The following is a 72,089-nucleotide window of genomic DNA, read 5'->3' on the forward strand; positions in this document are numbered from 1 at the left end:
CAGCGCACCCAATTCCGCCCACTCGTCGTCACCAACCCCCACCCGCAACCCAGAATTAAACAGCCCGGGGAAGACTGCGCAAGCGCACTGGTGTGGCCCGCAGTCAGGGGTGCGGACGTCACGCTGCATCTGATTGGTGAAATCCTGGAGCGGTCAGCCAATCGGATCCTTTGGCGCCGGAATTCGAACCGGTAGTTTTTTTTCGAAAATAACGTTGGAGCGGGATCGAAGCCGAGGAATTGATGAGGTGAGGAGGGTGAACGGATCTTGTTTTTAGAAATGAATTACATCTGGGTGTTCATGTGTGGTTGGCGGTGCCCGGAGTGGCGGTGCCCGGCGCTGCGGCGGCTGGTGACGGTTGGGTGGCGGGAGATTTGAGCGGGCGCGCCGACCGTTCGTGATCAGTCGGAGCGGGATCCAAGGGCGCAGGTCGGGTCGCCGACTGGTGGGAGCAAGAAGAGAGTTCCTTGCAAACTGCATGGACTGGTAGGACATTTAAATGCTCTCTCTCTATCAGTGAAAGAGAGAGAGTTAGACTCTGTCGCAGACTTTCTTACTCGGGTTAACTGCGCCCCAAGAGGAAAAGTGCGGTCGGTCGACTGGCTCGCAGTTCGGCTTTATTCCTGGCGGAGCGAGAGAGGGTTTAAACATCTGCCCCCGGGGTGGTCAGGCTGGAGCTGTTTCGTCTCTCGGGGATACAAGAGATTGCAGATGCTGGAATCTGGAGCAAGAGGCAAAAATGCCGGAGGAACTCGGCGGGTCGAGCAGCATCCGGGGGTGGCGGAATGATGATGGACAGTCGATGTTTCAGGTGGAGATCCTTCACCTGGACTGTGGCGGCTGCTCAACCCGCTGACTTCCTCCAGCATCTTGTTTCCCCTCCTCCAGATTCCAGCATCTGCAGTCTCCCGTGTCTCCAGCATTTTGTCTGCTCCATCTCTCCGGGTTTGGTGCTCGATGTGTAATGGGAGTGTTGTCTGACGGCGCTGCAGGAAGGCATGATTCATCATGATCTTACTACTTTCACGCTGCCAAATTCGTCTTTTATTAAAGCAGGTCCGACAGTCAATGTTCCCTTTAAATATTCGGGGTTTCTGAGAAGGGACACATCCTAACAGACAGGACTTTGGACGATCATGCAGTGTTTTACTTGAAGACTCGCTTGATCTTCGATCTTGTTGAACAATCTGCACATTTCGTGCTTGCAAGAGTCCCAAGGAGAATGTGTTCCTCATGTAATATCATGCTTCGGCAGACCATTGGCTGGGCGTTTGAGTTTCCTTAAAACATTCTGATCTCTAGGTTAATTATATACGTTGAGAAAAAACCTGGGACAGGCAACCGTTCTCCCCCCTTTCCCTACTGTACGCTCTTTGGCAATCTAGGAAGATGACTTGCTTCCACTCCAATTCTATAGGTCCCGAAGTGGTTGTTCAGACCAATGTGGGACCCGCAAGCGGGACGGGAAATCGCTGATGTAGCACGAGGAGTCAGCAGTTTGGGAGATGTTGGGTTCCTACTGCTAGCACTGTCTGCCCTTCAAATGGACTTGAGGTTCTCAACGCCATCCTGTGTGCCCCTATTCCATTTTGAATAGTTATGGACTTCTTCAACACAGTGGAGACGTTACACTTTTTAAAGGAGGCTTTGAGAACATTTTAAATCTTTTCCTCTGTCCAGGTGGTAAGTTTCTTACCAGAATTCCCAGTCCTGCTGAAATACCTCTGTGACCCAGTGTCAAATTGTTTGGTGACGTTCTTGTGAAGGATCTTTTGATCTATTATGTTAAAGGTCCTGTGTAAACACGCAGTAGTTCGTACAGCAGTGCTGACAATTATCACCTTCATAAATGGAGCACTTTATCCTGGTTTAAGTTTTTCCCTGTCATGTTTTTTTTCGTGCTTAATTTTTTTGATTAATTTAACAAAGGTTAATTGGTTGACTTCCTTAAGGAAAACCTTGTAATATGGAAACATAAGGTTCTGTCTGAGAAAAATGCTGTCGTTTATGGTGATTTGACGAGATCAAAGCAATAATATGTGGAGTGATTTGAATATGAATAATATAAACTACATATGATTATTAAATGAATGTTAAATTTTGTAAATGACGTGATCAATAATATTTTTATCTTGTATTTATTATTTTTATTCTCAAGCTAAGTTTGAATCAGTGACACATGGGATTGTGAATATTTCTAGCAATTTTAGCTGAAGTTAAAGGAACTGAAGGGAAATGATAAAGAAGTTAGCTGGGAGGATATGTCAAGAGGTGAGTTAAACTGCAAGGATTGGTGTTAAAGGCTCGAATATTTGCAGTTTACTAATGACTTCAAAAGCATGGATAAGGAGACATTCAAATTTTGCTAATAGAGAGTTTTAAATTGTGGATGGATACATTTCATTGCAAAGATGCACGAATAAGCAAATATGGCAGTGTAGGTATACTTGGAATTAAAGAAGCAATATTTCTAAATTTTGTAAAGCTTAAGCAGTGAAGGTTGAAGGAGACAGAGTCCATGTGCATAGATAATTAAAATGCCAAAGAAAACGCAATGAAATGCTAGTCTTGATACCAGAGGTAGAAGTTATGGTATATCTGGTGTATTTTGTCTGTTTGGGCTGCATGCTTCAGTGTGGATAATGGCCTTAAGAGATATTGCCATGTAGAATGATGCCTAGGTTTCAAAGGTTAAATTAAGAAAGGAGTTCAAAGAAAATGCATTTGTACCATCTGGAATTTAAGGAGGATTGGAAAGAATTGATGTTTCACAGAAATTATATGAAGCTCTTGGAGCAGATGGTGTCTATGGCCAGACTGGCAGTTCTGACTTTTCACGAATGGAATTAGGAAGCACTTCCACAAGCAGAAGATAGAATAAGTTTGGAACCCTTCTCAACAGATGAGAATTGATGCAAGGTCGATTGTTGATTTAATAAGTTTTGTGAAATGGGGTAAAGGCAGTTGGGTTGGAGATCCTCGTAATCTAACTGACAGCAGTCCTGTTCCTGTGGAACTTTGCACCAATCATCATCCACCACTCTCAGTTCACCTATAATCTGTCACTCTAAATTTAGAGTTAGGCTGTTTTTATTCTGAGAGGTGTTTTGGACAAATGTGTGTGTGGAGTCTTTGCAGTTATGCCAAATCTGCTTTACCTGTCCTGATGCCAGAATTGTAGAACTGCAAAAAAAAAGTCCACTATTGTGTCACTGGAACAAGGAGGAAGAAATTTAGTAACAGGTTTTATAAACAACTCCTTGGACCCTGGTTTTCCTGCACCCATACTAAACAGCTGTTTAGGTACTCTGTGCAGCCTCAACCACCAGATGCATGTAAGATATAAAATGACAGCTATCAGCAATTTATTTTTGATTGACACCAGTATCAGAAATTTATTGCAGTGCAAATGGCAATATGGAAGTAGCTTACCATCACTAGATTTTGTACAATTGGGCATCGGATGAGGGTGAGAGGGACCCGAGGGACAACTTTTTCACCCAGAGGGTGGTGAGTACATGGAATGAGCTGCCAGAGGAAATGTTTGAGGCAGGTACAATAGTATCATTTAAGAAGCACTTGGATAGGAATATGAAGGGGCGGGGCTTGGAGGGATATGGGCCGAACACGGGAAATTGGGACTAGCTGAGTGGGCACCATGGTCAGCATGGACTCGTTGGGCCGAAGGGCCTGTATCCATGCTGTATTGCTCTGACTCCATATCACTTTTTATAGATAAACTGTCCAAGGTGAGTGTTTGAAGAATTAATTGTTAGTGGATTTGAGGGGCTTGTACAGAACCAGTATGGGTTCAGTAGGCCAAATAGTTGCCTGCAATTACTTTTTTCATTGAAGTGCTGCTTATGGTCACTAACACTTTACCAGTTGTGCACATTATGTTCCAAACAATTAAATTGAGAGATTTCTTTGCTGAACCTGGGCCGATTTGATATGATCCAGGTCTAATGGGCTCATTGAAATCAGTGGAAAGAAACTGGTGTCAGATTTAAATGCAAGTTAACTTCTTTTTACTTCGCTTAAATGTAATTATTTGGATGCTAGACAGGGATAGATATTTCCATCTGAAAAACACCATTGACAGCTGGTGACCTTGTTGCCTGTCAAGGCAATCTAATTGGTGAAGCTTGTAGTTTTATTTGGAGGGCCCATGCTACATGGCTTCTCTGCAAGCCCCCACCCCTGTCCCCCCACCAGTTAATCACTGGCTTCCCAGTGCAGTACTGCATCTGGGAGTTCACAGCAAGGAAAAGGTGTTCAAAGTGTTGATCGGTGAGTCCAAGTGGCTAACTGTACTTTGGAAAATCCATTACCCTCCCCCATAACCACATTCTGCTGTGAAGTTACTTTATCGGGTATGTGATGTTTTAAGTAGTTGTGGTGACATTATTGCACAGAACAACTAGCACTAGAAATATTCTCAGTGCAGCTACTAACTTTTTAAAAATATGTTTGCAGGTAAGAAAACATTCTGAAAAATGCCCCTCTTTGGCAAAGTAATAGTTATCAAGCGTACTGGAGCAGATGGATACAATTTTCCTTTGACGTCATCTTCATGTTTGTTTGGAAGGTAAGGCTGCTGTATTGCATTTATGTTTCTATATGCAACTGTCTTACAGTGTCACTTACTTTTCCATTTGTTTTCTTTCTGTAGGAAATCAGACTGTGACATACGTATCCAGTTGCCTCATGTTTCAAAAGAGCACTGTAAGCTTGAAGTGAATGAAAATAATGAGGTGATTTCTTTTATCATTGGACTTAACAACATTGCAATACATTTATTACTTTTGTGATAATTTTTTGTTCCTTTTCAGGTTATTCTAACTAATTTGAGTGAAGTGAATCAAACACTGTTAAATGGTAAAATTGTACATCATTCTGAAAGACTCAAACATCGCGATACATTTACAGTTATTGATCGTTCTTTCAGGTAAGTAGGATCTAAAAAGATCTTCATAAGTGCCAAAGCTTGGTCTAGTTTATAGTCTTTATGATTGATAAGTAGGCAGTGTTAATGAAGCTTTGGACATCCAAGTTTATTTTGTAATTATATGATTAATAAAGTTTAAATTTTGATAATTGACCTTTGCTTTAAAGCTATTGTGTTCAGGTATCATAAAAGAGCTATGCTGTTATTAGCTTAGATAGTCCAGAGCACATCCTTGTATCATATATTTAAGTATTTCTTTATAAAACATTGAATGTGATTGTAGCATGATATGCCAAAATCAGCTCTCTTCTGTTAATGAATTGACAGATTTTGTTTTGAGGCCAGTTATTAACCAACTATTGCTCCCAATGGTTGCATGGCAAAACATGGCAATAAGTAGAATTTTGTGTGCATAAATACAATCAATATGACAAGATGTTCAGTATGAGCATTGACAATATTATACAAATGTGATTCCTGAATAGGAGAAAGGTATGATGGTTATTATAGTATTCTTTTAAATATCTTATTCTCATTCTAGAAAGTTTATCTTTATTAACATGAGGCTAGGTAACGCAGAGCATGTCCAATGCAAATAAAATGAGCCATCACTTCAGAGAAATTAGGTTACCAACTTCAGTCCCTTCAGTAAGTGGAAAATGGGAAAACTGGAGTAAGTTCAAGGCACCTTAGGATACTTTTCCACCATCTTTCTAAACTTTTCTCAATCTCTGTTAATTTAGCTTTTCTGCTTGTCTCTTGCTCTCCAGATTTACTCTGATCACTGTTTAAAGACTGGCTTAAAGAGGCTCTGCCAACAACTAAAACAAAATGTAAAATGTTAAGATTGAATTCATTCATTTATCTATTTTAGATGGGAAATCCTAGACTGTTTACCATTTCTGCTACATTTTTCCGACTCCTTGTATCGTTGGGTGCATGGTAGTTTTATCACATGTTGTAATTCAGTGCAGTGTAGCTTCCATGAGAAAACTGTCACTTTGACTATTCATTAATTGGCTCTCAAAATCTCTTGAAGTATCACAAGTAGATATTACATTTAAGATGCAGCAGAAATGTGGAAATCTGGTCTTGCATTGAGATTGGTAGTGCACACAGTCAGCTTGCATGCAGCAAGGTACTTCTACACCTTGAACGTCATCTGAAGTGTCTAAATAAACTTGAGTAAAATTGGAAGGATGGATAGGCAGCTAATGACTTAAACATAGCTGGGATTGTGAAATTGAAGTTTTAAAACTATGAATGTTTCGTTGACACTGAAATATTCAGTGGAAGTTCCGAACATTAAGAAGATTAAGCAAGTTTGAGGGTGCAGGGAAGCTTTAAAAGACCCAATATTTTTTTAAAAAAGAGGAATCTTGCAGACTTAAATTTAAAAAAAAACCTCTTACTTGAAGGTCTTGAAGCATTCCTTTTTCATTCCAATTAAAGAATGATGTGCTCTGTTTTTTTTAAAGCATGATGCAAAATTCCCCACTGAGTGCAAAACATTTGTGTCAGGCATTTATTCCAGATTTCCTCTCCTGTGCTGAGTTTCATAACGTGCCCATAGTTGAAGAATGGTATACCACCCAGTAGTGAGTTTCTGAGAGTATTTTTAGGATTTCAACTTTCACAGAAGTTATATGTAAATCCTGTGTTGCTATATTATCCTATGAAATCTGGGCCATTTTTAAAATTTGGTAACATATGATACAATGTTAACTGATGCTTTGTTCCAAAATCAAAGCTAGGATTAGTGGTCGATTATTTGGCATGGCTGGTGCAGACTCTGCTCATTCACTGGCAATGGAGACACAGAGACTTAAGATGCTGGAATCTGGAACAACAAATAATCTGTTGGAGGAACTTGGTGGACTGAGCAGCATCTGTGGGAGGAAAGGAATTGTTGACATTTCCTTTTGAAACCCTGCAACAGGAGTTTACAATTCTGTTCCTCCAGCAGATGGTTTGGTGCTCATTCATTTGCAACTTCTGTAAATGCACACACTGGAGTTGCTTTCCTAATGGGGCAAATGTCCCGGAAATAAATTTGTTTTTTTTTGGTATTAGATTTGAGTACCCCTTGGATTCGGTGCACAACACTAGCCCAAGGAAAAAACGGAATTCATCAACCTTGAAGAATGAAACTCTACAAGTATGTGCATATATTTTTCATGTGGTAAGAACAGAAGGGGAAGGAAAGAAGGGATGCCAGTTACTTAATTTCAGATCCTTGCAATATTCTGCAGGTTTTCGTAGCATTCATTTGCTCCTTTTTTTTCCATATGAAATGTGGAGGTATGTTTTCTGCTGAGCTTCTACCCTTGCATCATGCTGTTTCTTCTATGTCTGATACCTTCCACATTTTTAATGTAGCATAGGTTCTTTATCTGGTTCTAAGTAGCTGATTGTGTTCAATAACAATGACATGTGATTTCAAGAATGCAATCTTGGTTTGTTGGTCATGGAGTATCATGGTGAGATTACTGTTTTCTGGTCTTATAGTTATTCAGTAATTTCCCTGACAATTTTGTATAACACACTGAACTTGTTTTCATTTGGAAATATTTGGTAAAGCAGTAGACCACGACTAATATCTTGCTCGAGATACCAGATGAAGTTTTTAGAAAGTTTCAATTAGAGTATTTATACTGATGACTTGAAGACTGTTGTGAACAAAAATGAACCAAAATTAGTGTACTTATTTCAAGTACCAAATATGTAACCTCTGGGTCATATAGTCATGATCTCCTCTTTCATCCCCTCTCCTATTTCTCCACACCACGTGGCTAAAAATCTAATTTGTACATTTAAAAAAAATACTGGGGAAAAATAACATGGATTTTTGTGGCTGCTTTCAGAAGCTCAATTTCCTAAACCACCTTACAGTCGCTTCTACAATTCAGAAGTATTTAAGTAAGTCTTGCAAAGATAGTGCATAATTTCTCATTTTGGTACTTTTTGTGTACCAAAATTGCTTCTACTGTGATTCAGATGTAGTTAAGTGGCTGTAAGATGGCAACAGAACTGTCAGTCAAGATATGCTTGAGGGCCAAGAAAAAAATGAAAGTTTGTTGACAGAATTGTCTGGTAGATCAGTGTTACAGCCCAGGGGCCCCAAGATCGACCCTGACCTTGGGTACTATCTATCAGTTTTCACATTCTCCCTTTGACTATGTGGCTTTCATGAGCTCTTCTGGTTCCTTCCCACATTCCAAAATTGTGTTGGTTTGTAGGATAATTGGCCCAGACAATTGTAAAATTGTCCCAGTGTATGTGGATGTTGATTAAGGACTTGAGAGGCAAAATGAGATTACTGTGGACGGGAGCCTGATGGTCAGCACAGACATGTGATCCAAAGAACCTGGTTCAATGCTGTATGACTCCGAAATAACTGGTTGGTCACATCAAATACATTGAGTAGGCACTAAAGTGACTTTGTTCACCTGCATTTAACCTTTTGGAGACTTTGTAAAGTTGAGAATGGACAATTGGCAGGTAAATGTGATGGATGATACAAATGTATTTGATTGGAAGTTAAATGATCTTGTAGTTGCAAATTTGTGGTGTATAACAGTGTGCTGGCTTCATTCATCAAAAACATCAGTAAGCTTATAGACAAATGGTATCAAGAGGGAAACATTCTCCATGAAGAACTTCATAGGAAACCTACCTAATGTGTATTTGTTACTTGATTCATCCTGAAGGGAGCTTCACATACCCAAGGGTAAATATTCAGACTCTTGCCCCAAGGGTTCATCAAGACTGCTGTCTTGACTTGGAAATTAAAAATGCTGGGAATGCTCAGTAGGTCATGCAGCATCTGTGGAGAGAGAACAACGTTAGCATTTCTGGTAGTTGGACATTTGATGAAAGTTTATGAAAATCATCAAAGTCAGAAAGCTCATCCTGTTGCTGTTTATTGTAGTTACCTTGATAGCTTGAATGTATTTCTGCTGAAAGCACTTTGACATGAAACTTAACTGCTTTTTCTCTCCACAGATGCTGTATGACCTGATTTATTTCCAGCATTTTCTATTTTTATTTTATATTTACAGTGTCAGCAGTGTTTTTTTAATTGCTGTTATGGGGTTTAGGGACAGGTGGTCTGACATCCAGCTGCCAGAATGCTGACTGTTCTGGAAGCTGTGCCATCAAAAAAAAATGTTATGTTCCTCTTCAGCCTTTTGAAGTTTATTTAACACTTGAGGTGAGAAGTGTGACAAGAAAGCTGGACTGCTTGTTGAAGTGAGCAACTAGGCCAGAAATTGAGATTTCCACTGGAAAATGGAGGTAAATATAGGCCTGGACAGACACTACACTAATGGCAGAAAATCCATGATTAAAATATACATAAGCATTAGTTCAAATTACACAAAGAATGAGTGGCATATGCTCTTACCTCTTTAAAGTACTCAAATTTTTCTTATTCCTTCTGATTACGATACTACATTGTGTATAGTTGATTAAAATAAATTAGTGGGGAAAAGATGCTTTAAATATCTTTTGAGAGTTTTTGTTTTTAATCATTTATCATCAGTCATAGTCAATCTCTTGTATTAGACTGAGCTGTGATCTGGAGAGGTGCCTGGATGAATCTGTTAATTGATTATGTGGTGTAATGGAGTAACACTTAACCAATACAAATTGGTATATAGTTTTCTGCTTAATCACTGGATGATGGCAGATGATGCAGGGGCAGAGGTGATGGAATCAAGTTTAAATGAATTTGTCATGTATCCTTTGAGTTGTCAATTCTAGTCAAGTGCACTAGGGCTTTTCATGCTCAACCCAGCCCAGACCTCAAGTTAGCTACCACCATCACCATGCAATCCCTGCAGTTGCACTGTTCTTTCACTGGTCTGGTAGAGCTGGAGGCCTCACTGTTGTACCATACCACAAGGTGGAGCAGTTAATGAGTGGCAATTGGGCTTCTATAAAAGTTGACCTGCGCTCTGTAATGAATCAGACAACAACAGAACCAAAGAACTTACGATTAATGCTTTATAATCCTAGTGGGAGTGAGAGAGAGAGAAAACAATGTAACCCGAACTCTGTATTAGTCTCACTCAAAGAAGTATCGGTTACTACGTATCTTTCTACTCATTTTCGTGGGAAAGCTTGGTGGGAAGCTACACTTACTAAGGCAGTTGTTGATGTAAAACTTTTATCACAAGATATGTCTAACAAAGCTACATTCTCTCCCACTTGCACCTGGTCTGAGAACCAGACACAAACATCATCCCATGGCTGAAGTAATCCTTGACCCTGGGAAGAAGCTGACAATATGGAGCATTCCATTAACCCTTACACTGCCAGTCATTAACCCTTGCATTCCCAGCTATCTTTTACACTTCAAGCAGTGGATCCTGAAGTTCCTTCTCCTGATCACTCTGATGGCCTATTGACATTTGATACTGTGTAAGGCATGTTCAGCTGTTTCTAAATTTCTGATAAATCGGACATTTAAAAACAGTTGAAATATATTCAAGTAACTAAAGCTTATTTAGTTTAAAAACACATTTAATTGGGAAATTAATTGTGAGTGATTGAATGAGGAAATTGGAGTTGTGCTGACCTAAACTACCATTGAAGTATGTTTCACCTATATGAGTTCTGTAAAAGAACCACAAAGTTCGATCATGAAGGCAAGCACAATTTCAGCAAATAACAGCTATCTGTGGATTACAGTAATTGCAACCCATTACTCCCTTGGTCTTCCATTCCAATCTTTCTCCTTCCTGGGTTCTTAATACTTTGAGTAAACGGGCACCTTTAAGACGATGAATAAAAAAAGTTTGGCATTTTAACCAGTGAAATATATCTGCAATAGCAGAAATCTCCATTTGATAAGTGGTTGTCATATCAGACTTCCATTTACTTTAATTATCAAGCAAATTTAATGAAAAATAAATAAGCAATTTCATCTATGATGTTTGCATTCAGTTGTCAAAAGAAAATCGCAGTCCCATTTGTTGTGCATTTTATCTGCACAGTGCATTAGACTGATGTGGTGATGAGGAATTAACATAATGTTCATAATTCTGACCCAGCATCATGGGCTGAATGTTTAAATTCTACCTCTACAAGTCATGAAATAGAATAAGATAAATTTGTTAGTTCATGGTGCAACACCAGAAAATGATTGAAAACGGCAAGGCTGCTACAAAAGCCTAACTGGTTTTGCTGAAAAACAAGACAGAAGAAAACTGGAGACTATCTACTGCAACCCTCAATTCCCCCCTTCTCTCCCCCCCCCCCCCCCCCCCCCCCCCCATTTGATGGTTTGATACTTCATGTTGAAAATGAGGATGGGAAAACATACTCTATGGACAAGAGTGGCCTGGTAGTATTGGGAGTATTGATGGCATACTAAGTCGGAGGATCAAGTACAAGATAATAGCCAGTTTAACCTTGTAATCTGTCTGTCAGAGACATGACTGCCCATGATTGCATGTACCATCACAGAAGATCTTGACCAAGAAAATGTTGGTGTTTAAAAGTTGTGTGGATCATCCTATTGCTCTATGTAAATGTCACAAGATCAAAAACTTCAGTTGTGAGGTTCACTATATTTTTCTATGTAATGCTGTGCTGCAGCTGATTTTGATTTTGGCAAAGTGTTCCATATTGGTGTATTGTATCTTCTTCCATGGACTACAGTGGCTCAAGAAGGCCATTCACCCCCCACTTTCTCAAGGACAATTAAGGAATGGGCAATAAATTTGGGAACAATAAAGTTCTTGAAACTCTTGGTGTGTAGTGTAGCATGTGTGATCTTTGTAGCCAGACATTAAAGAGCTTTACCACAATCCAAGCAAACTCTTCTAGCTATAGGGAATATTGCTATTGAATGAATAAATACTACAATAATGGGAGGGAGTAGAGTAGGGTGCTTCTAAGACAGTCAAGTGAATTGTATTTCACCACAATTTCTAATTTATTCACCAAAGCTGCACTACTTCATACCTCATGACAATATTTGTTCAAACTTGAGCAAAGAAGCTGATCTTCTGAGGCAAGGCAAGTAGTTGCCCTTGTTATCAAGGAGACAGTATAGAGCCCTAGGTAAAGGGTCAAGTTAATGGGAATAGAATAGAAACACCCACTGGCTGGAGCCTAATGTTACACCAAGGATGGTGGTTGGACGTCATTCATCTCCACTCCAGGACTTTGTTGCAGGAGTTTCTCAGGGCATTTTCCAGCATCAAACTATCTTCAACTACATTATGATTGAACTTCCCATAAGATTAGAAGTAAGAATGTTCTCTCATTACAGTTGAATAATCAATTGAAATTCCCCAAATGATAAAGCAGCCCATTTCTGGTGTGGATGATATTCACTCTTGTTTTGATGCACTGCACAAATACCAAGCAATGACCACTGTCAGAAAAAAAGGTCCATCAACCTAGTCTTGGCTTAATGCCAATACCGTCATTGATAGCCCACCATCAACATCTCAGGGCATTGCCTTTGTTCAGAAAGTTAACTGCACTTATAAACATTGGCTGAGAGAGCAGGTCTGAGTTTGAGTTCAGATGCTCCAGAGAATGGCTTTCCTTTCTGACATCTACAAGGAATTTTGGGAGTGTTTTCAAAAAAAAATATTTGTCTGGATGAGTGGAAGTCAAGCACAGTACCTTTCAAGATATAGTCATTTGCTTGATTAATGTACCATTTCCCACCCTAAACATTCATTCCCTTTACCATCACTGCTGTATGCCACCTACAAAAAAAAAGTACTCCCAAAGTACCCTGTAGATGGCAGAAAAGAGTCCCTGGAGTATCTGCAACCTCTGACTTGCTCCTGTAGCACAGTGTGAGTTCAGTGAAGTTTGTGAAATTCCTAAACTTAACATTGTGGGAGCACACTCAATGTAAGAATTAGTGTGATGCCGGAAGACTGGCCATTGTTGGCAACAAAATGGTCTTACAAGCAAAATCTAGAACTAAATTTTTACATAACCAAGTTCCAACCAGGTTGTCTCCAATTATTACCACCACACTCAGTGTATCTATATATTGTCCAGAAGCTGTAGATATGAATAAATTGAAAAATTGCCCATAAAGACATAATTTCAAGTTCTATCATTAGTACTTCACTTCCTGCTTTGAATTAGTTTCCTTTTTCCTTGGATTACTTGATTGTAATTTAGTTTCACTTAATTATTATAATGCATATCAGTTAATTTAATGGAATTAATTATGATTTGAAGGCCAGTTTGATAAATTCAGCAAAATGAGCATAGTTTTTGAAAGTTGATTTTGGGCTAGGTTCCTATTCTTGAGAAGACATGGCAGTTGGAATAATTTATACAACACAGGCAGATTGACATAGACTTTCACCTTCTCATTTTCTCCTGCTCCTTCTCCCTTGCTGCATTGGGCTTTTGGTGTGTTAAGATGATTATTGTTAGGTTTCAATTTCCCCTAATGGTATGTCTGCTCAGAACAAGTGTTTGACCTGTATACAAATTGACTTCAAAATTTTAAAACTACCAACAATATATTGATAATATTAAAGTCAGTGTAACATTTGTTCATTCTAACTCTGCTCAGAATTTATGCGTGGGCCTTCATGTAAAATTTCTGTTTGGACCCACTTCGCTTGAGTCTTGTTGGTGCTTAATGATTTTGTTGAAGTTAATTTCTAGGATCAAAGCAATCTCTCCATGCAGCTTGGTCATCCTTCCAGGAATTGCTTCATTCCCCTGCTAATACAGTTTCTGATTTGTTTACAATTTTTTACTGCCTTTAATTTAGTAGGTGAATTGAAGTTATAGATACTCATTTTGTGTGTTGAATAGAACATCCTTTTAGTTCTAATTCACCTTTTTTTACTCATTTGAACCTATGCAAGTCCTTGTAACTTAATCAAATTGTAAGTAGAAAATCGTAACTATTATTCTTTTTGCACTTTTCACTACTCGTAGTTAATCAGAGCTTTCTCTGATTACCAATTTAGCTAGGTAGCTCAACCTTATGTTATACCTCCCGTTGACGGTGAGTTTGATAAAATTCAAAGTTCACTTCACTTCAGAATCTGTCATAGAATATGTTATCCCTTTTTGCCTTTCTCAAATGCAGCCTTGTACTTTGCATTAAATTTAATTTTCTTTCAAGTTATGCTCACTTCATTCCTTGCTTTCCGAATTGAGTCCTCATGTGTTTGTATTGGTATCAAATGTAAAAGTGACTAATAATAAGGTCTACTCCCCCACTCATTTCTCTGTCAATTTATCATTCCCAAGATTTACCCTGAATCCACCATCGCTTTCAGGTTTTGTAGTTAGCCCTTCATTTGAAAATTTGTCAAATATTTGCTGAAAATCCTGGATAGGTGTTGAGGATATTCTATATGTATCTACATGTTAAATCCTTGTTTAAGAAATTAAATTTTCTTCTGATGATTGATTCTGTTTTATGTCAAATTGATATTTTTCCACTCTCTTTGAATGTTTGCAATATACTTCTGAAACAATAGGACCTTGGAAATGACTCTCAATGATTAGAAATGCCTCAATTCTCCCTATGCTCATAGCACATACATTTTTCCATTCTTAATCTGATAATATTTGAATTAACAGGTTCTTCATGTTCAACAGGGAGTAGATGGTGATTCACAATCTTCTATTAAGGATCATTCGTCCTCGAGTGAACAAAAATCTGGTTGGTATTGCTTGTACTGTATATAGCAAGTTAATTCATGAATTCTGTTTATGTGCACTGGATGCATCTTGTTAAACACTTCTGATTTACAGTTTTTTGTAATACAATTTCAGATCACAGTTTGCTGCCCACCTCTTGGGGCACTAGTGGTGAGCTACCTTGAACACTTGCATGGTGAAGGTGTTCTCAGAGCTGTTAGATGGAGCTTTTTTTTAGGATTTTGACCCATTAATAATGAAGAAGTCACACAGTATGTCTAGATTGAGATGATGTGAGGATTGTAGGTGATATGTTCCCACTGCTGCCCTGACATTTCTAAGTGTTAATGATCATGTGTTTAACTCTTGGTAGATTGGTCTTATGCGCCCTTTAGGCAAAATACAGACCAGTTTTAACAGTGATAATGATAGAAGAATGAATGTTTAGGGTGGTGGATGAACTGCAAATAAAGTGCATTTTTTCCTGTATCAAGTATTTTAAATGCTGAAGCAGCTGCTCTTAGATGGAAATAATTTTAAACTTTTTTGCTGGAGGTGCTTTTTCTATCAAGTTTCAGTTAGAGAGAAGAGAACAGAACCATCCAAAAGAAAGTTAGAACATGCCCATTTGTAAATCTTGTAGGGAAGAAATGCTGCTGCTTGCCTTCAATTATTATTCCTTGTTTCTATTCTTGACTCCAAAGGCTTGCAACTCCTTCAGCTAGTATTGAGCTCAAACTGTTTTAAATATATAGTAAGCCCATTTTTATTTAAATGTTAGTTCTGGAAAATTTGATACAATTTGTCGTGAAAAGGGTCCCATTTTTTCCAAGCCTTTTTTCAATAAATTATTATTATTCCTGATAACTACTCATTTCAAGTTATGATGGGTTACTTGTCCTGCATTACATTGTAGATGGGACACACCAGTTGTGCACATCAGAAAATCATGTGCTGCCTGTGTTTGCAGTTACTTGTAGGTGGGAGCACAGAATCAGAAAATGGTACTGTTAATTACTTTGTTGTAAATATGTAATGTATTTCAAGAACTAATTAATTCTCCAATTTATATGCAGAAACAAAAATTGTGGTTTAATTCAGAAAACAAACATTGCTTGTACTCTTGACTTATTAAATTTGAATTTCAACTGGCCATAAACTTTTAAGTCTTTTTCAAAATTTATGATTTCTTGTTAGATAAGATAAAAGTGGATAAAGGCTTCAGAGTACCAACAAAATCTCCAAAGGTTACACCAGACAGAAGGGAAGATCCTGGTCTACAGAACCAGCACAGAAGGAACTTCACAAAGATACTTGATAATGGGAAAGCTACAGATCCAGAAAGTTTCTCACCTTTTACTGCACTTTATGAAATGGTCAAGCAGCAGGCCACAAGTGAAATTCAGACTAAATCAAACAAAGTTGTGTTTGAATCAGTTGAAGAAGGCAGTACTGACTTGATAAAGCAAACATGTATTCCAGAAAAGGAATCCAATGTCACAATTTCTCAAAATGGTAAAAATCCTCGGGCATCAGCAAGTGGACAAATGTCAAGGAGGATAAGTAAGACTATACTGGAAGAGGGAATGATGGCAAAAGAAGATGAAAGTAAAGATATGAGGGAATTGAATCCTCTGCTTATTGAAGATTTTGCAGCCACAGCCTTTTCAGTATCAACTGCTGACATAAACACTCCCAAGAAAAACAAAATGGACAAATGTACAGAACAGCCCTCTTCTGATGCAAATGTTACATCAATAACACTCTTAGCAAAGAGTGCAAATGGGAAAGAGCAAGATAATGATCAGATAACCAAAGGTACACCAAAAGGAAAAGACAAGAGCCAATTTATCAATCGCAAATCGTTAACTTTGGGTGCAACTCCGAAGAATTTTGAAGATAGTATGGAGCCATCTGTGGAAAAAGAACAAAATATGGTTGTGAAACACACATCTTTTGAAATGGAACACATACCTGGTAACATAAAGAAGAAAAAAGGTGAAACTCCAAAAATTTCGGTCAAGAAGTCAATGTGTAGCAAAAATGTGGAAGGTGCAGATATTGGATCAGAGCAAGATGAATCTACAAAGTTTTCAGAACCTTCAGTTGCAAAATCTGGGGTGGAAAATTACTTGGTTCGCGTGGAACATACACCTGTTAGAAAAGATGAGGAAAATGTTGACACCCCGAAAAGACGAGGCAGACCATCACTACGTCATAAAAATATGGGTGGTGCAGATACTGAGTCAGAGCAAGTTGAATCTACAAATATTTTGGAATCTTCAGTTGCAAAATCGGGCATGGAAAATAATACAGTCAACTTGGGACTCATACCAGTTAAAATAGATGAGAAGGTTGACACTCCCAAAAGACGAAGCCGATCATCATCACATAATAAAAAGGTGGATGGCAGAAATATTGATTCCAAGCAAGTTGAATCAACAAATGTTTTGGAATCTTCCGTTGAAAAATCAGACATGGAAAGGAATATAGTCAACTTGGGACTCGTACCGGTTAAAGCAGTTAAGGAGAAGGCTGACACCCCGAAAAGACGAAACCAATCATCATTACGTAGTAAAAATGTGGATGGTGGAAATATGGAGTTGGAGCAAGTTGAATTGACAAATGTTTTGGAACCTTCAGTTGCAAAATCAGGAATGGAAAATGATACAGCCAACAAGGGACTCACGCCAGTTAAAATTGGTGAGGAAAAGGTTGACATCCCGAGAAGGCGAAGACGATCATCGTTATATAATAAAAACGTGGATGGTGGAAATACTGATTCAGAACAAGTTGAATCAACAAATGTTTTGGAATCTTCAGTTGAAAAATCAGACATGGAAAGTAATACAGTCAGCTTGGGACTCATACCAGTTAAAGTAGATAAGGAGAAGGCTGACACTCCCAAAAGGCGAAGCCGATCATCATCACATAATAAAAAGGTGGATGGCAGAAATATTGATTCCAAGCAAGTTGAATCAACAAATGTTTTGGAATCTTCAGTTGAAAAATCAGACATGGAAAATAATACAGTCAACTTGGAACTCGTACCGGTTAAAGCAGTTAGGGAGAAGGCTGACACCCCCAAAAGACGAAGCCAATCATCATTACGTAGTAAAAATGTGGATGTTGGAAATATGGAGTTGGAGCAAGTTGAATTGACAAATGTTTTGGGACCTTCAGTTGCAAAATCAGGAATGGAAAATGATGCAGCCAACAAGGGACTCGCGCCAGTTAAAATTGGTGAGGAAAAGGTTGACACCCCGAAAAGGCAAAGCCAATCATCGTTATATAATAAAAATGTGGATGGTGGAAATATTGGTTCAGAGCAAGTTGAATCAACAAATGTTTTGGAATCTTCAGCTGAAAAATTGCAGGAGGAAAATAATTCCATCGACATGGGCTGCATGGCAGCTAATGAGAGAATGGGTAACATTGGCAAAAGAAGAGGCAGACTATCATTACGTAACAAAAATGTGGAAGCTGCAGCTGATCAGTTAATGCAAACTGAAATTACAAATGTTTCAAAATCTTTAACTGCACAGTCAGAAGTGGAAAATAATTTGGTTGATGTGGGACGCACTGCAGTTAAAATAGATGAGGGAAAGGTTGACACCCCCAAAAGACAAGGCAGACCATCATTACATAATAAAATGGAAGCTGCAGATATTTACTCAGAACAAACTGAACTTGCAGATGTTTTGGAACTTTCAAAATCCTGTGGGGAAATTAAATCGGTCAAAATGCAATGCACCCAAGTTAAAATAGATGAAGGGAAGTCTGTCACACCCAAAAGACGAGGCAGACCATCGTTACGCGACAAAAATGTGGAAACTGTAGATGTTCAAGGAGGGCAGGCTGTAACAACAGAGGTTTTGGAGTCTTCAGTTACTGCAAAATCAGAGTTTGAAGCTAAATCGTTGGAAATGCAGCATGCTGGCACCCCCAAAAATAGAGGTAGATCATCACTATGTAAGGAAAATGTGCAAACTACAGAAGTTTCAGATCCTTCATCAGAGTCACCTACACTGAGAGGTGGTGCCTCTCTATCTTCACCATTTCAGCTAAGTAAAAGGAAGGAAAGTAATGTGGCTGAAGACCCGACCAAAGTAGAAAGCCTGAAGAGAAAGGATCGGACATCTAGAAGTCCACATGGAGACTTGACTAATAAACAAACTGAGAAAAGTGAGTTGATGCGCAAGTACTTGTCACATCCATTTTATCAAATTGGCCTTCAGGACAACTAAATATCTCTCTCCTTGTAGGAAAAGGCCATGTGGGGCTGATGAATGTGGCTGTTGAAGAATTGGATAAGTCTTCATTTGCAGACGTTAAACAAGATCAATTCACCAGCAGCGAAGAATCTCCTTCAGCTTCAGGTGAAGTTTTTAGCTCTGAATTGAACACTGGTAAAAATATCCCTCTACTATATGCGTATTGTAATCTGTTTCTGAAATTCCTTTCTATTGATGTCAATGGAATCTGATTTCCAAAGTGGAGTACAACTGCAGGCTAAATGCAAGAAAATGGGATTAGTACGAATGGGTACTCATGGGATTAGAATAGATATGTTGACACAGACTTGATAGGTTGAAAGATTTACCATTTACCTAGCACTATAATATATGCCATCAATTGAAGGTCAGTTTTTTTTCTTGCCTGTGAAAATTTTTGCACAGATTAAGGTTTCATGCTTAAACATATACTAAATTACAGTGTAAGCATCAAATTAAAATATTCATGCGATGTTTACAAAAAAAGTTGATTCTAGTTAAGTAGCAAGATTGAAATGTACTACATATGAATTATACATAATAAAGATGAAGTAACTACATTGTAAAATTAAAAATGAGTTGCTAATCCAACCAGTCATGTTCATTCATTCATTGGATGGGGTGTGTCTGGCAAGGCCAACATTTAGTGCTTTAATTGCCTTTGAGAAGCTGGTGACCTTGATTCACTGCAGTCCTGGAAGGAATGAATTAACTGAATTATCATTTGCCATTTGATACTGATGTGGACACGATGCCTCCTGTGTTGTAAATTTTCTGATTGACATTCCACTTGACCACAATTGGCATTTTGGTGTGAGCTTGATGTACAGTAATGCAGCAGAGGTGTGCCACACTACTGTTAATTATGTAGTTTGAAAAATGTTTGGTGGAATTTTATAAAAACAAAGATTTGCTCATTCTCAGTGGTGACATTGTAGTTTAGCTGTAAATTATGATGTTGCATTTTAACATTACAGATTCATTTTATTTTAATAATATCCCTTTTTTTCCTATTAGATGTCCAATGCTTATCCAAAAAGCGCAGAAGTGAAAATGAAATTTTTTATGGACCAGTTTTAAAGAGAAAGAGAGTCTCTTTTGGTGCAAATTTAAGTCCAGAAGTATTTGACAAGCATATGCCACCATGCTCTCCCCTACGAAAGGGAGGCACTCCGACACGAGTGAGCACGCCATTTCGACTTGCACCACATGCAGTGCTGAAACGTACATCCAGTATAGGGATACGCACATGTGCAATTCAGGTAACTATTAATGTACATTTATGGATGAATTATGAAAACTCAGCCAGAAGACTTGCATGGTTGATATATTAAGCCGAAGAGTGTCTAAATTGTTCTGGTCTGATCCGCTTAAAAAAAAAGTTGCATAATACTGTATGTATGGAAAGGTAATACTGAGAACCTGAATTCCTTCCATATGTGGCTTGCTATTTCGTTTGACTGTTGATCACTAGAAAATGCATTGGTCTACCAACTAAAACTTAACTGACAGAGTGGTATAGAATTGCATTGTTCTTGTTTCCCCACAGCACCATCCAGTGTCTTCAATTGGGTATTAAAATAATAAACATTTTGTCCTACTCTGTTGATCACCACCTTGTGGCAAGAATTTAGCATGACAACAATTATTGGGTGTGGAAATTTTTAGTTTTGAGTTGAAGTTTAAAAAGAAAATTTAAATGCACAAATAAATCCACATTGTGTTTCTGTTATGGCGATGTGCATGTTGGATTAAAACTTAGTTAACACTAAGTTTAAGTTTAAAACTAAAACTTGGCTGTATCCCATAATGTAAAATAATGAATAATAATTTCTCTTCATTGTTATTTTAAAGACAGTTTGTATTGGACAATGATGCTGCTACATTGACAAATATGAAATGCAAATTTTATAATACTCTGGACTCCAATAGTTTCTGAAGATCAGGTTGCTTTTGCCTAAATTAAACTGATTGTAGGCTGTGTCATTCATCTTTCTTTTATAATGGTACCAAATGCAATTTGTAATTTACTAACCAGCAAGGTGATAAGTTCTTAGGCACAAAAATAATTGATTAATAGAAAAATATTTAGTTTTAGTTTACCATCCTAGAAATGCTAATGTATTAAACATGAAAGCTACCAATTCACCCAGCTATCATTTTTATCTAATTTTCTCACTTGGCTGAGGAAAAAGTTGATGAGCCTTCTGAATGTTAAGCAATTTCTTCAAACAGCTAGTGAACATATGGAAAGCTAAATGCAATAAATTCCTTTCCAACAGATTCAAATGCCTGCCTGTTCAAAATAATCGGCACCAATTTAACGGTTTTTATACACAATTGTAAAAATATTTCCTAGTGAGGTGTTATTTTAAAAATATTGGAAAGTTTAAATAAGCAGCACTCCTGTGCTTCAGAATTTGTTTTTGACATTCCACAGAACTCAGCACCTTCGCAAAACTATTGCTTTGCAGGATGACTATTAGGCTGAATCTCACTGGCTATATTGTCAATCAGCTGTTGAAACTAAAGACTTTTTTGAGTACATGCTGTAAAATGCGTAAGACCAAGAGGGTCAATTCTGTTAGTTTGCTACTCCACTGGCGTCCAGCAGCAGGACGTTTTCTTGCTTAGATTTTCCATACATTAAGCTGGATAATTCTCTCTTGGATCCTGTTTCAGAATACCTTTTGGCACAGGGTCTGAGATCCCATTGATTTAAATGGAGATAGGAGGAGGTAAAAAAAGAGGCACTTTTTTCAAATCATTTTCCTTTACCTTTTGTGTTTTGATTAACTTTATTTGCAAAACTTTAAAAATCTTATGCACATTTTACAGTCAGCATATATCAACCCTCAGTTTTGCCAGCTGTCAGGCTTTTGGGGGTGAAGCCTTTTTGTTGCACTGTCCCAATCAAAATGTTGAAGCACCGTGCATTAGGCCTTCTGTATCTGGACAAGGTAAGTGCAGTCCTAAGGGGTTGCAGGGCACGGAAATGGGTGTTACAATCTGAGGCTTTAACTCATTCTTCTTGTAGTTTGAATCAGATGGCATATTTTCAATTAAGTTGCATACATTATTTGAAAACATTACTTAAACTAGTCTTGCCTTAATTAGTACTAATTATCTTTTTGTTTAAGGAATGCAGTGAACAAAATGAAAATTATACAAGTTCCATGGTGTCAAATATGCCTTCAGCAAGTGCCTCTCCTAAGAAAAACAAAATATCACCTCACAAGGGGTCTCTATTAACAACTAACACAAAGTCAACTACAAAGAGGTCACCTTCAGTCAAGCCACCCTCTTCATTAACTATTAAGCAATCACCTAATGTCAAGAATTCGTCAGCAAAAATGCCCTCCGCACCTTCTTCTGTTAAGAGGTCACCTGCTTCAGGAATTCCATCACAAAAGAAGGTTTCCTCATCGGATAACAAGAAGTCACCTTGTGCCAAAACATCATCTACCTTTCTATCCAGTAGAATGTCCCATCCAATCACTGCTGGTTCCTTTGGCTCTCCACAGTTGAGTGGACGTTTCTCCATTTCTCATGTTGCTACACCTCCCACCTTGCCTCAGTCTGTAAAGCCCTGCATTACACCCAAGACTCTCAGTCTGGCACGGTTGGATCCACCTCAACAGAAACCAATTTCTGGGAAAAAGGCTTCCAGGAAAAGCACCAGAAAAAGTGTTTCACTTCTTGCAGGAATACAATCCAGGAGGCAGAGTGGAGCATCAGTTGGGAACTTGTTGGGTATGGCTTTTCCTAAATTTATCTTGGTAGAAACAGCTAATTGTACTAATTTCTGTGACACAGAATCTCAAAGGTTAACAATTGCATTTCCGTTTAAATTGTTTGGTTATAGATAATGAGTAATGTATATTTACTGCACCTTTAATATTACTGGAGTTCATTTGAAATTGGCAAATAAATCACCTCACTTGAGAACTCTTATGAATGGGACTGCTATGAATGATTCAAGAAGAAACATCAGTTTAATGAGTGAAATGTGCTTGCTATTTTGTAGTGTTGATTACCTGATGTGGCGTGACCAAGGATTTTAGTAGAGCTTAATTTGTATAAGAAATTATTGAAATACTTTCACAGGACTACTGAAAAATACTTGGGCATTTAGGTCACAGATTTTATCCATCTATGCTTGAGTTGTGTTTTTTTTGAGCCTGTGTTAATTCTGCTGGCAACAATTATACAAAAGAATTATCTCAAGCAGCATTGTAGTAGAGTATTGCAATAATATAATGCTTCTCCATCCTGCACCTCTCCCATTGCGCGTTAAAGTCAACGTGCTCAAGAAGCTCAGCAAGACACTGATTGAATAATTCCTTCATTTTTAGTCATGCCACATTTGTAAACTGTTTCAGATGTTTACCTTCAATAAATGGTAGTATTACAGTTGAATATCTTTTTAAACTGGAATCAGTATATTGTAACTTGCAACAGGGTGTTGTACCACATTGGCAGGGAGCCTTTTAAATGTGGAATTTGGAGAATAAGCAAAGCCCATGTGAATGCACCCTTTATTCAGGATTGATTACTTTCCTTTTGACAAAGAAGCTGAATGTAAACCAGTCATAACAATTTTTTAACACCAGAAGCTACAGATTTCTTACTTGAAATTTTTCTGTGAGCCCTGGTATATCTATGAAATATCTTGGTATTGGTCTTGCTGATTACCCTTCATAGATTAGTTGTAAATTTTGGATAGATATTGATTTATTCTGGCTCTTATTTCTTGGCCCACTAAACATAAATTCTGAACAGTTCCTTATTTTGGTTGGTCAGCATTTAAGTTCATTAATGAGCTAAATGGTCAGGTACATTACTTAAATAAGTAGATGGATAGGTTTGGCAGTATAATTTGGAGGACTTTCAGAAAATGCCTTCATCTTGTACAAGTTGACTGAGAATCTAGAATTTCTATTGTTAGAAGACTGGATAGCCTGTCTTGAAGATTTAATGCTATATGGGAATATTCTTCCCACTTGTGTTACAAGCAAGACCTCGGTTCACTGGATTAATCTGTACCTTCAGATAACAATTAAATTCTCTCTTGCTAGTGAAGACTGTAAAGAGGTGACTATTATTATTGGTCTCTTGTTTATACAATCCATTTATGAAATGCTGTAATTATTACCACAAGTTGTCACTCTATGATACTGAGCAAATAAGTTCATGAATGTCTTGTTTAGTCAAGGTTTTACTTTTGGCATTTTGCATAAGCTTATTTGAGGCCTTTTTTGTTGCAATTTTTTTGGTTTCATTTACCTTCAGTTATTGTGGTTAGAACCTATCCACCAATACACTTTTACTTCTATAGGGAAATTATCTCTTGGTTGATGCTCATAAAACACAACTGTAGTATGTGGAAAACATTAATTTATAATTAGGGTTAACTTTACCCACTAAGGCAGTCAAGTGATTACTAGTTATCTTGAAAATAGGATTGGGTCTCTATTTCTTGTTTTTTCTCTTTCCAACTCATCATGGATATCCATATTATACTGTTTGCTTTTGTTTGACCCAAGATTGAAAGTAAATTATGTGCAGCAAAGTAGTCATCCAGTGCTTACCATGGAAGCTTTGTCCTTCGTAAAATGTCATGTAATTTAAGAGTTGGAATTGAGATGGTATGTTATTTAAACCTGAATATTGAATCTAAGGAATTTTCTTTTAATTTGAATATTTGCAATTTGTATTTAGTGAAAAAGTCATGGGCACAGGTAGTGAAGGAAGGAGTAGCAAGAACTCAGTTGCAGAATGCTGCAAAGCAACCTGCTGCAAAGCGAAAACGGGCCAGGAATGTTGTCTCCTTGAAAGTGGTAAGTTTCTGACTAGCATGCAAATAACAATGATAATTATACAGTACATGGTTAATCATTCCTAAGACTAATTTTAATAGTGCTCAAATAGTTTTTTGCCTTGGCTAACTGCATGATGTGGTAAAACTGTAGAAGTGGATTGTCTTGATACAGTTTAATGATGTCAGATTTGTTTATCTTTATTCCAATTACATTATTAATATTCTAAATTACAGTTCAGGCGTATAAAAATTAAACTGTTGTTCCAACAGACACCTGCTCGTGTAATGAAAGATCATTTTAGTACCGGTCATGCTGCTTCTCCAGCAACAATAGTCATCGGCAAATCGCAAGCTACCAATGCTAAACCAACTGGACAGGCCCCACGGCTAACAAGAACTGTTTCACTGAGACAGAGGGACAAAGAAATGGATGAAAGCTTTACAGGTAAACTTCACTGCCTGAAGTACCTCCCATAGTTTTGCTTTTTCATTGTAAATCTTTATTTGAAAGTTCTTTTCTTGCAGATCGAGTTAGACTTAAAGTGAGAATGAGTCCAGTTTCAACGCCGGGTGTAATGTCACAAAAAATCAATTTTGCAGCAGTATTCTAACATTGTGTTTAATGATGTGGAGAGGGATATCCCAGTTCAAAATCACCTACTTTGAAGATTGGTTGTGCCTAGATAAATTTTGCAGGTGGTGTTGCTCATAATAAAGAAAAAGCTGAACTTTATTTAATCTTGATGGATATTTTAAACAGGACCTTGGAACTTTGTTGTCTAGCCAATTTTTTGTTTGTTTGTTCATTTCTTTATCCAGACCCACTGTTTTATCATAAATCTTTATTGCCAGGTTCCAATTCTTTGCACCAAACCCATGCTGTGGTCTCTGTTGTAGATCTGTCTCGAGTTGCCAGCATGAACATCAGGGTGCATGCTAGGATATTAATGTTTGCACATTCTTGATTTGCCTTGTTGTTTTAAAAGAGAGACTTTTAATTATCTATTTTATAAAGCTTTAGCTAAAAGGCTAGCATCTTCATTTACCATTTCTCTGTTATTTTTTCTTTCATTTGCATAAGCCACTCCCCTCAGCCTCATAATCATATGCAGGTGAATACCTCTGAATTGATAATAAAGTGGTAAAATATGATGTTGATGCAATCTCCCATGTGTGATGTACAACTGAGGACTCTCCACCATATTGTGTAGCACTATCAGCTTGGTAAATTAGATAGTTTCAGAACAGATCTGGGAACTCAAAACTGGACATCTCTGAGATTTTGTGGGATGTCTATATTCTGCCACAAACTAATCTCGTAGGCAGATGTATACTTCACTCCACAACTACTACCAAGTTAACAGATCAACCTTAAATCAGTAAGGGATGTAGAAAGGCATTCCAATAGTACCAGATTTACCTATAAAGGGGCTCCATCTGGCAAAGCTCGAAAATTGAACTACATGTGTGCTAAACAGCAAAAGTTATATACAACATACTTAACCTAGCGAATCCACAACCCCAAAAATCACATGGAAATTGCTGTTCTGCAGTCTTGTCATCTAGCGATCCAGTGAAAGAGCCTAATAGATGGCAGCTGTTGTGAGGCCTAGCATGTGGATGCCAAAGATATATTTGCAAATCTGTTTAGCCAGCTGAACGGATGATGCATCTCGTCTTCCTCCTGAGACCCCTGTCTTCAAAGAAACCATCCCCAGACAGATAATTCACACTGTGTATGATGTCAATCTTCTAACAATACAGAAGGAGGCCATTCAGCCCATGGGGTCCATGTTGGCTCCCAGGAGAGCAATTCTTTTGGTCCCATTTTCCCCTCCTCATTTTCTTCTGCTTCTGCAACTTATTCTCTCTCACATATCACTTCAATTCCCCTTTGATTCAAGAAATGGCTGAAAGCACTGGATAAAGCAAAGGCTATTGTTTGAGATAACATCCCTGCTGTTTTTCTGAAAACTTGCACCCAGAATCAGCAGCACCTCAAGATAAGCTGATCAGTTTGGTTGCCACATTGGTTTCCACCTGACAATGTGGAAAATTGCAAAGGTCTGTCCGTCAATTAAACATCGGATAAATCCATTCTGGCTAATTACTATCCCATCACTTGCAGTCGGTCACAAGCAAAACAAGCGAAAATGTCAAGCGAGGCATACCAGTATTCTAATCATCTAGGCTGCTTGGTTTTGCAAGGCAACTTTCCTCCAAACCACATGATAGTCTTTGTTTAAGAGAGCTGAATTCCAGAGGCAAAGTCAGAGTGATTGCTCTTGATGTCAAGGCAGCGTTTGAATGTGGCATCAAAGAACCTTGGGGAAAAATGACATCAATAGGGTTTGACTGGGGGAGAAGCTCTACAGGATGGAGTCTTACCTTGCATAAAGGTTTTGGTAGTTAGAAGCTGATTAACTCAATCCTAAGGCAGAGTTGCATGAGTTCACGAGAGCAGTGCCTCAGGACCAACCTCTTCATTAATGACCTCCTTTCCATCATATCGCCCTGGCTGAGTTAATTACATCATTGTTAGCCATGGGTGAGTTGCTGGTAGACTGGAGGGTAGTGAATGTTGTGCCTTTATTTAAGAAGGGTGGCAAAGGAAAACCTGGGAACCATAGACCAGTAAGTCTAACATCTGAGGTAGGTAAGTTACTGGAGAAGATTCTGAGGGATAAGATGTACGTACATCTGGAAAGACAGAGGTTGATTAGGGGTAGTCAGCATGGCTTTGTGAGTGGGAGGTCATGTCTTGTGAAATTGATTGAGTTTTATGATGACGTGACCAAGAAAGTCAATGAGGTCAGGGTGGTATATGGATTTCATTAAGGCCTTTGATAAGGTTCCACATGGTAGGCTTCACTGTAAGGTTAGATTGTATGGAATCCAGGGAGAGCTGGCTAATTGGGTACACAATTGGCTTGATGGTAGAAAGCAGAGGGTGCTGATAGAAGGTGGTTTCTCAGACTGGAGGCCCATGACTAGTGGTTTGCCTTGAGTTGGTGCTGGGCCCATTGTTGTTTGTCATCTATATCAATGATTTGGATAAGAAAGTACAAGGCATGGTTAGTATGTTTGCAGATCACACTAAAATAGGTGGTATAGTGGACAATGACAAAGGTTATCAAAAACCTACAGGGGGATCTTGATCAGTGAGTAAGTGGGCCGAGGAATGGTAAATGAAGTTTAATTTGATTAAGTGCGAGGTGTTGCAGTTTGGAAAGTCAAATCCAAGTAGGACCTTCACAGTAAATGGCAGGGCCCTGGGGAGTGTTGTAGAACAGAGGAACCTCAGGAACATGATTCATTGAAAGTGGAGTCACAGGTAGTCAGGGTGGTGGAGAACGCTTTTGGCATGCTGGCCTTCATAAGTTAGAGCACTGAGTATAAAAGTTGGGAGGTCCTGGTGTGGTTGTACAGGATGTTGATGAGGCCGCAGTATTGTGTTCGCTTTTGGTCACCCTGCTATAGGAAAGGTGTTATTAAACTGGAAAGAGAGCAGAAAAGATTTACAAGGATGTTGCCAGGACTAGAGGGACTGAGTTACAAGGAGAAGTTGGACAGGCAAGGGCTTTATTCCTTGGACTGTAGGAGATCTGATAGAGGTGTAAGTAATAATGAAAGGCATAGATAGGATGAATGTACTCAGTCTTTTTCTCAGGTTTGGGGAATCAAGAACTATAGGGCATAGGTTTAAGGTCAGAGGGGAAAGATTCAATAGGAACTTGGGGGGGGGGGGGGGCAACTTTTTTTTACACGAAAGGTGGTGTCTATGTGGAATGAGCTGCCAGAGGAAGTGGTTGAGGCAGGTACAATAACTTTTTGTAAGAGATTTGGACAGAAAGATGGATTGGAAAAGTTTAGAAGGTTATGGGCCAAACACTGGCAAATAGGACTAGATTGGATGGGGCATCTTGGTTGGCATGGACCAGTTGGGCTGAAGGGCCTGTTTTAGTGTTATATGACTCCATATTGGAAGGGAGGATATTTATAGAATAATGCTTTATTCCATTCATAGTTCCTCAAATAATGAAGCAGACTGTGTCTGTTTGCCATAAGACCCAGACAACATTGAAACATGGCAAATATGGTTCTTGCCAAACAAGTGCCAGATAATGACCATCTCCCAATAAGAACCTAACCACTTTCACTTGACATTCAATGACATTATCAGCTCTTGTCCCACCACAGTCAGCATCTTTAGTGGAGGATAGCCTTTGTCCAGAAGCTTGAGTAACCATATAAATATCTGTTCTGATGCAATGCCAGCTTGGTTGTCACCCCATTCAGCACTCTAAACATTCACTCTCTTCATCACCATCACAACAATGTGAACCATCTACAAAGTGAATTGGAGTTACTTGCAAGGTTTTTTCCAACACCACTTCCTAAACCATTAAGAAGGACAAGAGCAGCAAGTGAATAGGAATACTATTTATTGCCTTTGATTTTTTTTTCCTCCAAGTAGCATACTATATTGAGCCGGAAATATATTACTTTTCCATCATTGTCACTGGACTTAATTCCTTTAACTCCTTATCCAACAGCATCGTGGGAGTATAATTTATGGAAGGACTACAGCATTTCAAGAAGGTGGCTCACCATCACTATTTTGAGGGCAATTAGTGAGGATCAGAGAATGCTGCCCTTGCTAGGATGAGTAAATAAATTAAGAGAATATCCACGCAGCAGATCGATTCAATATGTAGTGATCTTATAATGGTTATAAAAAAAATTGATTTAAATCAGAACAGTTATGAATGGTTATGATGGACTGAAATTTAATTTGCTCTAGGAAACTGAATAAGTGCAACTGTAAATGAAAAATAGGAATTGTGTATGGGTTTGACCTGTCCCACCAAGGTAAAAGTGATATCCTTTAAGGATAAGGATAGAGGTGGTCAAAGCAATGTTCAACATGATTAATGAACTGGCATCAAAATAGTTGACTCGGAGAAAGAGATTAATACTTTCATTTGGTAGTGGCTGGACAAGATTTTGGAGTGATCATCGCTGATGCTCTGAAAGTACCAAGTTAGTGTGAGGCAACAATTGAGGCCAACAATTGAGATCCTCATTAATTGCCCTCAAAGTGGTGATGGTGAGCCACCACCTTGAAATATTGTAGTCCTGTTAAAGATACTCCTATGGTGCTATTGGATAAGGAATTAAAGCACTTAGGCCCAGTGACAATGATGGAACAGTAATATATTTCCGACTCGGTATGGTATGCTGCTTGGAGGAAAAATCGAAGGTGATAGTATTCCTATTTATGATCTAAAAGGGAAGGAATTGCAGAAATTTTGGGATTATTGTATATTTTAATGGCAAGATAAGTTTACGGTATCCTGAGGCATGTGACAGCCTACAGAGTTGTGAATTGTGTAGGTGAATTAAAGAAAAACTAACATTCTTCTTTGCAGGCTTTGATCAGAAATTTTTATTGGCTGCACTTTTGCTAAAAATCCCAATTGTTTGTGAAAATGAGCTTTCAATAAAATAGACTACTGTTCAGACTACATATCTAAAATAGTAACATTAGAATCACATTAAATTGGCATGAATTGCTTTTTGTTTGTAATAAATTATGTGAAACTTAACAGTAGATTCATATTTTTAACCTAGTTTTTTTCCATGTCTTAATAATCATCATACATCAGCTTCTTGGTGGTACCAGATTTTCTGGGCTATTGGATACTATTTGTACCACTCCAACAATTTTACTCATATTTTACTTTCCTTTTTGCATATTATGCAGTGATACAATACATTTTCCAGTGAGCCTAATGACTTTAAAGGAGAGTGGGAAACCAACCCCAGTGAGTTTCAGCTTGTCAAACTGTTCATGTTTTCAATCCCAGGCCCTTGCCTTGCCAACATTCCCACCTATACATGGCCAACCTCAATAGTACAGAGGTGCCGGATAATGAGGACTTAGTGTACTAAGGAGTGAGCCAGATGCTGAACGATTAGATACTGGATTATCCGAGTGGCTTTTCAAAATAAAGACCAAACACTTGTCTGTGAGTCATGTAAAGTACTACATGAATGCATCTCCAAGTGCCAGTTAAGTTAGGCAGCAAGGCATTTGATTTGTGCATGGCAAGATCTCATAAACAGTGTAATGACCAGATAACATTTTTGGTGATGCTATCCCTACCCAAAAGATAATATTTGTCAGTATATGCTATTGATCCCCCTTTATTTTTAAGTTGTGACTGACTGCAATAATATTGTATTTATTTAGCTTTCACATTAATTGATATAAACTGTTAATTCTCAACAGGTGTGGCTGAAATGTTCAGTACTCCCATAAGTGTAAATGAGAAAGCAAATCTAATACTACAAGGCTCGACTATTGTTGATGATGCTCAAACTGCTTTGGTTCCAATATTCCAAAAAATACTTGAAAACTCTGCTACTGAAACACCCGAGGAAGCTGGTTAGTCTAATACCATTTGCCATAGTGTTAAGAGGATAGCCCTCTATCCTCATTACTATGTCAATCTTTGCTCTGTCATCCCATGTCCACTTGCATTACCCTGGTCCTTCCTTTCAGCACAACTGGTTGATCTCATTGCTTCAATTCTTCTTTTTCCTGCCATCTTTACCTTCACCCACTAAGCTGTTAATTCTCTCAAAATTTTGATGCGACTATGATGTTATGGGGCAATATGGTAAAGAATCAATAGGGGATCACCCAGGATCCAAAAATGGGACTGAATAAAACAGATAGTGAGGTAGGGGTATGTATGGGCAACCTGAAGTCTAATGTGTGAAGAATAGTGATAATGCAGACAGAAAGTTGCAAAGTTTATAAGTATGGCTGTTTAGAGATTAAGGATACACAGTTTCTAGAGGAATAAAATGAAAACGTCATGAAAATGATCTGGTGATTACTTCATAGTTCATAACTTCAATCACAATGGAATTCAATGTTTATAATTTTTAGGATTGGCCAGTCTTAAGGCATTGAATGTGGGGAGTCAGGGCAAGTGTGCTTTTTAATGTGGCCTATACAATCAGGTACATAGCGTACCTATTTTAGTTATACATTTATGCTACATCTGCCAGAGATAATGCTGTAGTGAACCAATGTCCATTGTTTGTTAGAAAGGAAGGAGTGTAGTTGTAGCTTGGCAGATTTATGGACCTCAGCTTGCATAGTAATGTTAAAGGCACCAAGTAGGAGATCCATGGTGCTCTACAAATCTGTCAAATAAATTTTGATGCTGAGCACCATCAGGTGATATTTGGGAAGAAGAGGTAAGTTTTAAGGAGTGCTTTAGAGAAGTTTGGAGGCAGTGAGGTTTAGGGAGGGAATAACAAAAAACTTTTTACCTGAACCATATGAGGTATTAATCTATGTGACCAAATATTTTGTAAAGGTAAGACGATTTAAAGAGTGCATTAATGGAGTGTGAGATTTTGGATCAGAATTCCTCAGCTCAAGGCCTGCGCAGGAGAAAACATAGTTGTAATTGAAGGTGATGGAATTTGGGAGTGTGGCAAGAAACCAGAATTAAAGGAGCATACATATGTATCTTGTGGGATTGTTAGGCTGGGAGGAGTGAACCAAGGAGGAATTGAGGGTGGTGTAGGAGAAAAGGATTTTAAATTTTGAGAACTAGGCAATGTTGGACCAAGATCTGATGTGTTTCAGTGAGTAGAGGGATGGCAGGTGAGCAGAATTTGGTGCAAGTTGGAATAGGGGCAAGGGAATTTTGAACAGGGTGCCAGATAGGGGGGTGGTTTGAAAATAATTGATGTTTTTCAATATAATAGTTATAGATTGTTATGCCCATAAAATATGCTATTGTGTAATTTTTGCCAATTTCTCATTTTCAAAATCATTTTTTTTAGGTGTAAAGGCTGTTACACCACCAACCATCCCTAGTGCAAGAAGTGTAGGACACAGAACAGTTTCGCGTCTACTAAAATGCCGAGCTGATTTATCTTGTAGTTCAAACAGCCCTTGTGAAACCACATCCAAGGTAATTGAAATTAGTAGTGAAGCAGAAGACATTGGAGAACTACAAAGAATTATGAAGACACCCAGAGTGAAAGGGCAGCCTGTGGAAGACATGGTTGGGGTGAAACGAATCATGAAGACACCCAGAGTGAAAGGGCAGCCTGTGGAAGACATGGTTGGGGTGAAACGAATCATGAAGACACCCAGAGTGAAAGGGCAGCCTGTGGAAGACATGGTTGGGGTGAAACGAATCATGAAGACACCCAGAGTGAAAGGGCAGCCTGTGGAAGACATGGTTGGGGTGAAACGAATCATGAAGACACCCAGAGTGAAAGAGCAACCTGTGGAAGACATGGTTGGCCTGAAAAGAATCATGAAGACACCCAGAGCTAAAGCAAAGCCAATGGAAAATTTTGTTGGGCTACACAAGCTATTAGCAGAACCTAAACAAAAACCAGAGAGTCCCGAGATCAGTTATATTGGAATTAAAAATGTGTTCTGTGCAGAAAAAGAGATGGAAAACTGTGACTATAGTGGTTTGGGTGAAATGTTTTCAACACCTGTAAAATCTGGAAGTATTTCTGATTCTGAGCTTCAATTCCGTTCAGGAAGTTCAAATAAACCTTCAACATTACTTGAGATATATGGTGATAGACAGGCAACTGACCCATCAGAAAATAATGTGATTCAGACTGTGGAAAATGGAGCATCTAGAAAAGAAACACCTTCAAGCGGAACCGATCGTAATTCAAGTCTAACACCAAGAGCTCGGGTAAAACAAAGCGTTAATATTTAAAGTGGCAGTAGAACAATATCTAAATGATGGTCTGAATTGTTTTGGATCTGGTTGTTTCTAGTAACCTTTACCAATACTAGCCTCGTGCAAGGCAAGTTGACCCAATGTATTAAGGTCTCCACCCTTGAAGTGGAGCAGCCCAGAAGTAGCAAATAGACCTTGGGTTTTGAATCTTTAGGCCCAAACTTGAGAATGGCTTAATGGCCCTTGAACAACTCACTTCTGTCAAAGGCCTTTTTAACTAAATTAAAGAGGAAAGAAGTATATTCATGCAGTGTGTTAATAATGCCCTACCTGAAAGTGGGAAATCGCATTCCACTGTGACTTTCAAAAGGCAATTGGATGTTTACATAAATAAAACTAATTTTAAGGGTTAATGGGGAAAATTTGCTTGTTGAATCAAATTGGACAACTTTCCCTTTGTCACAATGCAAAATTATTAGTCTAGCCCACCTGATTCTTGGCTTTCTTCAAGGCTAATCTTACCATTTTTGACATCCCTCTGCCAGACCAGTATTCAGTCAATATTTGGGACAAGGTTCACCCCTGGAGTTTTGTATTTGTTTGAAGTTTAATGTGTTAATAGATTATTCCTCTACGCATTGAGGAGCAATGTTACGTTGTTGCGTTTCCATGTGATATACATATCAATAAACTCCCTTCGTGGACTGATAGTGAGCTTCTCAGCTGAAAACAAACAGTATTTGGCAGACTTTGTTCCCTTTTGATCACTGCACATTTTTGGATCCAGTTATTGACTTTGTCTTAATTTGACTCTCATTTTGAATAATATTTAAGCATTTAGCTCTTATCCTATTGTTCACCTATGTGGAATTTCTCTCAGCTGCAGTAAGCAGACTAGGAATTAGTGAAGCAAGTATTGTTTAGGGAATTACTTCTCTTCAGTTCATGTGCTACAATAGATTCCTACATGGGTCTGCTTAGTCATTTGGAGCTGCCAAAGCCTGCTGCTGCTTTGACATAGTGGGGAGTGACTCAGTTCTGAGTTGTCTGTGTGCAGATTTACAAATACAACTTGTAATAAAGTGCACTTGCTACTTTACCATCCTCTCAAGATTTTAATATGTGGTGTAATGATGATGAAAATGGTACCAGTGTGTAGACTAAATTCCACTACACCAGATTTTTACAGAATCTGTCTTGCTCTCTGCTTCCTTCAGCTAAATCCTATAGTAAGGTAGTCAGTTCTCCTCCGCTCCACCCTCAATTCAGGTGATTTCAAATAGCAACTTTAAATTTCCCTCAATCTATATAGTGGTTAAAATTCTAATTGGCCAAAAGTATGATCAACATGAAGAGTACATCTGTAACCTTCACGTTGATCATACTTTTGGCCAATCTATTACAAACAGACTGTTGGAGGAACTCAATGGGTTGAACAGCATCTGTGGGAGGAAAGGAGTTGTTGATGTTTCGAATCAAAACCCTGCATCAGGAGTTGTTTGTCGCTCCAGATTCCAGCATCTGCAGTCTCTTGCTTCTCCATGAAGGGTGCAGTTCGCCTGTTAGGATGCTCTGCAGTCATCCAAAGACATTAGGATATTTTTATTGTTGCTTTTCAGTTTCATTAAAACTAAGTGGAGAGTCTGAGTTTATATATGGAACATATCTTTCAAATTCTGTCATTGTGTATGAAATATATACAAGTACTTTTGTGTTGCTTTAGGTGACAAGGACAAGAGGTGTTCAAGCCAAAAGTGTATCCTCTCCATCTTCCCAAGAAGAGTGTATACAGCAATCCCATCAAGCTGAAGCTTCACGAACATTTCCTAAGGATGGCCTTGTTGATTTTCCACAGACAGGAATAGCTGGTATGTCATGCAACTGGAATGTTTCTGATGTATTTCCAGCAAGTTTTTAAACTTCTTCAAAACTTGCTGAGTTCACTGGATAGTGAGAGTGAAAGCATACTCATGATAGCATCCATGTATCTTCCACTCAGCAGTTTCCTCAGCTCCCTTTTGTAGGTAATTTTACATAAAAATATTTTCTAGCTGTCTATTGTACTTCTTATAAGGGCCCATTGATTATGGGGCCCCACCATCCAAACACCTCTGCCTACTTTATCCAAGTTCTAAGGAACAAAGTGCTGTGATCAAAGATCCAGTCCGAACGTACTGATGGGTGAAAAAATATTTGGATCATGTACCTGAAACTTGATTGACATTTTAAGCCTAATTGTTCTAAAATATATTCTGATTGGAATAGTAACAGCCTCTCTTTTGTCAGAAGCACAATTATTTTTATTTCTTGTGTCATGGTGTCATTTTAATATCTGCAGGACAAAATCCAGATCTTTACTAAAAACCATTTAGTAGTTACTTATAATTGAAAATAGCCCGGAGAATAATGTAACTATTTTAACCTACTATGATTTGCTCTAGAAAAAATTAGAAAAGCCAACATGCTTCTAAGATTATGATGGCCATTTGTTAATCAGAATTTGAAATTATTGGCAATGACTCTGCACTAAATTTCTCCTTCACTAAAGTTAGTGGACTTCATAATCTAACACATCAGGATCAGAATCAGGTTTGTTATCATATGTCATAAAATGTATTGTTTTGCGACAGCAGTACAGTGCAAGACAAAATTACTGTAAGTTACAAAAATAAATAGTGCAACAGAGGAATAATGAGGTAGTGTTCATGGACCATTCAGAAATCTGATGGCGGAGGGGAAGAAGCTGTTCCCGAAACATTGAGTGTGGGTCTTCAGGCTCCTGTAACTCCTCCCCGATGGTAATGACTAGAAGAGGGCATGTCCCCAAATGGTGAGGGTCCTTGATGATGGACGCTGCTTTCTTGTGGAACTGCCTCTTGAAGATGTCCTCAATGGCGGGGAGCATTGTGTCCATGATGGAGCTGGCTGAGTCTACAACCCTCTGCAGCCTCTTTCGATCCTGCGCATTGGAGCCTCCATATCAGGCAGTAATGCAACCAGTCGGAATGCTCTCCACAGTACACCTGTAGAAATTTGCAAGAGTCTTTGGTGACATACCAAATCTCCTCAAACTCCTAATGAAGTAGAGCCACTGACGTGCCTTCTTCATGATTGCATCAATATGTTGGGCCCAAGATAGATTCTCTGAGATGTCGACACCCAGGAACTTGAAGTTGCTTGCCCTTTCCACTGCTGACCCCTCAATGAAGACTAGTATGTGTTCTTCTGACTCCCCCTTCCTGAAGTCCACAATAATTCCTTGCGCTTGCTGACATTGAGTGTGAGGTTGTTGTTGTGACATCACTGAACCAGCCGATCTATCTCACTCCTGTATGCCTCCTCTTCGCCATCTGAGATTCTGCCAACATCAGTGGTGCCATTGGTAAATTTATAGATGACGTATGAGCTGTGCTTAGCCACAAAGTCATGAGTGTAGAGAGTAGAGAAGTGGGCTAAGCACACATTCTTGAGGTGCGCTTGTGTTGATTGTCAGCGAGGAGGAGGTGTTACTACCGATTGCCATTGACTGTGGTCTCTCAATGAGGAAGTCGAGGATCCAGTTGCAGAGGGAGATACAGAGGCCCAGGTTTTGAAGGTTTTAGATATTTTGATGAGCTGCAGGTTTAGAAAGGTGGCTCAGCATATTTTGATTCTGTACCAAATTAATTTCTTTATAACCCATTAGGATTACTGATCTTTAGCTTTAAAAATTTTTCAATACCTGAAAAGAGTTATTAAATTAGCATCGGATTAATGCTTTTTTTTTGAAGGCATACCACTGCAAAGTTTTATCACAAAGCTTGAAACGAAATCTTTTCATGTACTGCATAATCTGGGGATTGGGATCCAGATGGTTGGTTTGGAGTGGGTAGGGTTCAGATGTGCCAAAGGAGAGCAGTCTCAAAGGCCATATTTTTAATTTTGAGATCCTATCAGAAATGGGGTCCCAGCACCAAACCAGGACATGGACTTGCTTAGGCAGGATCGTTTTTTTAAGTTATGATAAAACAGACCTTGTGTGCTGTGAAGGCACTTCTGCATGAGTATCCCATGTTGTCCACAGGACATGCATCTATACACATTCAACATGAAAGTGGAATTTAGTTGTGTTTGTCTAGATGCATCTTTGTTGGTTTATCTGTCACACTGAGGACCTACAAGGAAAGTATGCATTTGTAAGGAAATTTCAATTGCATAATATTATATTAGTTATAACTTTTTGTTATGTCTCATCACTACTCTTTCTGAAATAGTTTTTTTTAAGTTGGAAGGCTGCTGCTATTTCATTTCAGGGAAGGGCTATGATGGGAATATTGGCATAAAGTCCCTACAGCAGCTTTTTCCAAGTATCTTCATTGCCAGCATCTGTATCAGTCATAATTGTGTGATATCCATTTGGCAGAAGGCAGTTTAAGTTTCAGAAGCTTTCTTCTACATTGAATGTTACCTTTTGGATTTATTGCAATCAGACTGATGGCAATGGCAACAAACTTCCTGATGCTTTTTTAGTTGAGGGCTCAATTTTAGAACTGTCCCTTACTAGGTCAAAATCTTTCCCTCTAGAATGTGGCTCAGTGGAAGAAATTCCAGAAGCAGATGCTGATCAAGGAATATTACTGATTAGCTTTGATGATCCTCTGATGTCAAACTTGCACATTACCTTGATCTGGGTGTACTGAATTTGCTTGATGTCTGTCAAAATAGTCTTTCATTTTCTATTAGCAGTAGAATCTCTGTTCACTAGGTCAGGGGCTCTGCAGGTTGAGATCATGGGCCTGGTTCTATCAACTTTTAAGACTTAAAAGAACAATGCTGATTTGAATAAGAATCCTGTCTGTCTATCCATGTGCACAGAATACAACTTTGTTTGAAAGAGTACAGAATGTTCTTGTACAGCTTTGACCTCATTGCAGTTGGTGATATATAGTTCAAAAGTTGTTAAGCATTATTAATCTAATGGGCACGGTTAAGTTTTGATATGCACTAAATGTTCCTTTGTTGAATCTTATGATCAGTATCTGAGATATCAGTAATGGGAGGATTTCATGAAAGAACCTGTGAAAAAAAGTTGAATATTGTACTTCAAATAGGATTTGGAATAAGAATATAAAAGATATAATTTGAAAGATAGATACCTTTTGTGCTCATTGGTAGTGCTCTTTCTTGTCAAAGGGTTGTAGGGTTATGTTGCTTAATGCTCAAGAGACACGAGTACAAAATTCAGTCTGGTATTCCAGTGCATCATTGAGAAAGATACCACTTTTCTAAATGGGTTCTTAAAGCAAAGCCCTGTACTCCCTCTCACCTGTCCTTAAAGATTCTATGGGGTTATTTGAAAAATTACGAAGCTTGCTTCTATTCCTGACCAATATTTATCTCCCACTTAGCATTTTAAAACAGTGTATGTTCATTGTCATTGCTACTTGTGGAGTCTTATTCTGTCCAACCCTTCTATCATATTCTTTGTTATAGTCGTGACCACACTCCACAAAAAATATTTCATTGGCAGTAAAATATTTTTGTGTTATTAAAGTTGCTAATCTGAGTGCAAATTTTTGTTATTTTCAGAATGCAAGGATGGACGATCTGTAAGAAGCACCCAAGTATCACCAGCAACAAAATCATTAAAAGAAAAGAAAATAGAAGACACTGATGCAGAAGAATCAATAAAAAGTACACCAGGCAAGAATGGGTGTGCAGCTGAATCTATTGAAGAAGTAAGCAAAATGGGCTTAACGAAGAAAATCCTAGATGCTGATGTGAAAATATTTATGCCAAACAAAATCACACCAGGCAAGAAACCATCTCCTTGCAAGCAGACTGTGGAAGTAAATATGTTCAATCCACAAAGATCATCAAAAGAAAAGGATAAAATTCCTAATATTCCCAATGTTGAATTTGAAACGCCTGAAGGTACAACAAAAGGCACTATAATGAGTAAGAATGAATCTCCAGACAAAAAAATAGAACTGAACTATCTGGTTTCCCCAATAACTAAGTCATTGAGAGGGAGGAAGAATGTAAAAGATGTTCAAAGTGCCAAAGTGAAAGAATTATTCACACTCGGTAAAATTACACCAACTGAGGAGTCTCAAGATGGGCAGATTTGTGAAGTAAAAGAAAATGCTTCACCAGGAAGAAAAACATTAAAAGACAAGGAAATTCAAAATGTTCAAGATGCTAAAGTAACCAAAAAAAGACCACAAAGGAAGAAGGAAACTAAAAACTCCAAAATTAATGATGTGGAAGAGACAGCTTCTGTTGCAAAGGTCTCACAAAATAAGGGAGCACAGTGTGCACAAATCGAGCTAGTTAACTCTCCTTTGGAAAAGTTATCACAAGAAAAGAATGAAATTGTGAATGTTGAATTTGAGCTAATGAAAAATAGACAAGTGTTGCCAAAAATGTCCATGAAAAATATAGGAGTGAAAGATCTTCCAGTTGAAGATGTAAAAGCACCCATTGCAACAGGAAGACCACGGCGAAGAAAGAACATCAATACTGAAGAAACAGAGATGCAGAAACCATCTAAAACAACAATTACAAGGAAAAAGGCAGCTTGTTGTACACAAATTGAAGTTGTAAAGGAATCCAGCAGCAAAGAAATAGTAAATTCTGTCCCAGAGGGTTCTGTTAGAGAGGAAATGAGGTCTGAAAATGTGGAAGTTCCTAAAAAGGTGGACTGGGCTGGCTCCAAATATAGATCCACAAGAGGAAAGAGAGTATTTGAAGAATTGCTTTCAGAAGATTTTAAACAGGGATCTGCTCCAGTAAAGAGATTGCGAGAAGGGGAAGAACTGGATGAAACTCTACCAAGGAAAACTGTACACTGGGGTTCTAACCTGACATCTCCCAAAGTATCTGACAAAACAGTAGAGATATCAGAAGGGACATCTAATGGAAAAGAGGTACCTAAACGGTCATGCAGAGGAAAAGTTGCAATAAAGAAAGTAAGTAGGAAAGTGGCATCTAAAAGTCCAAACAGTAAAATAATTACTGAAGTAAACAAATTCCATGAATCAGATGAACAGCCAAAGGGGAGCCCAGAACAAAAAGAAATTAATGTGCCTTGTGAACCACAGTTGATAAAAAAAGAGAAAAACAATGATGATGAAATGAAGAGGGAAGAAAGGGAGATAAAGCAGCATGCAGAATCTGCCCTAAAACTAGCACCGTCACCAATAAAAAGATTGCTGAGAAAGAAGGCTGGACAGAAACTAACTCAAAATAAAGAAGAAGATGTAAAAGAATTACCTTGTACAAGAAAATTGAGAAGAAACATAACAGAGCAAAAGTTAAAGGCAACAATTGATGATGGACCACATGTTCCGGTAAAGATTCATTCAAGCAGAGAACAAAACCATGTGTTGAATGAAGAGGAAAGTATGCCTTCATCAAGGATAAGGGAAAAAGGCAAGCAAGCAAAGGAATCGCTGACTAAAAACAAGGAACAAAGTGACCAGCAGCAAACTGTGGACATAGTTGATGTACAGTTAGATACTACAAATGAAAATGAACCCCCCAGTCAAAAAATAAAAGGCAAAGGTCGTCAACGAGGAAAGACTTCAGCTAAGGGAACCTCTGCTTGCCTGTCAAATGTTGAAGGTGTTTCTGTCAGAGAAGGGAAAGCCCATTTGAATGTTTCTGTTGATTGCACTGAAGTGGTTAGTAATTCAGATAAGATTGAAGCTATCAAACAAACTAGATTCTCAAGTAAAGGCAAAGTTAGTAAGACAGCAGCAGGAGTATCAGAAGTAACACATGACACCAAAAAAACAGATACAATATTGACTCCAGTGTATGAAGAAAATGCTCGGCCTAAGAGAAACATTAGGAGGGGAAAATCTGAAAAAGAATTGGAAATAACTGATACTGTTGAGATCCCCAGAAAGGGTGGCCGTGGAACGATTAAAAGAAACACTTCGGCTGGAAGCAATCAAGAATTAATTATGGATGTAACCAAAAGTAAACAGGTGGAGAATTCAGTCAACAAAGTTGAAAAGAAGAGATCCAGGACAGGACAAAACAATATCAAGGAAACTGCTACACTTTCAGTTGCTCAAGGAGGGAAGGATCAAGTAACAAATAAAAGGGGGAGAACTAATCTTCGTGAGCAGAGAGATGATGATGAGAATCTTCTACGTGGGAAAGAGAAGACAGAAGATAATAGTAGAGAACAAGAGACTGGAATCATATCAATGGATTCTTCACAAGTATCTAAAAGGGTTACAAGAGCTAAAAAATCATGTGAAGCCACTGAAATGGAACAGAAATTACTTCAACCACCGGCCAGTGGATCGCTTACACCAGTATCTGCGCATGCCTCAAAAAGAACCTTAAGAGGCAAGCCCACTGTTGCAGAAACCACAGCTGATGTACCTGCTAAGAAAGCCAAGAAAGGTAAGCACATATTCCTTCTGCCTGTAGAATGTTTGGTAACAAATTTAAAACAAAACTAATAATACCAAATTAATTTTGCAATATTTTAAAGCTGTAAAATAAGAAAAATAACATGAGATAAAGTATAATCAAAAAGTTAGTAGGTTACAGCACACATAGTAAATTGACAGTATTCAAACAATAGAAAGCTTGCAAAATAAATTCAAGCCAAGCTTGCAAAATAATCCAAACCAATAAATTAAAATTTTGATGTATTATTAAAAATTTCAAGACATATTGCAAGTGGTTTGATAATGAAAACTATGAAGGGGTAATACCAGAAAGGAGTGAGAAAAGATCTTCATTGTCATCAGATCACACAATACCAGCTATGCTCAGTCTTATAATGAAAGCAGGCACAATAATAATTGTTTGTTGTCTACTGTTTCCAACTATATTTTCTGTATTTTTTTTTCTGAAGGTTTTGCATTTACTTGTGCTACTTTCCAAATGTGTACAATTTATTCCATTTCATAGTTTTTGTGGCCTTTTATTAATTTTTGGTAATTATTCGCTAATTTTTAAACCTTCGCAATCCGCAGGTTTACTATTCTTTTCCATAATAATGTATGCCACTGCATTAAAGTGATGTTTTAAACCCATGCCTGCTTTATCAGAGTGAAGTTCTCATTTGCAGTTTTTGGCAGCTTTCTGTCCACAAATTGGCTGCTGCATTTCTTGCATTACGATCACAAATTACAGTACTTTAGACATATAGAGGGAGATATAAAGTACACTGTCAAAATGCAAGTCATTTATTCCTCAAGGGAATGTGTATGCTTCCCATTTCTTACTACCTGTTATATTTTTAATTAAATGTGGCAATCTACCATGGCCAATTCAATGCTGATACCTCAGTTGCCTCGGTTTAAATATATTTCAGATTTAACTACATTACTTCTATTGTAATGATTACTCTTCCCCAGAGATTTGTTTATAATAATATTACTAATTAATCCTTTCTTACAGAAAAATACTATATTTCGTGGTTTATGTATAGCACTGGTATCTTAAAATATGAGCTCTAAATAAAATATTTTGTTTCCTTTAATTTCACAGAACAGATGACTGGAAAGGAAACGAGCCAGTGCAGCAAAACGGGTAGAGCTACTGCAAAAAAGGTGCTTTCTATATCACCACAAACTGCCAAGCCAAGAGGTCGCACAACCAGGTTGAGAAAGTAGAAAATTCCAGATGCAATCTTATCCTATATACATGTACATTGCTGAAGTTAGACTATAGATGCACCAATCAGTTTTCTAATTTGCTTGTTATTTTAGTGCACTTAAGTGGGTACAAAACTGGTGAACTTGTGATTCTGCATATTTTGTTTAGTAAGGTCATTTGAGGGAAATAATATATTAATGCTATATTGGAATTCTGAGAAAAGTATGATGTTTAATTTAGAAATTTGTAGGGAGGGGATAAATCTTATAAGCATGTCATTTAATGAGCAATATGTTGATTCTGAAGATGCAAGCTCCAACTGCAAAAGCTTTTATTTTTCTTTTAAGTATTTGCATCAAGTATTGGAATTGTATAAAAAGTGCATTTTATACTCTGGTTCAATTTTTGTTGCAAAAATTAATATTAGCAATAAATTTTGTACATCAAGTATTCTGTCTTGTATTCTTAAACTTCATCCACATCATCAGAAAAGTTTCTAAATAAATTTAAATAGTTAAAACTGTTAAACAACTCACATCATAGTTTTACTAAATATTTTCTCAAGTAAAATTAAAAGTGTTTGGAATTAGAACTTGTATAATCTGGTATTTTAAATTTTGCATCACTTCAGTGTGGTATGTCTACCCAGAAGATAATGTATAATTACTCTTATATTTTGTCTTGCCTTTGTTTTCAGCCAGTCTTGTTCAAAAGAATTTGCTAACAAGCAGAAATGTGGCAATTCTAGAAGAAAAGACCTTGCCTCTACTCTCACACAAGGCAGGGTCTTTGTATAGTTTACTAAATACATCTCTTTCACCAATTGGGTCAGGAGGTGCCTGATGGGGCAGGTAAATGGATAGTTTGTGAGTTGGTGCACTCCTTTTACTACTTGGAGGGTTTAATATATGTATCAAAAGCATGGACTTAAGGTTCATGATATCATCTTAAATTCCATTTCACTACTTTGAGCAGTCATGGGCTATAGGTTCCCAGGAGTTAGTGGGGTTGTTGTGTTTCCAGGAATCCTCGAGCATACCCTTGAATCTTTTCCTCTATCAGTCTGGGAGTCTTTTCCCATCTCAGCTTGGAATAATGTCTTGTTTCGGGAGTCTGACGTCGGGCATGCAAATTGTGTGGGGCAGCATGCAAGCCATAATACTGAGCAACAGGTCTACAGCAGAGCCAAGCTCAGTGAAGATTAATATTAAACTGGCCATGTTACTGTCTCAATCTTCCTTGCTGCAATGTTGCACCTGACCACCAACAAACTTCCACTTGGAGTGGAACTAGTTTTAACCAATATGATTCAATTAAAGCAGGAAAACACTCAACTGTCAAAAACCACTTGAGCTGCTTTTCCTCTTACCATTTTACTAAATTAGCAAATACATTGAATAATTTTTTGATAAACCTCCTCTGCTAATTTTTTTAAAGTCCAAATTAACCCTATAAGCAGGATCTACTTAATCCTTTCCCATCAGTTGTGCAACTTTTTTTTCCCCTCCAAGTATCTATAAACTAATAATTGAATCTGATCCCATCATCTTTCCAGGCATTGTATTCCAGATTGTAATTACTCATGTGGAAAAAGGGTTTTGTTATTGTCAGTTTCCACCCATGACAATGATGGGTTAGGCACACAATCTATTAACTATTGGTCATCTTTATTGGTTCAGTTAAAGACATACGCAATTCATACAGTTTGGTTAAAAATTAGCATGCAATTCATACAAGATTAACAGTCCGTATACACACCCACTAGGTTTCCCTGACATTCCCTGAACAGTCAATCAGAATAGAAAGGCTATTACCTGAAAATCATGGGTTAACACTGGCCAGACATCCCTCTTGTTCCCAATGTAACTTCAACCTTTCCAACGTAGGGTCATCCACTGCCGCAATCAGAATCAGGTTTGTTATCACTGATGTATGTCGTGAAATTTGTTGTTTTGTGGCAGCAGTACAGTGCAAGACATAAAAAATTACTGTAAGTCACAAAAATAAATAGTGAAAAAGAGGGATAACGAGGTAGTTCACAGTTTCATGGACTGTTCAGAAATCTGATGGCAGAGGGGAAGAAGCTGTTCCTGAAACATTGAGTGTGGGTCTTCAGTCTCCTGTACCTCATCCCTGATAGTAGAAACATGAAGAGGGCATGTCCCGGATGGTGAGGGTCTTCAGTGATGGATGCTGCCTCCTTGAGGCGCTGCCTTCATGAGGCACCGCCTCTTGAAGATTCCTCGATCGTGGGGAGGGTTGTGCCTGTGATGGAGCTGGCTGAGTCTACAACCCTCTGCAGCCTCTTTCAATCCTGCACATTGGAGCCTCCCTACCAGGCAGTGATGCAACCAGTTGGAATGCTCTCCACAGTACACCTGTAGAAATTTGCAAGAGTCTTTGGTGATATAACAAATTTCCTCAAACTCCTAATGAAGTAGAGCCACTGGCATGCCTTCTTTGTGATGGCATCAATATGTTGGGCCCAAGGTAGATTCTCTGAGATGTTGACGCCCAGGAACTTGAAGCTGCTCACCCTTTCCACTGCTGACCCCTCAATGATGACTGGTGTGTGTTCTTCCAACTTCCCCTTCCTGAAGTCCACAATCAATTCCTTGGTCTTGCTGACTTTGAGTGTGAGGTTGTTGCGACACCACTCAACCAGTCAATCTACCTCACTCCTGTACGCCTCCTCATTGCCATCTGAGATTCTGCCAACAACAGTGGTGTCATCGGCAAATTTATAGATGGCGCTTGAGCTGTGCCTGGCCACACAGTCATGAGTGTAGAGAGTAGAGCAGTGGGCTAAGCACACATTCTTGAGGTGCGCCTGTGTTGATTGTCAGCGAGGAGGAGGTGTTAATACAGATCCTCATTGACTGTCGTCTCCCGAAAAGGAATTTGAGGATCCAGTTGCAGAGAGAGGTTCAGAGGCCCAGGTTTTGAAGGTAGGTCTCTGGAGGTTTCGTTGCTTCTACACCTGAAATACTCTATTCTTCTCTTTCTTATTGGTTCTACACTGTTGTTTCAATTTCGTTGGTTCTGTCTTATCTGGATAGCCTGTGCCCCTTGTCCATTGGATGGAGCCCAAGGTTACAGGCAGCATTACCTCATTGCTGTTCTCCCATATAAAGACTTGTGCCTCCTGTCTCTTCTACTGGTTTTTCCCAAAGTCAGGTTCATGCAAACCAGATCATTGTCAGTTGCTGGGCACTCAAATTGAACAGGAAGGAGCATGGAAAAGAGTGAGGAATGTCTATATTAAATTGCATTTACTTTAATGCAAGAGGTCTGTCAGGTAAGGCCGATGAACTTGGGGCATGGATAGGTATAGCCATTACGGAAACATGGCTAAGGGAAGGGCAGGTGTGGCAGCTTAATGTTCTGGGATACAGGTACTTTAGGCAAGATAGGGGTGGAGGGAAGAGAGGAGAGGGGTTGTTTTTTTGATTAAGGGGGGACATCACGGCAGTATTTAGAGATGAATTTACTAAAGAATCACCTGGTGAAGCTTTATGGGTGGAAGTGAGAAATAAGTGGATGTTCACCTTGTGATTATACTATGGGCCCCCAAATCGTCCTTGGGGAATTAAAGGAACAAATGTGCAGGGAGATTGAGGGGAGCTGTAAGAATAATAAGGTTGTCACCATTGGAGATTTTAACTTTCCTAACATCGACTGGGATTGCCATAGTGTTAAAGGTCTAGAAGGGCTGGAATTTATTCAGTGTGTTCAGGAAAGTTTCCTCAGGGAATATGTCTGAAATGGGGCAAGGTAAATTTTGATGGTATTAGACAGGAGCTTGCAAAAGTTGATTAGGTTGTTTGCAGGCAAAGGGATCTCTGGCAAGGGGTGGGGGGGGGGGGGGGTGGAGTTGTTTAAAAGTGAGATAGCAAGAGCTCAAGGACCTGATGTTCGTGTTAAAGTAAAAGGCAAAGGCTCTAGAAGTTGGGAACCCTGGAGGTCGAGGAATATTGTAAACCTGGTCAAGATAAATGAGACTTGGGCAGATACAGGCAGCTAGGATTAGGTGAATCATTGGAGGTATATAGAGGATTCCAGAGTATACTCGAGAAGGAAATTAGGAGGTCCAAGAGGGGGGCATGAGATGGCTTTGGCAGAGAAAATTAAGGAGAATGCTGATAGATTTTTTAAAAAGTATATTAAGGGAAAAAGAGTGACTAGGGAAGGAATAGGGCCCCTCAAAGACCAAGATGGAAATCTATGAGTGGAACTGCCAGAGATAGCCAGAGTTCTCAATGATTATTTCTCCTCTTTTTACCATGGACAAAGATATGAAGACTTGGGAATCTGGCAAAGTTAATGGAAATGCTTTGGAAACAGTCCATATTACAGTAGAAGAGGTGTTGCATGTGTTAAGATGTATGAAGGTAGATAAATCTCCAGGTGCCGGAAGACTGGAGGATAGCAAATGTGCCTTCATTCGAGAAGGGCAGTAAGGATAGACCTGGTAATTATGACCAGTTAGCCTAACATCCGTGGTAAGTTAGTTGCTGGAAAGTATTCTGAGGAATAAGGTATACTTACATTTGGAAAGGCAGTGGTTGATTAGGGGTAGCCAGCATGACCTTGTGCGTGGGAGATTTTGTCTTACGAACTTGATTGAGTTTTTTTGATGTGAAGTGATGAGGAAGGTTGATGAGGAGAGGGCGGTAGATGAAGTATATATGGATTTCAGTAAGGCTTTTGATAAAGTTCCACATGGTAGGTTGCTCTAGAAATTTAGATCACATGGCATCCAAGGAGAGTTAGCAAACTGGATATAAAATTGGCTGGATGGTAGGAAAAACAGAGGGTGATGGTGAAAGGATGTTTCTCAGACTGGAGGTCTGTGACTAGTGGTGTGCCCCAGGAGTCAGTGCTGGGCCCATTGTTATTTGTCATCTATATTAGCGATTTGGATGAGAGTATACGAGGAATAGTTATAAGTTTGCGGATGACACTGAAATAGGTGGTTTTGTAGAGAGTGAAGAGGAGTATCAAGAATTGCAGTAGGATCTTGATTGGCTGGGGAGGGAATGGCAAATAGAGTTTAATTCAGATAGGTATGAAGTGTTACATTTTGGAAGGACCAATCAGGGTAGGACTTTTATATTGAATGAAAGGGCCTTGGGTACAGTTGTAGAACAGCGGGGCCTTGGAGTGCAGGTACATGGTTCCCTTAAAGTGAAGTCACAGGTAGACAGGACAGTAAAGAAGGCTTTTGGCATGCTGGCCTTCTTCAGTCCGGGCATTGAATATAGAAGTTGGGAGATTATATGGTGATTGTACAAGACGTCAGTGAGGTATTGTGTTCAGTTTCGGTTACCCTGTTTTTGGAAGGATGTGATGGAGAATGCAGAAACGATTTACAAGGATGTTGCCAGGACTCGAGGGACAGAGTTATAGAGAGAGGTTAAACAGGCTGGACCTTTACTCCTTGGAGTGTAGGAGACTGAGGGGTGATCTCACAGAGGTATATAAAATCATGAGGGGCATAGATATGGTGAGTGGTCTTTTTTTTCAGGGTTGGGGAATCGAAAACTAGAGAGCATAGTTTTATGATTAGAGGTGAAAGGTAATAAGAACCCAAGGGGCAACCTTTTCACACAGCGGATGGCAGATATATGGAACCAGTTGCCAGAGGAAGTGGTTGAGGCAGGTACAGTAGTTATATTTAAGAAGTATGTGGACAGATAAATGGATGACCAGAGTTTAGAGGGCCAAGTGCCAGGAAATGAGATTAACTTGAATATACATCTTGGTCGGCATGGACACATGGGCTGAAGGGCCTTTTTCCGTGCTGTATGACTCTACCTGGACCTGTCTCAAGAGGACGGTACCTGCAGGCTCAAGTATTCATAGGTAATCAGATTCATTGTTGAAAGTGCTGTTGATCATGTAAAAGTGAAATTTTACATGTATCAGTCCAGGGGCACCCTGCAATGTACATCAATCAGTTACAGAGACTTAACTGTGCAGAAAGAAAAGCCAAGTGCAGACCTGGTGCCTCCGGACATGTGGCAAAGCCTAAAGACCTTTAGGAGCAAGAATGCATAATTAAGAGGATAACTGCTAACGTCTTTTACCAGCTGAACATCAACAGTCTCATCTCAGCTGATGTGAGGATAGAGACATAGACTGCATTACTGTAAGGGATTCCCTGGTGAAGAGAGACAATTCCCAATGCAAACCACCCCAGTCCTTAACCCTAACCTAGTACACCAGTAATTAGCAAGGGAAGCCCTAATGACATGAAAAGTTCTGCTTTATTCTGGTGTGAGCTTCTATCTGCACTGATGATAATACATCAATGGATAAATCCCTGATCCAATTATGAGGCTTCTGACAACACTTATGTATTGCCTAATGAGTGGCATTTTGCTTAAACGACTGTGACTTCTAGGTAACATGCACTTTTTTAGATTAGTTCCACTCTAAAGGTCCAAACCTTGGTCAAGATCTTGAACCCTTTGGACTACGACTTAACATCAATGGTGACGAGTCAGTATTATAACTATTCAAGCTCAGTATTCCACAAACAACATATTGATCAAATTGACATGCAATGGTGGGTAATGAGAAGCATTGGGGTGTTAACATTTCAAGCCAATGAAGTCCATGTGCATCCAGAAATGGAACTCCCAAGGGAGGGTCATTTTAAGCCATAGTACCAAATGATCATTTCAAGGTGCATAATGGGATAGAAATGAAGTATCAGCAGTAGTAGCACCACATTTCACCTGAATCATAACCACCTGGATCGCTCTGCTCCCACTCATTTGCAATCCTGTATAACTTCTCTACATATTGAAACATATTATTTGCCCTAAATGAGAACACACTCAAACATACGTATCTACAATCTTGAGAATTGTTTAGTATGAAGCTCTACTGTAACATACCCAAATGTCCTTTCCAAACCACAACTTTGTAGGTAGGTTCTAGTGTCCTAGCGCTTTGTTGCAGTGTGGTACCTTCCCACTTGAGTTCACGCAGATGTCCTTGATAACCTGGCAGAAGCTCTTGGCAGAGTGAGGCTTTCTTTAGATTGTTATACCCAAACAATCGAAGGAGCAGTCTGGGACAACTGGCTGTAGGACACAGGTGCATGTGTTGTCTGGGAGGCCGAGGTAGTAGGTGAATTGGTGAGCACATGAGATAGAGAATTAATGTTGTGAACTTGGAAACTAATTGGTCCTCTCAGTAGATTATGTAGCAAACAGTGCAACAATCTGCTGCCATTCAGACTGCACTACACTATTTCAATCTCCAGACCCAAGGATGTCTTGGCTGACAGAATCTGATTTACAGGTGTCTGGTCCTTCACTCTGTTCCACAAGATCAACTTTCTGTACAATCTGAGCAGAATTTTACTGATGCTGAAGACATGGAGAGGTGTGTGAGTTGGTGGGGGTAGGAACTATGTCTTTGTTTCTGCAGAAGAGACATGAGTTCATGTCAGAGACAAAAGGGAGCCGGTATGGACCAGTATCACGTACCAGCGAGAAAGTGGCTGACATGTTCAGAACAAACGGGTTAAATCGGCAATGTTAGTGATATGCCCATACTGGTCAGAAATGTACATTATTTTCACACTGGTTCATGTGTGTAATATTTTACATTATTTTACAGAATCCTAAAGGATTCTGAACTGTTAATGGGTTGCATTCCCAAAACACCTTCAGAGGGATGAGGCACTCAAACAAAGATGTGAACCAATTTAAAGGGGATGAAATAAACACAGTAAAATTATTGTTAAGAAGCATATCCAACTCAAAAATAACAAGGACACAGGAGCTGACAGTATCTCCACTAAAGTCCTAATACTTGGAGGTGAAGAGCTTTTGTCACAAATTTCTAGCCTCATTGCCCACAACAGGGAAGGGGACCTCAGAAATGCTGTATTTGTGACCACCTTCAAAAAAGGAGAGCAGTCTGATTGTCCACCACAAAGAAAAACATCTCTAGGGTCCTCTTTAATCACCTTCTCCCAGCAGCTGAAGAGCTGCTCCCTGAATCACAGTTTGGATCCCGTCCACCCATCGGCACAGTGGGTATGATCTTCACACCTGATAACTCCAAGAAAATTGCAGAGCAGCACCAGTCACCATTCATATTTTTTATGACAGGAAAGGAGGCCATTTGGCCCAGTGTGTCCATGCCAATTCTCAGACCAATCCCATTCCCTCACTTCTATCTCTGCAACATGCCCATTAGTACCACCTCCTGATTTTCCTGCTATGTACTCTAGGGTGGCCAATTAACCTTACCACTAGCAAGTTTTTGAGATGTAGGAAGAAATCCAAGCACCCAGGAACACCCAGGTGGTCACAGAGAGAATGTGCAAACTCCACATAGGTGGCACCCAAGATCAGAATCAAAACTGGATTGCTGTGAAACATTACACTGCCGAGGTTATACGTGGCCTTTTTCCAGCCTTAGCAAAGCCTTTGACTCCATCAGTTGAGAGAGACTGTGGATCACCCTCCTCAAAATTGGCTGGCCACTGAAATTCGCCTCCATTTTATACTTCCTCCACATCAGCATGGAATACCTTATATTAACCAAAGGGTATACAATAGAACCATTCTCGGTGGAGACCAGTGTCAAAGCTGTGTCATTGCTCCAATACTTTTCTCAATCTATCTTGTTGCAATGTTTCATGTCACCTCGAATAAGCTTCCTAAGTAATGGAACTAATTATCTTTAGAATTAAAGGGAAGCTGTTCAACCCAAGGCAACTACCCTGCAGAACCAAGGTACCCAAACCTCAGTAGCTGAGCTGCATTATGCATTCTTAGAGACTGAGCTCCAAGCCATTGTTCACACTTTTCACTGAAACATGAGATGATGGGTCTTTCACTCAATATTCACAAGATAAGCATTCTCTACAAACCACCTGTGTTTCATCACATTGCCCTCCAACAACAAAGTTTACAGCGGGACACTGGAAAATGTGGACATCTTTCCATATCTTGACAACTTCTTCTTGGCAAAGGTAAACATTGATGATGAAATTCACCACTGTCTTCAATGAGTTAGTATAACCTTTGATCAACTGAGGCAATGACCTGGCACAAAGCTCATGGATTACCAGGCAGCAGTGATCCCTGCCTTCCTACGTGCATCCTAGATCCAGGCTACCTACAGCAGACATCCCAAGGCAATGGAAAAATATCACCAATTCTTTCACTGCAAAATTCTCTAAATTCACTGTGAGGACAAGTGAACCATCCCAGGCCAACATCCCCAGTATTCCGGTCCTAGTTAAGCTCAGTCAGCTCCATAGGGGAGACCACGTTGTTTGTATGTCCAAAACCAGAACCTGAAGCAGATAGTCTATTCTGAGTCCTATTATGGGAAGAGATTACTTGGTGAACAGAGGAAAAGATTCAAAGATGTGCATTTTCAAAGCCTCCTTGAGGAAATGCAACATTCCCATTGACATAACTAATATGTAGCTGTATATTATTTTCTGTCTCAAGTACCCAAATCATCAAGGCTAGGACCATACATTCAAATTCTCCATCAGAATTCTATGTACTTAGCAGTATTCCAAGCCTCACACTCATTTCTCACAGCTTCCTCATGCTACCATTCAGCTGACACGTCACCTAAATCTTGCACCAAAAATGGGCAATATCTGGCTACAAATTTTACCAAAATTATTTCATATAGATCTGGCATGGAAATAAACTCTTGGTAGATAGGAAAGAAACTGTCTTAGTAAAGCTTGTCTGGTAGTAAATGGATATCCAATTATGCTTCTCTGAGCGATATAGGTTACCAATTGTTTTCATAATTTCTTCAAAATTGACGTGGGGCATTTTGATCCGCAAGCTTGCCCAATGAAGTGTCTATGGGGATTAAATTGAACAGAGGTGAAAAATGTGGGCTGGGTTGATGTACAAATAACCCACACTTGTTTGACCCATTGCAGTTCACAAACAAAATTTGTATTGCAACCTCAACACCTCATCAAGGGAAAGAATTTTGTGGTCACCAGTGGAGGGAGACTTTCTATAGGCTATGGCAGCTTGCTGAAAGAGATAGCAGAAAACAGGAGGAGTAAGCTCCCCTAATTTTCTGACACAGCGCTGGTGGAGAGAGGTACCCAACCCAGAGGAGGCCAGGTTGGCCGCTCAGCGCAACAGGTGGGAATCGGATGAGGCAGCAACTTCTCACGAGAAGTTTAATGACCTCAACAATGCAAGCTCAATATACGATCATATTCTACCTTCCACCTCTACACCACTACCTCACATTGCTCAATGCAATACAGTCCCACACTGTCATCAATCTCCTATCAATCAGGGCTGGGACCATACATTCAAATACTCCATCAGAATTCCATGCACATACCATTATTCTAAGCCACATATTTATATCTCAGAGCTTGCTAATGTTACCATCCAGGTGACATATCATCCAAATACATTATAAGGGACACTTCTCTTTCTTACAGGAGAAGCAGGCATACAATTGGTGCCAGCAGAGAAAACAATCAGGGGACAAACTCACCTTTAATAGAACATCACTAAGGAGGAGTGTTGCCCTTTAACAGATAGGCCATCACAAAATATATTTCTGGTGATGGTGCAAAGAAGTGACAATATTCTTATGTCTAATCCTGCTTCCACCCCACTTAACCCTCTCCTGATTTGCAAGCTGCAGACGGTACAAGCATGCATCTCTTTCACAAGCCTACACTTGTGGCTGTCCTCTTTCAGATATTTAAGAGCTTTCAACAAGCCAGGCTGTAGCAGTTGAACAGCAGGAGAGCTGCTTCACTCAACCTGATGACCAGGCACCAACCCAGATATTGACACTGCATTCTGTAAAGGCATCTTTAAAGCAAAAGCTGCACTTGGTAAGTTGCCAGGCATGAGTAGCCTGCAGCTGGGGAAGGAGGAAAGGATACCCTAGGTGCCAGCTCCCCGCTTGGAGGGCTCAGATGAAGACTTCATTGAGGCAACCTACAGAAGAAGGGTAATGGCCATATGCAATAAAATGATTGGCCTGTCAGATAGAACGTGTGAAATTGGTAATTGGTTTATTATTGTCACATGTACTGAGGTACAATGAAAAACTTTGCTTTGCATGCCATCCATACAGATCATTTCATCACATTAGAACATTGAGGTAGTCCAAGGGAAAAGCAATAACAGAATGTATGACATTCTGCTCGTGTCCTAACATTACTCTATAACCACTGGAAAGGCTAAACCTACATATTTGCTATGATATGGGTGAGACAGTTCATAAATTTGAAAACCTAGTCTGTTGCACACTGCAAAATGTTTTCAAAGAGGTGCTGGCAGTGCAGGTATTGTTTCAGAGTGCACGTAGTCTGCATGATCGTTGCTATTGTCTGTGTCAATAACCCTTTTCCCTCTGTTGTCGTCCTTTGGTCTAACTTAAGATAAGGTAAGATATCTTTATTAGTCACATGTACATCGAAACACACACAGTGAAATGCATCTTTTGTGTAGTGTGTTCTGGGTGCAGCCCACAAGTGTTGCCATGCTTCCAGCACCAACATAGCATACCCACAACTGGTGGCTCTAGTATGGAGTGGCAGTAGGAATCCCCACCAGGTGTAGGGAACTGATCATGATTTTTGCATATGGTCCCAGAGCAGCTAACTATTTGTGGAGTTAGGTGATACAGCTAAATGTTTGTGTCAAAGGGCGATATGGGTGCAGTCAAGGTATCCCTGCACTATCATGCTGGTGAATCCTGCTCAGCTTTTTGAAGAGAGAAGGAGGTGAATAAGGTTGAAAATCAAAAAAAAACTGCAGATGCTGGAAATATGAAAAAAAACCCGAAAATGCTGAAAATACTTAATAGGTCAGGCCACATCTGTGGGAAGAGAAGCCTACTGTAGAATGGAATCTTAGTGGCCTTCCCAATGGAGCAGTATGCTGCAAATCGGGAGACATTCCTGATGTCTCCAGTACCAGCTAGGTAAGCACAGGAATTCATAGCTACTGTTACCATTATTTCCAATGGAAGTGTGGTTCCGGCCCTGATCTGCAGCTGCAGTTGTGGTCCTGTATGTCTCTTACTTCCATCAGCATCTCCTTGGAGAAATGTCTCCTGTTGCACTGCTGTGATGGATAAGAGATCCTATTGAGATGGAATTTCCTCCACACATATCCATCCCCTCCATATTCTCAGAGGAAGCCTTGCTCCAATGGCCCTCATTCTCTCTATCATGCTCAAGGCATTAAAAATTTTCACATTACTCCCAATACCTGGCAGCAACAAAGTTTGGCCAAAGGTCAGGGGACAAGTTACGATCCTAACTCTATCAACACCACTACCTGTGGATCTCTGAACTATGGACATCTGAATTCTCCAAGAACTAATTTCATTTTAAGTTGATCAGCAACAAAGCTGCAAGCAAATTGTTATCCCTTTAAATTGTGCAGATTAGGGGAACCTTCCTGCTAGATTCACCAGTATGATAGTCCAGGGATACATTGACTGCACCCATATCTCCTTTGGCATAAATATTTAGCTGTATCACCTAACTCCACAAATAGTTAGCTGCTCTGGGACTATACGCAAAAAAACATGATCAGTTCCCTGTACCTGATGAGTGGGGGCATGACATTAGTTATAATGTGATATAGTTGGGGTCTTGTTTAGCAGGACTACTGTCAGTTTTGGGTTGATGTCATGATCGATCCTGCATGCCTGACCGTGACGTATGCTGTCACTCTAATACATAGCAGTCACTGTAGAATTTTGTTCTGTTCATTTAGACCATAAGATATAGGAACAGAATTAAGCCATTCAGCCCACTGAGTCTAGTCCACCAGTCATTCATGGCTGATTTTTTAATCCCATTCTCCCATCTTCTCTCCGTGACCCTTAACCCCCTTGTCAATCAAGAACCTATCAATCCCTGCCTTAAATACGCCCAAATACAATGAATTCCACAGATTCACCACCCTCTGGCTGAAGAACCTCCTCCTCATCCCTTTAATGTCCCTTAGTTCTGAGGCTGTACCCTCACAGATTGTTGGCCCTCCTACTAATAGAAATATCCTCTCCACATTCACTCTATCCAGGCCTTTCAGTATCTGGCAGGTTTCCATGAGATCCCCCCTCATCCTCCTGAACTCCATCGAGTATAGTCCCAGAGGCATCAAATGCTCCTCATATGTTAAGTCATTCATTCCTGGGATCATCCTTGTGAACCTCCTCTGGACCATCTCCAAGGTCAGCATATCTTTCCTTAGATAGGGGGCCCAAAATTGCTCACAATATTCCAAACACAGTCTGACCAATGCTTTATAAAGCCTCAGTAGTACATCCTTGCTTTTATATTCTAGTCCTCTCGAAATGAGTGCTAACGTTGCATTTGCCTTCTTTACTACCAATTCAACCAGCAAGTTAACCTTGAGGGAATCCTGAACTAGGACTCCCAAGTCCCTTTGCACCTCTTATTTCTGAATTTTCTCACCATTTAGAAAATAGTCTACACCTTTATTCTTCCTACCAATGTGCATACTCCACACTCCCTTATGCTGTATTCCATCTGCCACTTCTTTGCCCACTGTCCCAACCTGTCCAAATCCTTCTGCAGACTTCCTGCCTCTGCAACACCTGTTTCTCCACCTACCTTAGTATCATCTGCAGATTTGGCCTCAAAGCCATGAGTTCCTTCATCTAGATCATTAACGTAGAAAGTGAAAAGATGCAGTCACAACACTGACCCCTGCAGAACTCCACTAGTTGTGGGCAACCATCCTGTAAAGGACCCCATTATCCCCACTCCCTGACTTCTGCCAGTCAGCCAATCTTCTATCCATGCCAATACCTTGCCTCTAACACCATGGCCTCTTATCTTATTTAGCAGCCTTGTGTATGGTACCTTCTCGAAGGCCTTCTGAAAATCCAAATAATTAACATCAACTGACTCTCCTTTGTGGGACATATTTGTCTCCACCACGGCCAGTGTATAGGGCTGTTCTAGTTGCCTTTGTAAAGGCAGAGTTGAGCTGCCTTGTATAGCTACTGCAGTCCCTTTAGTGAAGATATTACCACGTTACTGTTGGTCAATGGAATCATAGAATGATGCAGCAAGAGAGTGGTGATTCAGGCCATTGTGCCAATGCCTGCTCTTTGAAAGAGCTAACCAGTTAGTCCCAGCTTCCTGCTCTTGGCCATTTGCCCTGGAATTTTTTTTCCCTTTCTATAACTTATTCAATTCTCTTTTGACAGATGCTATGAATTTATTTTCATTACCTTTCATGCAGTGTATTCCAGATCATAATGCTCTGTGTATGTTTTGTCATCAGATTGCCAATCACCTTAATTCTATAATAAAAACAGAAAATGCTGGAAATATTGAACAGGTCAGTTAGAGAAATAGAGTTAATGTGTCAGATAAATGACCTATCATTGGAAATTAATTCTTTTTCTGGTTACTGAGTCTTTTGTCACTAGCAAACATTTCTCAATCAAACTTCAGAAGAGATAAATCCTGATTTCTCCAGTCTCTCCATTTAATTAAAGTCTTTCTTCTAAGGTGCCATTCTAGTTAATCTCCTCTGCATCCTTTCGAAGCCTTGATCACTCTTCCTAAAAGGGTATTGCCAGAAATGGATGAGGTTTGATAGCCAGGCTCTAACCAGTGTTTTGTAAAGGTTCAACATAATTTCTTTGCTTTTATACTTTATAAATAACACTAAGGATCTTAAATAATTTCAACAGCTTTCTTAACCTCGTTTGACATCTTCAAAAATTAGACCATTTGGAGCTACAGTTTTCTTTCATTCTCAATTCATCTTCCCATTTCTCATTCGTCTTACCAAAATAAATTGCCTTATGCTTTCCTGAATTAACTAGCATCTATCATGTTTAGATTTTAGGGATTGCAGTGAGTTCCCAAGTTAGGATGTTGCACAATTTGATGGGTAGTTTGATGATGGTAGTACTTTCATGTGCCTGACAGCCATGACCTTCTGGGTGGTAGAGGTCACAAAGATTAAGACATGCCATTGAAGTAGCCCTGGCGAATAACCATATTACATTTAGTAAGTGGTACATACTGCAGTCACAAAGCACTGGTGGTGGAGGGAGTGAGTATTCAGTGTAGTGGTTGGGGTGACAGTCAAGCGAACTGCATTGCACTGGATGGCATGGAATGTTCTGAGTCCAAGCAAGTGGAGAGTATTCAATCACACTTCTGACTTGTAGCTTGTTGGTAATAGAAAGGCTTTGCAGAGTCAGGAGATGAATCAGTCAGCATAGGATATCCAGCAACTGACCTGCTATTGTAGCAGCATTATTTATGTAGCTGGTCCACTCTAGTCAAGAGTGGCAACAACCAACCCCCCCCCCCCCCCCCCCCACCCCTCACACCGCCAAACCTCCTATAATGATGTTAATAGCTGGGGATTGTGATGGTAAAATTGCCAAGTGTCAAGAGTATGTGTCTACATTTTGATGGAGAAAATTATCCGCATACTTCTTATCTGGCACTGGCATAGGATGAATGTTACTTGCCACCTTTCAGACCATGCCTGAATGTTGTCTAGCTGTATGCATGCTTGCTTTGTTATCAGAGAAGTTGTGGATAAAATTGAACATTATGCAATAATTAGTGAACGTACATACTTTTGATCTTATTATGGTCATTGATGAAGCAAGTGAAGATGGCTGGACATAGCACACCACTCAGAAGAAGTTCCAAAGCAATGGCAAGGTTGACCTCCAACAACCACAACAATTTTCCTTTATGTTAGTGTTCCCATTGATTTCCATTGACTTCAATTTTACAAAGGTTTCTTGGTGTCAAGTGTAGCCTTAACATCAAGGGCAGTCACACTCACCACTAGAATTTAGCTCTTTTGTCTAATCTTGATCCAGGCTGTATGGAGTCAGATGGTCCAGGTAAAAGCCAAATAAAACAGGCTAAAGTTGAGAAAATGCTGTTTGATAACAATGTTGAATGTTTCATCAACTTGTGAATGGCTGGTAAATAATGAGACAGTAATTAGATTGGATTTGTCTATTTTTTGTGGCAAAGATCCACATTATTGGGTAGATATCAATGTTGAACCTATAATAGAACAACTTGATTAAAGGCATGATTAGTTCTGGAACACATCTTCATCACCATATTCAGGTATTGTCTGGTCTCATGGTCTCTGATGTTGCTCATGATGTTTTGCATGCATGCAGTCCTGTGTTGTGTCTCTGCCAAATTGGCACCCCCTTTTTAGACATGCCATGTTGTGTCCTTGGTGTTCCAATCTCATTGAACCAGGAGTGGTTTCCTGGCTTGATGATACTGATCGAGTTATAGACACAAGAAACTGTTGCTGCTGAATCTGGAGCAACACACCAGGTGCTGGAGGAACTTAGTGAGTCAGGCAGCAGCTATGGAGGGAAGTGGACAGTCAACATTTTGGGTTGGGACCCTTCATCTGGATTGTTGCTGCTAGATTTGTAGTTAATGCACATTTCTTGCATGACATTATGGTGCTGCAATTTGCCAAGCACTTCCCTGAGAATCTTCTGGTCCTCTTGCTTAGTCTTCATGGCAATGAGGACATCATCTTAGTTAGATATTTTTAGGAGCCTCTGCTTTTGTCCATTATGGACTGAAAAATTTTCTAGACTGACTTAACCTCATGGCAGCTATGTGCATGTATAACAATAGTCGGGTAGATTTCGCTGCCTGAATCAACATTTCGGTGCCTGTGGACATGGAACAAGTATTTCTCACTATAATATTGAGAACTTGCAAGATCTGTAGACAAATTTTACAAGGTGTTTAGTGGCTCCTGTTCTACATCAACCGTTCTATTCTCATTGACCTGGTAGCCCCCACAAAGCTACACCATCCTGTCTGCTTTGGGAACTAAAACAGTTGTCTAATTACTATGTTGGACCTTCACCAACACCCAATTCTTTTCTAATTTGTGTTTTTCCTCCTCTACTTCTGCCTTAAGAGTCTATGGAACTGGTGCTCAAGAAAGGCATAGGGAATAGGTGCTCTAACTTCTCCAAATTGCTCCACAGACCTTCTGGCTGGTGCTCAGAGTGATCTGGGTAACTTGGAACACAAATTAGTGAAAGTGAACATATACATTCAGCAAGCAATTAGGAAGGCAAATGGGATATTGGCCTTCATTGCTAGAGTAGAGATTTATTATTCCAATTATATAGAGTCCTGGTGAGACTGCCTTTGGAATTTTGATTACAGATCTAGTATCTATATCTAAGAAAGGATATACTTGTGATGGAGGGAGTGCATCAAAAGTTCATCAGGTTGATTCCTGGGATGACTGGTTTGTTGCATGAGGGGAGATTAAGCAGAGTGGGCCTATACTGTCTTGAGTTTGGAAGGCTGACAGGTGATCTCATTGAAACTTACTAAATTATTAAGGCATTTGATAGGGTAGGTGCAGAGTTAATTTAACCCTTGCTAAACTATCTGGAATGTAGGTCACAGTCTCAAACTAAGACTTCAACCATTCAGGATAGAGGTAAAAAGATTTCTTTTTCCATCCAGCTGTTTGTGAATTGTTGGATAATTATGATCCCAGGAAGACTGTGGAGGCTCAGTCACTGAGTATTTTCAGGAGAGAGATCAAGAGTTTTGGAAATTAAGGGAATGAGAGAGATGGAGTTAGTGCAGGAAAGTGGCACTGAGGCAAAAAAATCAGCCATGATCTGATTGAATGGCAGAGCAGGCATACAGAGTGAATGTCCAGCTCCTGCTTCTCTTTCTTATTTTCTTATGTTCTTATGTACTTTGCCAATATTTGGATCTCCATCTCTATGAAGTACATCTATTAGATCTTCCCAATCCATTTTTTATAACTGCAATTATTTGCAGCGTCTTCACCATTCCTTGCACTGCCATTGCACAGTACCTCACCAGGAACCCGGACCTCACAAGCTCACAAGACAAAGGAGCAGAAGTAGGCCATTCAGCCCATCGAGTCTGCTCCGCCACTTCACCATGAGCTAAGCTATTCTCCCATCTAGCCCCAATTCCCTGCCTTTCTCCCATATCCCTTTATACCCTGACTAATTAGATACCTGTCAATTTCTGCCTTAAAACAACCCCAAACATCGGGCCTCCATAGCTGTACGTGGCAACAAATTCCATAAATCCACGACCCTCTGGCTAAAGAAATCTCTCTGCATCTCTGTTCTAAATGGGTACCCTTTAATTCTAAGACTGTGCCCTCTTGTCCTGGACTCACCCACCATGGGAAACAAATTAGCCATATCAACTCAGTCCAGTCCTTTCAACATTTGAAATGTTTCTATGAGGTCACCTCTCATTCTTCTGTACTCCAATGAATACAGTCCAAGAGCCGACAAACACTCCTCGTATGTAAGCTCTTTCACATGACCTGTGAAATGGTGGCGTGGTTTACCAGTGAAATTGCGTAGAATAACTGCTCACACCCTTGGATGACCCATCAATGAATGATCGGTCTATCACCATCTCACAGGAGAACCATTTACTTTATCAGTGATCTTATATTCACTGCCATACTGATGGCCAGCATTTACTGCTGGGAAGCTACCAGTAATTTTCAAGATCGGTTTGCAGCTTCTCAGTCTGTGAAGTGACCCTCCGTGGCCACAAAGTTGTTCCAGGCTTTCCTGCTTTATTGCCCTTGTGGCACAGGGATTTTCACCGTTGACACTTTCTGATGTGGTACTGTAGATAAAGAGAGAGGTGTCACCATTACTGTTCTCTTTCATGTGGCCAACACCCACACTCCAGAATCTCAGCTCACCTGAAACAGCCTTACATTTCCTAAGGGAATTCCATCTCAGTGTTAATAAATGTTAGCACACTCCACCTTTTGGCTCTTTGCCTGAAAAATTTGCATCATCCTGGTTTAAAAGTGTAAATCAACGTGCAAATATATATTTTTCACCAATAGTTCACCAACAGAAGGCAAAAGGTAATTATGAAAATAATTATCCAAAGTCCAATAATCTTTGAACTTGAAAACTTGAACTTTATAACCTCGAAATCTAATTCTAACCTTCAGCCCAGGAAAATGGGGTCAATACCTGGTAGAATTTCATGTCCGCTTCACTTTTGGTATCTCTACGCTACATGGGAAAATATAGGTCGGCACTTTGGAATAATGATTGGTACTGATTTATCTTTGTAAAGTGCCACCTGAACGTTTTAATATGTTGTTACCATGGTTCACCTATAATCTCAGTGAATGGCCCAGTTCCAGTGTGGTTCCAGACATCTGGTATTATTGTTGATAAAGCTATTTTATCACACACTCTGTCCTCTTCTCTTTGTGCTGTTGGCAATAAGAGGCAAGCCATTTCTCATGCTGCTTTTGTATTCAGATCTGAATATCATAATTGTACTACTTCAATTAACCCCTTTCCACCTAGCAATTAGGTCTGTATGTATATTTATCAGAAAAGGTTAAATGTTAAAAATATATTCCTGGAACAGCATAGTCCATTGACATATGTTATCTTTATATATTAAGTTTAATCTACTGAGGAGTGAAGGATATTTTATCAACTAATAAAAATAGTGTTTTGCCCTTAATATTGAACATTGTAAAAATAAATGAGAAATCAATGTATGAGACCAAAAAAATAAGTCTCTCTTCAATGTATAAATGGTTGTGTAATTATTTGGAATCTGTTACTGTAATGCTGCTGCAGTCTTCAAAATATTATCTCCACATCATATCCAAAGTTAAATAATTAAATACTTCCAGTATTTATCTTCTTATCCATGGTCTAAAGTAACCTCAGACTTAACCCTGAAAATAATTTCCAGCCTTGGGTGTAATATACATATGCACTTTCCTTTCCAATTAGAAACTGAATCTTTAAGTTAATTTTTAGCTTGACATTGATATGCTGTTTTTCATAAAAGCCTAATTACACAATATGTACACTTTGGCATTCATTTCTGTCCTAGTGGCTTTCTCAAATGATGTTTGTAAAATTTGCAATTTCATATTACAGCTTAAAAATTAAAAACTGCAGGAGGCTAGCATTAAAATGAGAATTCATTTCAGGGAAAGCCCCATAGACAAAATTCACCCTAATAGAATTGTGCATAAGGGGCTGCAAATCATGATCTATTGTTACACAGGGGAAGGCTTGTCAAAACCAGTATTGTTGGCCTGTAGTTGTATTCACAGTATTAAAACCATCAGTGAAGTCACTGTGGGGAAAAAAATTGAACATTATCAAAGAACAGTAAATTAGCAAGAAATTAAAGCATATATTTTTGCATTTTCAAAACAAAAGGTCTCTTTATTAGAAACCTTTCTTCAGCGACTTAATATTCATAGCAGTAATTTGCATAACTAAATCAATTTCCACTGGTGAGAAAAGAACAAAGTTTTCTTTAATTTTTTTCCTTTCAATGAGCTCCATAATTTTTGATTAAAATTTTATACTACTAGTTGAGCAGTGTAAGGAGTTTAACCTCATTATTTAGGAAGAAACCCTGCTACAGAAAGAATATATCTCCTTAAAGATTGTTTCTGATCCAAAACAGGCAAGGGCCTTGTGGGTTTATTCAGTGCAGCATACTTGCTTCTGATATATTTTATTTTTATTTTGCAATTACAATACTATGTAGTGTGTCCCATAATACTGGCACCAAAAATCAAAAATACTGGAAATATTTGGAAAATATATTTTAATAACACCATTATACATTATTATTTTAGATTTTATGTCAAAGTTGTACCTAAGGAACAGTGGTAAATATAATAAATTACTAAAAAGCAAAAGGTTCATGCCTTTCAAGTATGGAATAGAATTACTGTCAATCTCCTCTGTGATTAAGCTAACTTTTGCAAAATAAATTCTATTTCTATTATCATTACCAGAATTTGCAGATAATGAGAATTATTCTTCAGTTATATGAATAACCTGTAGAATTTTGAACAGAGTTGAAAATGTGAAAAAAATACATTTATTAGACAGCTGAATTACATTTTACAAAATATGAAAATGTTAAAATATCATCACAAATCACTGCAAAGTTGCACTAGATAACTAAATGTTTATTAGTTTCTTTACCACAAGATTTGCTCCTGGTTCAGTGCATTAACCTGCAATGAAATGATTCTGTTTGATTTAAAATTCAGCTGGAATTACAGCAAAAATAATAACATTAGCATCAGCGTTTGTTCGTAGCATTAAAACATTCTGCAAGAACAAGTTTTTGAATGATATTTTTTTCAGAGATGCCAAGAGAAAAAGTGAATGCTTTTGAGCAAATGGGTCTCTCATTTACATTTAGCACATTGTGACATTGTGGTGGATTACAGGAAATATACATCTCACTCATCAATAAAACAGCAAAGGATAGGAAAGGACAGAAATAAAATGATTACTTCCTGATTACTTAATGATGTACATTTTTCACATTTTATTGTAACAGACAGGCCTATTCCTAGACCCGAGAAGACTGTTGCTAACCTAATTATTCAGGAAAGCTTCCATTTTGAATTATAGGGTTTAACAGGTGTGATGAATACAATGTCACAGTATTATATTATAAAATGATAATGTTTTATTTAGTCAATTCAAAAAGGAGCTTTGTGCCTTGACCTCATTGTTTATATTCCTGCTCATGTCATTTCACTGAATTTCCTCTACATCAGTGGTATTGTATTGATGTTATTTTCAGTTTCATTTTCAGATGTGTAATCACATTAATGGAAAAGATATGAGGTATAATTTTGGGTCTCACTATGCCAGATATTTGTGGTCAAAAATAAAGCATGGTTAAAAGCAATATAAAATATATATATTTTAGAAATAGGATTTGTTTAATGTTGGGTAAAATAATCTCTGTTGAATTACCATCTAGTGTTACTCTATTATGATTGGCTCTAAGCCTGCTTTCATGATAGGCAGAGAAGGATATATGTTAAAAAATACAATGAAATTACTGACAAATCATCAGAAAAAGATCGATTAAAAATATAAACAGTAAATGTTTTCTAATTGTGCATTGGAAATGGTTGTGTTAGAAACAGTCTTTCACTTTGATTAAATACAGAGATTGCTGGAAATACTCAGCAGGTTAGGCAGCTCTTCTGGAGCAAGATAAACAAAGTTAATGTTTCCAGTTGACGACTTTGCATCAATAAATCTGCATAGTGTTTAATCCCATTAGAGCAGCTAAGCAAGTACAATGTGCATAAATGGTGTTATAATTTTAGTTATTGCCCTATCTTGACTATTTACACGATGTTTATTTAAACTTTGGATGTTTTCAAAGCTTGACAATTTTTCTTTATGTTCCAGTAACCAATATGACCTGAAAAAAAGTTGCCTGTTGTTGTTACCTTCTCAATTAACCTTAACTTGTTCTTCCAGATTTCTGTGTTTTAACTGCATGTTCATCTTCTTATGTGGGATTAGATCCTTCACCAATTTCCATTCATCAGATTGAAGATCTAGTTAAGTCCTTTTAGCTGTGTGAATGGCTCATGTTGAGCAAGGCTGCTGGGAACATGCAATCAAAATACTATTTATTGTTCAAAGTGCTATTTGAATGAAAGCTTTCTGGTAAGGTCAAAGGCTTGAGTTGCTCAATAAATCAGTATTTTAAAAGTCATCATGGGAAATTTCTTGTCTCGCTTACGTTTAAAGAGGTATAAATAGGATATTCAGGCATTACCCACAATGCAAATCAATTCAACTCCAGTGTTAGTTTCAGTTCTCTAATAGTGTTAGTTCTGGACTTAATTCCTAAGCGAACTAACTGGTGACTATATCTGCCTAATACTTAAATATATCAACATCAGATTCAGAAAAAGACATTCAGTTTATTCCGTTCTTGGGTAAAATAAAAGTAAATGAATCTGTCGCAGTAACTTGTTCTTCTTTAATATTGACCTTTCTGGTTTTTCAAGGGAATACTTGGTAATGGTATTATCAATATCTTTTAAAACACAATTCAGTCCTCTTGTCCACTTTATGATTTTTTAAATTATAATACTGAAAGGGCAAATGAGTTATGTTAGTCATTTAGCCTTTTCACATCTTCAAAATGTGAAAATAGAAATATTGTAGTTAAAATTTCAATTTATACCATTTCCAGTCTTTGATTTTAATGCGTAATTATCAAATTCAAGAGCATTCAGACTTGTCTGTTAGCATTTCTTGTCACTGCAGTACAAGAAAAAAAAGTAAGGGCTGCTCTATTTTTCCAAGGTTGTAGAACAGTACCATTAAATAAGCACTACTGATCTGAGCTTCAGTGCCATCTACTTCACAAATAGTTCGGAGCGGACAGGATGCAACCTGTCCAAATTCTTATAAAATTATCAATTTTGCAAGATTATTTTAACAATTGGCAGGGGGAAAAAAGAAATTCACTCTCCCTCACTTCCATCCTGAATTAAAAATGTACAAAAACAATTAAAAAAATAAAAAAAGCAAAAAATTCATGAGTCTGGAACCCATATGGTTACCCAAAGAGGAAGGCAGGCTCTGTTGCAAAGGCTTCCACTGCAGATATTCTTATAGTTGCCACAAACTCTTTGGTGGTCCAAAGACATCCAACATGGTGCAGTACTGTCAAGTAATGGACTCCTCCATTCAGTTTAAGATTTGCAGCACAATGAGGTACTGGCAGGCTGTGTGCATTGGGCTTGGTTTTACACTTTCCAGCAAATACAGAAAGAAAGCAAAACTTGCATTCATATAGTAATTTATATGCCTTCATATTACCCCAAACACTTCACAGTTTACAAAGAACTTTTGAAGTGGGCTTATATTTGTAAAGTAGGAAACAAGGCAACCAAAAGATGTCCTCTATGCAACCACAAACTACAATGTGATTGGAAAATCTGTTTTTAATGTTGAGATTACTTATTGGTCAGTATGTCAGGGGAAAACTTTGCTTCTTTTCTTCAATGTGCATCTGAAGGAACATCTAAAAGATGGCACTTCTGATAACATAGCATTCCCTCGGTGCTGCACTAGAATGTCAGTCTAGTTTTGTGTTCAAGTCTACAGAGTAAGAATTTAACCCACAATATTCTGATTCTGAAGTAAAAATCCTATAGACCATTGGTCTTGAAGAAACAAAAGGGGAAGAGAGAATTTTCAATAGTTGGACAGAAATGAGGGCTTCAGTGTGTAGTTTGTTAATGGAAGATGTGAAGTTTAGAGCATGACTAGCTAGGGAAACAAAAGTTTCTGACCTAACCTGCAGACAGCATCTTTTCTCATTCTGTCCCATTTCTGCTTCTTCCATTGTTCTAAATTGTACAGCTTCTTCCTCGGGGAAAGGGCCCATCACCTGTTTCGCTTCTCTCTGTTATATTATGGATATGCTACTGTCTTATGAGAAAAAGAGTTCCTCTGAAAGAAAGAAAAGTCACCTCACCTCAGACTTAAGTAGGCAACCCCTTATATTTAGACAGTGACCCCTATTTCTAGCTCCAATGGATGCCATTGTAAATGCAATCATCAAGTTATTTGATTCCAAATGAGATTTCTGTACATGTGTGAGTAGAGGTGGAGTAGCAAGATTACCGTGCTGCTTCCTGGACACTCTTAGTCAGCACTGGTACTTACTTGAAAGTTGCAAGTGGCTTCTTTTGTGAAAGTTGAGTAAGTATGTTAACTTTCTTCTGATGCTGTGTCTATCTGTGATGTTGGGATTGACTGTCACTGTTCTGATCACTTTCTTCCATGTTGTATTGCCGGACTTTCTTCTACACAACTTTCCATTGGAGCCTTTTCCCAACTTTTAGTTTCTTATTCCTGTGATCTCAATTTCTGGCACTTCAACGAGCCTAACTTCCTGTTCACAGACAAATTTTTTGAGGTACAAAACCTTTGCGCACTGTGTAAATATGTCCTTCTGATGCCTGACTCTTTAAGTCAATGCTGACCAAATAATGACACAATAATACAGCATGGAAACTGGCATTTTGGCCCACCGAGTCCATGCTGACCATCAAGCATCCATTTACACTATGCAACACCATTTTTATTCTCCCAAAATACCTACCCATCAAATCCCCCCAGAATCCACCACACACTGGGACAATTAACCTAACAACTGCATGTCTTGAGAGTGTGGGAAGAAACCGCAACATTCCTGGAAAATCCACACAGTCAAAGGAAGAATATGCAAACTCCACAGAGGCAGCAGAGAAGGTCAGGATTGAAGTTGGGTCACTAGATCTGTGATGTAGCAGCTCTGTTATCTGTGCCACTGTGTAGATACCGAGTTCTTATTCAGTAGCATTTCTGGCATCTTAATTTCCCCCAGTAATCTAAAACTGCTCTCAGAAACTACAACATAGTCATTTCACTCTACATGAGTTGTACACTGTTCTACTACTCCCAGGGATTAAGTTTGAATGTGACAATAAATTACAGCACATTATGCTACGTGCTTAAGACAGCCAAAGTTTCTTTGAGTGGCCTTCCCAAATGAATCAAGCATGTGCAATCTGTTTTAGAAGTGAATTATCACAAATTTTAAAATCTATCTCTATGATGAAAGCAATAAGAGTCTGGAGTTTGCTGTCAATATGGAAGGAAATGTCTTCGCTGGCATCAACTGTCTTTAGAAAGCTGCCCACCAAGATTCATTGATCTGTGTGGTGTGGATTTTCTCTTTATCAATGTTGTTTGCTGGCAAGAAGATCCCTAGATCAGCAACAGTTCTAGAAATAAGCTAATTGAAAAGACAACAGACAGCACAGCAAATAGTTAAGAAGCACAAATTTTAAACTAATATTTTAAACATTTTACATTAAGCAAAATAAACATTGGAACATAAACATAGAATTAAGATTAAGATGAAGTTTTCAAATGATTGATCTAATTTTACTATTTTAATTCCATTAGAATTTTGAAATGCCAGTATTTAACTGAGGAAATTATGATGAAATTATAAAATTGTTAGATTTTATTTGGACCAGTGTGTTCCAAGCAATTATTGCTCACTTTAAATCTCATGCAAGAAGACATGATATTTTCAGATTATTTTAGAATGAAAATAGTTTTTGAATACCTCAGTCACTCACTAGATCACCATTTTCCCTTGATTATCCTGGAGTAGTCTGCAAGAAATGCACCTCGTGGAGGAGCAGGGTGTCACTGAAAAGAGCTTCTGGATTTTTGCATTTACTTACAAATATGCAGTCCCTAGAAGTTGCTATAAGTTTCATGGTGTAATGATGCTGATGTTTATCATCATAACAGCCACAACATTGAATTTTAAATATAATTTTGTAAACTTTCCATCCCTCATAATTCAGGATAATATTTTCTCTGTCACACTTTAGATGTGATGGCTCTTTAAATACATATACATGTATTATGCAGTAACCTGATTGAAATTTCATAGACCTGAAAATTTTTGCAAATGATGATGAAATGGGGATTCAAGTTGAAGATTAGCAGAGGAGCAAAAATGAAAATCTGAGTGAGAGCTGATAATCTTAGGTCTTTATTCATAAGACAATTTTTACAATCGTGCGTGTTAACCTTACCTGTAAAATTCCCTATTGTGTCTTCATTAATGGCCTCATTCAAAGGCCCAATATCATAGAAGCCTAGATTGGAATTGAAATTTACCACAATGAGTAGCAGAGCATTATACCTCTTCCTGCAATTGCTAGGATTATGCAGTCAAAGAAAATGCAACCCAGTGAAGGTCTCAGCAACTGTGGGTATGATTCTCAGATGATAACACTTTTCTAAGTTTGCTTTACTCAGTCTTTTGAAAACAAGCTGTGGAATTAAAGGTATTTTTGAGGCAAAGCCTCACAAGGCAATTGAAAGAAAGTCCCTGCATTTTACCTCATTAAAAGGTTGATAGGAATAGATTGACTATAAAAATATATACAGACAATTCAGAAACAATTGTTCACATCACAAATTAATATTTATTCCAAAGATTAAAAAAACCTATAAGCAGTTTGATAAAATAGTGGAATGTGGAAAAAAATAGCAGATTAATGCAATATTGATAAATGTGTTGTACAATTTTGCAAAATGCAGGGACTTTCTTTTAATGAGGTAAAATGCAGGGACTTTCTTTCAATTGCCTTGTGAGGCTTTGCCTCAAAAATACCTTTAATTCCACAGCTTGTTTTCAAAAGACTGAATAAAGCAAACTTAGAAAAGTGTTATCATCTGAGAATCATACCCACAGTTGCTGAGACCTTCACTGGGTTGCATTTTCTTTGACTGCATAATCCTAGCAATTGCAGGAAGAGGTATAACGCTCTGCTACTCATTGTGGTAAATTTCAATTCCAATCTAGGCTTCTATGATATTGGGCCTTTGAATGAGGCCATTAATGAAGACACAATAGGGAATTTTACAGGTAAGGTTAACACGCACGATTGTAAAAATTTTGGTAAAGTCAGCATTATTAAATTTCTTTGGAAAGCACAGTGGTGTTGAAGAGGGGAGGGACTGGGCTTTTAATTTCCTGAGATATTAGCCTGGATCTTGCAATGATACTGACATTTTTCCATGTAACTCTCAGCAACTTCTGCATTGTTACATGTGAGTATGCAAATATAAACACAAACACAAATGTCTTGAGGGTGCTGTTGGGAATTTACTGCTGTTTGGCCAACTCTGACACTGGACTCCTCATGAATTTCAGCATGGAAGCATGGAGTTACAATGGGGAACCTGCACAATAATCCTGCATCAAGTTGAACCATTTTCATTGGAGGAGATTGGCTGCAAGGAACTGAGGTATTTGTTAACATGGTTTAAATTGTTTATGTAAAAATGTTTTTAAATTTTAGTTTTTTAGGATTTAATTTGTTTTAACATTCTGAATTTTTTTGACAATTTTAATCACTTTTACTTGTTTTTGAATGCTCTTCGAATGCTTTTGAATGCCTAAAACATTCCGAAAGATTCAATCTTTATCAGTTGTGGCTAACTTAGTTGGTATAATCTGGTTAGCTGTCAAAGATTTATTCTGACCCTTTTGTGGCCAGGATTGCTCTTCACTTCACCCTACTGTGATCTTGTAACAGGATTGAAGGCCCTATCACAGTGCAGGGCCTCACAGAGGGACTGGATCAGCTTTTGACTGCCGGCTGGGAGATTTGCCTGGGAGCACCATTGGAAGTTGACAGCAAGCTCAACTGTCCAGCCTCCAACTTACTTCTGGCCCATGGATTGCTCTAACCAGGAGGATAAGGACATAGAAAAATGAATAGAATTTGACATTTTGTTGCATGAGGTATATGATAGTAATATAGCCTTGGTGGGAAGCATCAGGTTTGCAAAGTAATACGATTTACTCATAGTAATCAACTTAATTCAGTTCTATTGAGTTCAATGGAACCAAGTTTTAAAAGTGGAGTACAATGTGTAGCCATTACTCCAGAAAATGTAAAGTCAAGATGCAATGGAGAATTACATAAAAACTTAGTGAGTCTGCAGGTGGAATATTACATGCAGTTTTAAGTTGCAGAACTGGGAAGATTACAATGAAGGCAAGGATAACCCACCAGTATGTTGCTATGTTTGAGGAAGCACAAACATAGGAAGTGGACTGTTTTAACAGGGAGAGGGGAACTGAGGCATGAGTTGATAGAGGTAATTAAAGTTAGAGTTGCCTTTAGTGGGTTTATATCTAAAGCGGAGAAAGCAGAGAGATAGGCAAAAAGTTCAATTACTCTGGTCCCTACTCCTTCAATTCCCCTCCTCTCAACTATTCCTTCAATTTTAGGGAAGTATCTTTTCTTGAAATATTCCCGTTATTTCTCACAAACTTTGTGAGCAGTGTGCAGGAAAACTCAGTATCCAGATGGCAAGGTTACAAACCAATGCTTGAAATTTGCACTCTTACCTGCATTTCTTGGACAGGGAGAGGGTAGGAAAGTACCGCAGATCTTCACTCTCAAAACAGTGTGAGTGGAGAGGGCAGTCTGAGATTGGCTCAGCTGCCTGATACTGCGGGAGAGGCCAAGACAACAGCAGGAGTGGAGAGGCCATTCTGACATGAGGGAGAATTCATTCAGTCAGTAATAACACAG

The 72,089-nt window shown here is 38.8% G+C and overlaps 1 protein-coding gene across 4 annotated transcripts; it reads left to right on the top strand.

Annotated features, from left to right (window-relative positions):
• The first annotated feature begins 208 nt into the window (after positions 1-208).
• mki67 (marker of proliferation Ki-67) lies at positions 209-43,489 on the top strand. Of its 4 annotated transcripts, none has more exons than XM_052027579.1 (17): positions 209-247; positions 4,477-4,588; positions 4,673-4,754; positions 4,833-4,948; positions 7,022-7,106; positions 14,540-14,621; positions 15,797-18,784; positions 18,865-18,978; positions 19,891-20,135; positions 22,014-22,626; positions 24,595-24,713; positions 24,965-25,139; positions 30,990-31,145; positions 32,567-33,447; positions 35,159-35,303; positions 39,004-41,835; positions 42,934-43,489. In XM_052027579.1, the coding sequence occupies exons 2-17, from the start codon at positions 4,497-4,499 to the stop codon at positions 43,056-43,058; spliced, it is 8,850 nt and encodes a 2,949-aa protein (XP_051883539.1). In that variant the 5' UTR covers positions 209-247; positions 4,477-4,496; the 3' UTR covers positions 43,059-43,489. The 4 variants fall into 4 exon arrangements, with proteins under 4 accessions (XP_051883539.1, XP_051883538.1, XP_051883541.1 ...); XM_052027578.1 differs by lacking the exon at positions 209-247 and adding an exon at positions 386-486; XM_052027581.1 differs by lacking the exon at positions 209-247 and adding an exon at positions 386-486 and having other exon boundaries at positions 14,558-14,621.
• The last annotated feature ends 28,600 nt before the right edge of the window (positions 43,490-72,089 follow it).

The sequence above is a fragment of the Pristis pectinata genome, chromosome 12 (genome assembly GCF_009764475.1).
Source record: "Pristis pectinata isolate sPriPec2 chromosome 12, sPriPec2.1.pri, whole genome shotgun sequence".
Lineage (NCBI taxonomy): Eukaryota > Metazoa > Chordata > Chondrichthyes > Rhinopristiformes > Pristidae > Pristis > Pristis pectinata.

What these genes read in the sequence shown, in the direction of transcription:
- mki67 (XM_052027579.1), top strand. Translation starts at nt 4,497, where the DNA reads ATGCCCCTCTTTGGCAAAGTAATAGTTATCAAGCGTACTGGAGCAGAT. An exon ending in TACGCACATGTGCAATTCAG is followed by an intron (nt 20,136 to 22,013) that starts GTAACTATTAAT and finishes TTTTTGTTTAAG; the next exon opens with GAATGCAGTGAACAAAATGA. An exon ending in TCCACAGACAGGAATAGCTG is followed by an intron (nt 35,304 to 39,003) that starts GTATGTCATGCA and finishes TGTTATTTTCAG; the next exon opens with AATGCAAGGATGGACGATCT.